General features: G+C 35.3%; 2 protein-coding genes and 2 long non-coding RNA genes across 6 annotated transcripts; 1 reads left to right on the forward strand and 3 right to left on the reverse strand.

Annotated features, from left to right (window-relative positions):
* The first annotated feature begins 16987 nt into the window (after positions 1 to 16987).
* Positions 16988 to 23456, forward strand: LOC139866034 (peptidyl-prolyl cis-trans isomerase FKBP17-1, chloroplastic-like). The gene is made up of 4 exons (XM_071854165.1): positions 16988 to 17351; positions 17676 to 17798; positions 22301 to 22417; positions 23077 to 23456. The coding sequence occupies exons 1-4, from the start codon at positions 17028 to 17030 to the stop codon at positions 23197 to 23199; spliced, it is 687 nt and encodes a 228-aa protein (XP_071710266.1). The 5' UTR covers positions 16988 to 17027; the 3' UTR covers positions 23200 to 23456.
* LOC139866627 (uncharacterized) lies at positions 18029 to 18857 on the reverse strand. Its single transcript, XR_011765503.1, has 4 exons — positions 18821 to 18857; positions 18663 to 18737; positions 18235 to 18348; positions 18029 to 18144 (listed from the first exon to the last, which is right to left on the reverse strand). It is a non-coding gene; the product is annotated as an uncharacterized lncRNA (long non-coding RNA).
* Positions 18865 to 21607, reverse strand: LOC139866628 (uncharacterized). Of its 3 annotated transcripts, XR_011765506.1 has the most exons (5): positions 21191 to 21607; positions 20773 to 20825; positions 20104 to 20375; positions 19468 to 20019; positions 18865 to 19263 (listed from the first exon to the last, which is right to left on the reverse strand). It is a non-coding gene; the product is annotated as an uncharacterized lncRNA (long non-coding RNA). The 3 variants fall into 3 exon arrangements; XR_011765505.1 differs by having other exon boundaries at positions 19468 to 20375; positions 20773 to 20821; XR_011765504.1 differs by having other exon boundaries at positions 19468 to 20375.
* On the reverse strand, positions 23310 to 27118 carry LOC139866033 (E3 ubiquitin-protein ligase RSL1-like). The gene is made up of 4 exons (XM_071854164.1): positions 26930 to 27118; positions 26315 to 26708; positions 24922 to 25652; positions 23310 to 24517 (listed from the first exon to the last, which is right to left on the reverse strand). Exons 2-4 carry the CDS (start codon positions 26690 to 26692, stop codon positions 24070 to 24072), a joined length of 1557 nt encoding a protein of 518 aa, XP_071710265.1. The 5' UTR covers positions 26693 to 26708; positions 26930 to 27118; the 3' UTR covers positions 23310 to 24069.
* Positions 27119 to 72089: the final 44971 nt, after the last annotated feature.

Here is a 72089-nt window from a genome sequence, read left to right on the forward strand (position 1 = left end):
GCCTGGTCTGATATATAATCCTTCTGATGCATCTGATTATGCAAATAGTATGAGATTCAAAGGTGGACTCTTGGTTACTTATTATTAACAGAGATAAGAAAGATATTGTATTGAACTTGTATGTTCTGTGTGTATATTATCAGTACATAAGCCTCCATTATATAGGAGTAACAATTACATAATATATCCCTACACTATAGCAATAACATAGCCTTATACAATTATATTTGTCTAATATTCCCCCGCAAGCTAAGGGCGGGAAACGACATGTAGCTTGGATCGTAACAGGTGAAATCTTTGTGAGGACAGCGGCTTGGTGAAGATATCTGCAATCTGATCATCAGTAGTTATAAACTGAACTGAAAGTTTTTGTTGAGCAACTCTTTCTTGAACAAAGTGAAAATCAACTTCTACATGTTTTGTACGTGCATGAAAGATTGGGTTAGCTGAAAGATACGTAGCACCAAGGTTATCACACCATAAGGTAGGAACCGATTTAACAGGAACACGAAGTTCACGTAATAGATCTTGAAGCCATGTTAGTTCCGCAACTGTGTCGGCTAGGGCCTTGTATTCAGATTCTGTTGAGGATCGAGACACAGTCTTTTTTTTCGTGCAGACCATGATACTAGATTTGAACCTAGATATATGGCATATCCTCCCGTGGATCGACGGTCATCTGGACAACCTGCCCAGTCAGCATCAGAGAAGCTAGTCAGCGAGTTGTATGTTGAATCAGTGTAGGCATGAAGCACTGTTCCGGAGTTGTGAATAAAACGTAACCCATAATTGGCAGTACCCTGTAAGTAACGGAGAATTCGTTTAACTGCTGACCAATGATTTATCGTGGGACAATGCATATACTGACAGACTTTGTTGACTGCGAAAGTGATGTCAGGTCGAGACAATGTAACGTACTGAAGAGCACCGACAATTTGACGGTATTGAACGGGGTTGTCAAATGTGGCACTATCACCAAGAGCAAGGTTTGCGTTGGTTGTCATCGGAGATGAAACTGGCTTAGCATTAGATAAGTCAGCACGTTCCAAAAGTTCATGGATGTATTTACGTTGTGATAGAATCATGTCGTGACCATTCCTTGTGACTTCAACCCCCAAAAAATAAGACAAGTTACCCATATATTTAACAGCAAATGAGCGGCTAAGACTTAGTACCACCCTATCTATTTCCTTTGCATCGTTCCCTGTTAAAATAATATCATCAACATACACAAGCATGTATAGACGAGTGTTCCCATTAGAGTAGTGTAACAACCCAAACCAACACCCGACAAAAACCTTGTGAAAATACGAAATAAAAAAAAAAATTTCTGTTGCAGACCATCGGCGCGCCGCGCCATATGGCCCGCGCGCCGCGCCATATCTGGCTGTCCCCAGGACTTTTAACCGCGAAAAGATTGACTAGTTCCCGGCACTTTTAGACAAACGCTTTTTACCATACAACCAAATATGTAAAACTAACATGTTTCAAACATAAAATTAAAGTTTTACAAGCGGGGCCCACACGACCCAAATTACAAGTTTAGTACAATTTAGGAGTTTCGACCACCAAAAAGTTTAAGTTCCAAACTACACAATGAGCATGGCGTTTGGGATTAAACTACCCAACTATCGGTCAAACTCCGAGAGCTACTAAAACCAAAAGCGTCCCTTAGCAACAAGCGGGATCCCTAGTCCAAAACGATGCCCTTACCCTTGTCCAACACCGAACCTATAAAAGTGGTAAACAACGAGAGGGTAAGCAAAGCTTAGTGAATGCAATAATTACACATACATATATATCGCCCATCTATTTGCAATCACAACACAAGGTACCTCGTACGAAACGTGTAACACAAAAGCATGTCATCAACCTCAAACACTTAACAAGTCATACAATAACATAACCGAGTTAGCATATACTCAACACAACCATAAATAATTTAGCATGCTAAATATCAACAAATCTTAATATGGTTAACCATGACGCTATGGTGCTACCGGCTCGTGGTTCACACCATACGCATTGAGTCTCACTCGTTTATAGTGCTACCGGCTCGTGGTTCACACTTTGTTTATAGTGCTACCGGCTCGTGGTTCACACTCGATGCTACCGGCTCGTGGTTCACATCAATTATTTTATAGTGCTACCGGCTCGTGGTTCACACTCGATGCTACCGGCTCGTGGTTCACATCAATTTACACACATGCTATGGTACTACCGGCTCGATGGTTCATACCATAACACCCACAAATAAACACGCCATATACACGAATGCATAATTATTCCACTCACCTCAAAATCTCTTGGTGAAAGATAACCGAGCTTGAACACTTCAATGTAACGCACCTATTACATTTATCACAATATCAAAATCACAACTCGAGTTGGTCAACACTCTAAAGCTCACTCCTAGTGTTAATTTGACCCATGGTGCAAATCCGACCCATTTGCACCCTTAACCCTAAAATTGGGTTAACTCATCACAAAACCCTATCATTAACCAAAGTAGGTTCATTACACATTTTAACACTAGTTTTAGGCTTCAACCACACATATTAATTAGCTTAGGTTCATTTTGACCCATTTGACACTTTCAAAGTCAACCTACCCATTTTGGGTCAACCACTAACCCATTTACACCCATTTACAAAAATCATGGTGTTCTAGCAATTTTACTAGCTAATTAGGGTTCTCCAACAACAAGTAACTCTTCCAAACCCTAGTTAACCCAATATTGAGTCTACATGACTCAAATTACCCTAGAACACCCAAAACACTAACAAAATGGGTTTTATGTTCATCTTCACCCCAAACCCTAGCCCTAAATCAAATTAAACAAAGAAATTAAGATTAGAGCATACCACAACTATCACAACGAAGCTAGAGGGAAGGCGAACAACTTTAATGCTTGGACTTAAGCAAGAAACCTTCTTCTTCTTCTCCAAAATGGGGTTTCCCTCACTAAAAGCCACTCTCTCTCTAGAATTGATTTGGATAAGTGTTGGTAGTTGTGGAAGGAGTAAATGAACTCCCCAAAACTGATCTAAGGCATTAAATCCGGCCTCCAAGTCATTTTACCAAAATACCCTCAAAATATCTAATTTAAAAGAAAGAGAGAATCTGTCACAGACAGATGGCGCGGCGCGCAACTCTCCCAGTCCAGCTCCTTTTGCCTTTTTAAATATATACAACCAAACCCCGATTCGAGTACCGCACAATACACTTATATACACATGTGTACACTTCAATTATTCGGGTCTTACAACTCTCCCCCACTTATTCGGATTGCGCCCTCGCAATCCAAGCCGCATGACAAGAGGGAAGATACACGAACTCTTCGGGTTCCCAAGTGAACTCGGAACCCTTGCTACGCCGCCATTGGACTTTAAAAGTCCTCACTTCTTTATGTCTCAACCTCTTAACTTTCTCATCGAGTATGGCGACCGGTTCTTCGACATATTCCAACTTGTTGTTTAGCTCGATCTCGTCTAAAGGCATCCATAAGGAATCATCCGCAAGACACTTACGGAGGTGGGAAACATGGAATGTATTATGGATCCCCGCAAGCTCTTCGGGTAATTCCAATCGATATGCAACTTTGCCAACACGAGCTAAAACCTTGAATGGCCCAATAAACCAAGGAGCTAACTTTCCCCGTTTTCGAAATCGAATAATACCCTTCCATGGCGAAACTTTAAGCATCACCATGTCGCCTTCTTGAAATTCGATCGTTCTCCTACGTTTGTCGGCATACGACTTTTGCCTATCTTGAGCCTTCTTCAAATGTTCCCGAATAATATCAATCTTGTTGTTCGTCTCCAAAACCAAATCGGTACTCCCGATCTCTCGTTGACCCACTTCTCCCCAACAAACGGGAGTTCGACATCTACGCCCATAGAGCATCTCATACGGTGGCATCCCGATACTAGTATGATAACTATTATTGTACGAGAATTCCACCAAAGGCAAATGCTCGTCCCAACTACCACCAAAATCAATAATGCACGCCCGTAACATATCTTCTAGAGTTTGGTTCGTACGTTCGGTTTGACCGTCCGTTTGAGGATGATACGCCGTGCTCAACTTCAATTGCGTACCCATATCTTCATGAAACTTTTCCCAAAATCGAGATGTAAAACGGGTATCTCGATCCGAGATAATAGATATAGGAACCCCATGACGAGCGACCACTTCCTTGATAAACAACTTAGCCAAGGTCTCCGACGATATCGCTTCTTTAATGGGAAGAAACAAAGCGCTTTTCGTCAACCGATCAACTATAACCCAAATCGAATCATATTGAGTCCTCGCCGTCTTAGGTAACTTAGTGATGAAATCCATGGTAATGTGCTCCCATTTCCACTTCGGGATCTCTAACGGTTGCAACTTACCATACGGCTTTTGGTGCTCGGCTTTAACTTGCAAGCAAGTAACACATCGTTCAACATATTTCACAACATCGCCTTTCATGCCCGGCCACCAATAGTCTTTCTTCAAGTCGTGATACATTTTTGTCGCGCCCGGATGAATAGAATATTTTGACTTATGTGCCTCGTCAAGTAGCACCCGTCGGTAATCACCCATCTTAGGCACCCACACCCTTCCTTGAAATGACAATAAACCCCGCGGGCCCATAGTAATGAATTCCGATTGGCCCACAATTCGCTCCGCATGCTTATTGTGAACATAAGCCTCTATTTGATCTTCACCCATCTTTTCAAGAAAGTCGTTAGTGATAACCAAACGTAACGATGCTACACGTATCGCCGGATGTTGAGTCTTTCAACTTAACGCATCCGCGACCACATTCGCCTTACCCGGATGATAAAGTATCTCACAATCATAGTCCTTCACCACATCCATCCACCTACGTTGACGATAATTCAAATCTCTTTGAGTGAAAAGATGTTTCAAATTTTTATGATCCGAATATATCGTACACTTGACACCATACAAGTAATGGCGCCAAATTTTCAACGCATGCACAACCGCCACCATCTCTAAATCGTGAGTCAGGTACCTCATCTCGTGCTCCTTTAATTGTCGAGAGGCATAAGCAATGACTTTACCCCTTTGCATAAGAACACACCCGAGCCCATTTAAGGAAGCATCACAATAAACTACCATATCTTCGACACCTTCCGGTAACACTAACACCGGAGCCTGACATAACTTCTCTTTTAACAATTGAAAAGCAATTTCTTGCTCGTTCTCCCAAACAAACTTCGCATTCTTCCTTGTCAATTTCGTCAACGAAGAAGCGATCTTAGAAAAATCTTGGATAAACCGACGATAATAACCGGCCAACCCGAGAAAACTCCGGATTTCCGTAGGCGTAGTCGGTCGTCCCCAACTCTTCACCGTCTCAATCTTCCCCGGATCCACTTGGATACCGCCTTCGTTCACAATATGGCCAAGAAATTGGACCTCTCTTAGCCAAAATTCACATTTAGAGAATTTTGCATACAACTTCTCCTTTCTTAATGTCTTCAAAACTTCACGCAAGTGACGTTCATGTTCGTGCATACTTTTCGAGTAGACTAGTATGTCGTCAATGAACACAATGACCGACTTGTCCAACATAGGTTGGCACACCCGGTTCATAAGATCCATGAATGCCGCCTGTGCATTCGTAAGACCAAAAGGCATAACCACAAACTCATAATGCCCATAACGCGTTCGGAAAGCCGTTTTCTCAATGTCTTCCTCACGGACCCGCATTTGATGATAGCCGGACCGTAGGTCGATCTTAGAGAAATACGTCGCGCCTTGAAGTTGATCAAACAAATCGTCAATCCTAGGTAACGGATAACGATTCTTGATCGTCACTTTATTTAACTCACGGTAATCGATGCACATACGCATACTACCATCTTTCTTCTTCACGAATAAGACCGGAGCGCCCCACGGCGAAGCACTCGGTCGGATAAAACCTTTCTCAAGCAACTCTTGAATTTGATTCAACAACTCTTGCATTTCCGTTGGTGCTAAACGATAAGGAGTTTTAGCGATGGGGGTAGCCCCCGGAACCAACTCAATGCGAAATTCGACTTGTCTTTCCGCCGGAACACCCGGTAACTCATCCGGAAAAACGTCTTCAAACTCATTAACTACCGGAATTTCACGAATAGGTGGTGGCTCATTACGAGTATCAACAACATGAGCAAGGAAAGCCATGCCACCGGTAACAACGGAACGATGCGCCCGTGCAAAAGTGCATATCGGCACCGTTCTCCTTCTCTTATCACCATGAATAATCATTTCTCCCCCACTTGGGGCCTTAACACAAATAAACTTGTCATGGCATGCAATATCGACTCTGTAATGATCGAGCCAATCCATACCAACGACAATATCAAAATCGCCCAAGGTCATTGGAATGAGATTAATTTTAAAAGTTTCGGCACCAAAAACAACATCACAATTCCTACACACATCAACCACTAGCACCGTCTTGCCGTCCGCTATTTCGACTTCTACCGAACGACTTAACTTAGCTAACAGTCTATCAAGTTTAGGCACAAATTTAGGAGAAACAAACGACAAATTTGCACCGCTATCAAAAAGAATTCTCGCCGGATTAGAATTAACCATAAAAGTACCTGAGACAACTTCGTTCGATTGTTTGGCTTCATCATTAGTCATCAAATAGTTGCGACCCCTAGCCGTACCCGCCGCCCTCTCCAACCTTTTCACATTATCATTTCGCAAGTCGGGACACTCCGGCTTCTTATGCCCCTCTTTGCCGCAATTAAAGCAAGTAACCTTGGTCGATGCCTTAGGACATTCGCGAGCCATGTGCCCTCTTTGATTACAATTAAAGCAAGTGGGTCCAAAACTCCCGGAACCACCCTTCTTCGCACTATTAACGCTCTCGGCGCCTCTTTTGGACTTCTTGTTTGAAAAATTCGAATGGCTCGATCCTTCAAACTTCCTTTTCGAAAAAGTAAAATCACTCTTCCTAGGCACCTCCAGCTCAAAACCCCGAGCCAACTCAAACAATTCATCAAAAGTCTTAGCCATACCCCGGCTAATCTTGCTCTTGTAGTCGGCATTCAAGGTACGATAAAAATCTTTCATAAGCTTATGATCATCACCCACATACTCCGGGTAAAAACGAGTCTTTGCCAAGAATGTAGACTTGAGGGTAACTAAATCCATGGAACCTTGTTGCAAATGATGCAACTCGTCCCGGATTCGATCAAGATCGGATGAAGTTCGGTATTCCTTGAAAAACTCTTTCTTGAACTCCTCCCATGTCAAGCCCATGCATTGCTCTTCGCCATACAAATTGATTTTATCATCCCACCACAACTTGCCCTCTTCACGTAACATGCTAGACCCAAACCTCGTCTTCTTCTCGGGAGGACACTCCGCGGTACGGAAGGCCCCCTCGATGTCCGAAATTCAACAAGTACTTTTCAACGGATCCCTCACCCCATTAAACGTCGGAGGTTGAGTATCCTTAAAATTTTTGTAGTGGAAGTCTCTCTTTCCATCACCCCCTTCACCTCGAGGATAAACGTTTCTAGCATCAAGGGCCTCTTCAATAGTGGCCTTCATTCGTTCGTTTATCATTTCGGTCACTTGCCCATCGACCGACTCTTGGAAGACCTTTCAAACGTCCGCAAGAAAATCCGATTTCAACTTCTTAAAGACGGCCTCGACCTTGGTCGAGAACTCGGCGTCTTCACTTGTACTTCCGTTATCGTGATCGGGACCGTTTCTCGTCTTCATTCTATAAAACGAATTAGCTTAAACCACGAAATGAAAGGGCAAATATACACAATTACATACATATACGCCTCACTACCCCATCTCGCTCAACAATCGTCGTACATTGCTTGTTTGACCCGATTTGCACCCGTAGTAATGGTAGCTAGTCATTACTACGCGAGCACGTCGCGCTAACTCGCTAGTACAACGTCCATCTCGCTTGATGATTGCTAAACACAACACAAACAAATAGCGCATGATTAGTTCACATAAACCTATGCACTAATCATTCCGATCCGACCCAAAGTCCTACAAGTCCCGCATAATCACGCACACAAAAGTCTAAGTCTAGGCGCCTATCTCAAGTCACCTAAATCCCTTAGACCATGCTCTGATACCACTTGTAACAACCCAAACCAACACCCGACAAAAACCTTGTGAAAATACGAAATAAAAAAAAAAATTCTGTTGCAGACCATCGGCGCGCCGCGCCATATGGCCCGCGCGCCGCGCCATATCTGGCTGTCCCCAGGACTTTTAACCGCGAAAAGATTGACTAGTTCCCGGCACTTTTAGACAAACGCTTTTTACCATACAACCAAATATGTAAAACTAACATGTTTCAAACATAAAATTAAAGTTTTACAAGCGGGGCCCACACGACCCAAATTACAAGTTTAGTACAATTTAGGAGTTTCGACCACCAAAAAGTTTAAGTTCCAAACTACACAATGAGCATGGCGTTTGGGATTAAACTACCCAACTATCGGTCAAACTCCGAGAGCTACTAAAACCAAAAGCGTCCCTTAGCAACAAGCGGGATCCCTAGTCCAAAACGATGCCCTTACCCTTGTCCAACACCGAACCTATAAAAGTGGTAAACAACGAGAGGGTAAGCAAAGCTTAGTGAATGCAATAATTACACATACATATATATCGCCCATCTATTTGCAATCACAACACAAGGTACCTCGTACGAAACGTGTAACACAAAAGCATGTCATCAACCTCAAACACTTAACAAGTCATACAATAACATAACCGAGTTAGCATATACTCAACACAACCATAAATAATTTAGCATGCTAAATATCAACAAATCTTAATATGGTTAACCATGACGCTATGGTGCTACCGGCTCGTGGTTCACACCATACGCATTGAGTCTCACTCGTTTATAGTGCTACCGGCTCGTGGTTCACACTTTGTTTATAGTGCTACCGGCTCGTGGTTCACACTCGATGCTACCGGCTCGTGGTTCACATCAATTATTTTATAGTGCTACCGGCTCGTGGTTCACACTCGATGCTACCGGCTCGTGGTTCACATCAATTTACACACATGCTATGGTACTACCGGCTCGATGGTTCATACCATAACACCCACAAATAAACACGCCATATACACGAATGCATAATTATTCCACTCACCTCAAAATCTCTTGGTGAAAGATAACCGAGCTTGAACACTTCAATGTAACGCACCTATTACATTTATCACAATATCAAAATCACAACTCGAGTTGGTCAACACTCTAAAGCTCACTCCTAGTGTTAATTTGACCCATGGTGCAAATCCGACCCATTTGCACCCTTAACCCTAAAATTGGGTTAACTCATCACAAAACCCTATCATTAACCAAAGTAGGTTCATTACACATTTTAACACTAGTTTTAGGCTTCAACCACACATATTAATTAGCTTAGGTTCATTTTGACCCATTTGACACTTTCAAAGTCAACCTACCCATTTTGGGTCAACCACTAACCCATTTACACCCATTTACAAAAATCATGGTGTTCTAGCAATTTTACTAGCTAATTAGGGTTCTCCAACAACAAGTAACTCTTCCAAACCCTAGTTAACCCAATATTGAGTCTACATGACTCAAATTACCCTAGAACACCCAAAACACTATCAAAATGGGTTTTATGTTCATCTTCACCCCAAACCCTAGCCCTAAATCAAATTAAACAAAGAAATTAAGATTAGAGCATACCACAACTATCACAACGAAGCTAGAGGGAAGGCGAACAACTTTAATGCTTGGACTTAAGCAAGAAACCTTCTTCTTCTTCTCCAAAATGGGGTTTCCCTCACTAAAAGCCACTCTCTCTCTAGAATTGATTTGGATAAGTGTTGGTAGTTGTGGAAGGAGTAAATGAACTCCCCAAGACTGATCTAAGGCATTAAATCCGGCCTCCAAGTCATTTTACCAAAATACCCTCAAAATATCTAATTTAAAAGAAAGAGAGAATCTGTCACAGACAGATGGCGCGGCGCGCCACTCTCCCAGTCCAGCTCCTTTTGCCTTTTTAAATATATACAACCAAACCCCGATTCGAGTACCACACAATACACTTATATACACATGTGTACACTTCAATTATTCGGGTCTTACAAGTAGATAAACAGGGAAGTATCCGTTTTCGATCCATGAAATCCAAGAGATTGAAGTGCCATAGAGAGTCGATGAAACCATTCTCTAGGTGCTTGCTTTAATCCATATAAGGCTTTGTAAAGGAGGCACACATGATTTGGTTTAGCTGAATTGACAAATCCCGGTGGTTGTTGTAGATAAACAGTTTCTTGCAGATCACCATGTAAAAAGGCATTTTGTACATCAAGTTGCCTGAGTGACCATTTCTGAGACACGGCCAAAGAGAGAACAACACGAATGGTTGTTGATTTTACAACTGGGCTAAATGTTTCCTGATAGTCGATGCCTGGTTGTTGTCGAAACCCTTTGGCAACTAAACGTGCTTTGTAGCGTTGTACTGCCCCTGTTTGATCCCGTTTTAATTTGTATACCCACTTGCAAGCAACCACATTTGAGTTTGGAACACGGGGTACTAGTGACCAAGTACCATTTCGTACCAACGCTGAATACTCTTCGGTCATGGCTTTACGCCATTGAGGATCCTTGTTAGCAATGGTAAAGTTCTTTGGTTCAGTTTCAGACAAGGGACCTCTTGTGTGATAGGAGTTGGCATTAAGTTGGTGGATTTGTTTAGGATTGGGGCGAAGATTAGCTGGTCGAGAACGAGGAGTATTAGTAGTATTGATGGAAGGGGTCGTATTAGTAGTATGAGGTAGCAGGTTGTGACTTTGCTGAGCTGGTGATGAGGAGGGTTTTGAGCGATGATATGTGTGAATGATAGGTGGTTTGACCGTGCTGTGTCCAAGCGGTGGAATGGTGGTATTTTTGGTTCTGGTTGGACACACCGAGTCTTAGGAGCTATGGAAGATGAATCTTTAGGTTGTGAGGATGGATGTGGATATTTAGAGATGTAGGGATTTACTGGATGTGTAGGAGTGGTTGTATCAGATTGTTTAAAAGGAAAGGATTGTTCATTAAAGCGAACATGACGGGCTACATAAATATGATCCGACTTGGGGTCGAAACATCGATAGCCATGATGGGCAGTACTGTAACCAAGAAATACACAAGGTGTTGATCGAAAATCCATTTTGTGATTATTGTATGAACGAAGATGGGGGTAGCATTGGCACCCAAAAACCCGAAGAAATGAAAAATCGGGTTTATGTTTGAACACATGTTCAAAGGGTGAGGTTGTTGAGTTTGTTCTGGATGGCATTCGATTGATAAGATACACTGCAGTGCCAAAAGCAAAATGCCAAAAACTTTGTGGTACATGTGATTGAGCGAGTAAAGTAAGACCGGTTTCAACAACATGTCGATGTCGTCTTTCAACCAAACCATTTTGTTCACTTGTATGAGGATAGGAAAGGCGATGATTGATGCCTAGTGGAGAAAAGAATTGAGAGAGATTTCTAAATTCACCTCCCCAATCAGTTTGGATAGATTTGAGTTTGGTCTGAAATTGTCGTTCAACCATTGCCACAAAGTGCTTAAAGGTGGCGTAAACATCAGATTTGAGTTTTAATGGGAAAAACCACATAAATCGTGAAAAGTGATCAACACACAGCAAAAAGAATTTGTGACCATCAAAGGAGGTAACAGGCACAGGTCCCCATACATCACAAAAGACTAAATCCAAAATGTGCGAACTTTTATAAGTAGATGGTAATAGATGTAGTTTAGAGGATTTTCCAATATTACAAGAATCACAAAAGGTGGTTGTATATTTATTTTGTAAAGGCAACTGGTATTTGGATAACATGGACTTCAAAAGTTGTGGATGTGGATGTCCGAGTCTTTGATGCCAGGTAATTGAAGATGCACGGGTAGTGGAGAATGCTACTTTGTGAACAGGTGAAGACTGTGGAAGATGGAAGGAGTAAAGACCACCATTACTTGGGCCCGTGAGGAGGGTATTGTGTGTAATCTTGTCCTTCACAGCAAAGAAAGTTGAGTGAAATTCAAAATACACATTGTTATCAAGACAAAACTTTTGTACAGAAAGTAGTTTATGTTTGATTTCAGGAACATGAAGTATGTCTTTAAGGGAAAAGGTTTTATTTGGAGACGAAAATTGTGACGAACCAACATGAAGAATGGGTAAACCCTTACCATTGCCAACATGAAGATTGTCCTCACCGTAGTAGACCTCGGAGTTGCCAAAGTTGGATTGGTCTGGAGTAACATGGTGACTAGAGCCTGTGTCTGGGATCCAAGAGGTTGACGCTTGTGAGCGATAGTCTGTAAAGTTGGCTGAAGGTGACTGTCGTCTCATAGTAGCAGTGTTACGATTAGGGCATTGAGATGGGATGTGCCCAATCTCACACCTGTTGCATGTGCCAAAAACTGTATTTTGATTAGAAGCCCAGTTAAATGAATTTCGATTACCTGCTTGATTTCTGTTGTTAAAGTTGCCTCGTCCACGCCTGTAATCACGTCCACGACCACGGTTATTGCTAGATCAGTTAGTGTACATGGCTTGTGCAGCCGGTGTATGGGCAGGTTGAGCTTGGAGTCCAAGTTGAGATAAAAGCAGTTGTATGGCTTGAAGTTGATCTGTTTGTGAAGCGGGCAAGAAATTATTAGAAGCTGTTGAATTGCGACTTTGTGTGCTAGTCGTGAATGCTTGAGCTGAAGGAATGTCGGGTACAGATTTCTTGATCATGTAGTCGTGGTCTGATAGCAGACCATGAAGATCTACAAAGGTAGGGGGCTTTTCGCGGCCCAGAAGGCTTGATTTTAAACCGTTATATTCCTCTCGTAGTCCTGATATAACTAGCATCACCAGATCTTTTTCTTTCATTTTTTCGCCTATGTTAGCGAGCGCAACATCGTATTCTTGAGTCCTAGTTAGGCATTCTGCGGTTGTTTCATCTGGCTTCATTTGTAGTTTGAGAAGCTGGGTTTTCAAAGTGTATTCCCGAGAGGAAGTGTGAGGAGCGTAGGCACGCTCAAGGGACAACCATAGATCACGAGACGTTAGTCCTTGAACATGTTGAAATGATGCTTCAGATATGGTAGAAATGAGGAGCATTCGTATATGAGCATCATTAGAGACCTAATTAATGTAATTGGGATTTTGTGGTTGAGACTATGTTTCTTCATCTTTTTCTGGTGATTGGACCGAGGATGGGACATTTTTAGGTGGACAAGGGATTGTGCCATCAATATAGTCAAACAATTTGTTGGTGACGAAGAACGGTTGAACCATTGTCTTCCAGTAACCATAGTTCGTGGGAGATAAGGTGAAACCAAATTTGTGAGAGTTATGTGCGGCTTTCTCTGTTGTAGTAAAGGTAGCTAATAGTGCCATTTTCAGAAATATAGAAGAAAAAAAAAGATACAGTAGATATACAGTAACAATATATATATATTTTTTTTTGTTTTTTTTTTCGTATTTTTGTTTTGTTTTGTTTTTTTTTTTTTTTTGCTGAAAATGAATTAAGTAAAAATAATATATATATAATAGATAAGATAAGTGGGAGTAGGTAAGGTAATATAAAAGAAGGATGAAGTTAAACTTCAATGTGTTCTTTTACTCTTGCTCTTCCCAACACAGTAAACAAAAAAAGAGCAAAACCAGCGATGAATAGTTTCTGCCGGCGGTGAATAGTGGCGGCCGGTGGCGGCAGACGGCGGTTTTGTGTCGGACAAGCTGAAAATTTCAGGGTTTGTTCGGATTTTGATTCCGAAGCTATTGGCGTTGGCGGTTTTTCCTGATTTTGGTTGGATCATGCTAAATCGAAAAAGAAAATTAAAAAGGTTCCGGCGACTTGGCGGCGCGTGGCGGCGCGTTTGATGGCGGTTTTGGCTGAAAATTTCAGTGCTTGCTCGGAATTAAAATCCGAATGTAGTTGTGTTGGCGATTTTTGTTGATTTGGGCTAGAGCCGTTTTGTTGATTTGGCTTGACCGGATTTAGTTGTTATGACCTGAAAAACTCGTTTCTGATGTGAACGTTCCGACAACGCTGCATTCACAGAGCATACTTTAAGTTTTAAAGGTCAGTTTTTTTTTTTTTTTTTTTTTTGGAACTTCTGCCTGAATAGTAGCTGCCGGAATTGTTACCGGAATAGTGGCTGCCGGAATTGTTGCCGGACTTAGGCCTTTACAGCTCTTGATACCATATTAACAGAGATAAGAAAGATATTGTATTGAACTTGTATGTTCTATGTGTATATTATCAGTACATAAGCCTCCATTATATAGGAGTAACAATTACATAATATATCCCTACACTATAGCAATAACATAGCCTTATACAATTATATTTGTCTAATACTTATCTTGGAAACGAGTCGTTTTCTTGGTGCTTGCCGTCACAATTGAAGCCGTTTATTAAGAATTTTGAAAATATGTCGAAACAAAGTCACTCAAAGAAGTTTGTGAATGCGGTAAACAAGGCTTTGGAACATGTTAGTACGCTTGTGCGAGCGCAATTGATGGGAAAAGGTCAAACGGTTGATTTGGGCGGTGTTAAGAATAGTGGGATCAAGGAGAGAGTGTGTGCCCCGATAGGGAACACGATTAAGGTTTTGTTGGAACGATTACAGCCGGTTGAAATTCTTTCAATGATGAAGGATACTGCTATCGTGGGGTCTGATACGAGACTTTTTGATCTTGAACTGACTGTGCTAAAAAGTTATTTGAACGCGTTTTATCACCAAAAAGGTGGATGTTTGTTTGGCAAATTATGTTGTACCGAAGGGGTTGAAGATGGGACAAAAGGTATAAACGGGCCTTCGGAAAATGGTGATGTGCGTAAGATCAAGAAAGTTAAAACGTCAAACGAAGGTGGTTCTTAAAACGTCAAACGAAGGTGGTTCTGGTAACAGAAGAATGAAGGGGTTGATGGTTAATGTAACAACTGAAAGTGATGATGAAAATGGAGATGGTTTTGGTGGTGCTGAGGACGGCATGATGTCACCACGACAAAGGAAGAAAAGTAGATATCTCTCACCGCCTTATTTGAATCACGTTGCAGGTGGAAAGCTTTCGACTTTAGGTTCTGGTTCATTTAAAGAAGGAAAAATGGGTCCTGATTATGATCCCGAAGTGGATTCTAAAAAGCTGAGGAGGAAATCGAGCCAAAAGAGACGTGCACGTGAAGCTGGGTCTGATTCAAAAGCGGATAAAGTGATCGATGGTGATGCGGATGCAGACAATGTGTTAAACGGGTTGTTACGTGCATCCTGTGATCCGTTATCTTTTGTGGAGAAGAAACTTCCGGAAATTACTGAGTGCTTTTTGTGTTTTAGGAGGTCAAATTTTGGTGATGGAAAAAAGGATGATTCGCGTGAGCAAGATCTCGTGCTCATCAAGCAGAAGCTGGAGACCATGTGCCAGATCATCAAGAGGTGCAAAGAAAGTGACATGAATGCAAATGTGAAAGCAAGTCTTGAAGCAGATTTAAAAGAGGTTTTGGAGAACGTTGATAATATGGTGGCTAAGTGAGCTTAATTTATGTTTTTGGCGGTGGTAATTACTGTTGTAATTAGTAAGTAATTAGTAATTAGCTTCAACTGGAGTTTTAAAGGAAGGATGGAGTAGATACATTAGTTTTATAATGTCGTTTGTGTAGTTGGATTCAACCGTTTCTCAACTAAGCTTTATTGGTTGGTTACCAATCTTTTTTTTTTTTTTTTTTTGGAAAAGCAAGCTAATTTTATTGATAAGGAAATGATACAAAGAGGATTACAATACGAGTAACACTAATTTAAGTGAAACTCGAAGACCTATACTAGACATAAAGTAAGAAACTAACAAGATGTAGAATACTCTAATTTCGGAGCAGTATTATCAAACTTAACATCGATCACCAATAACCATGCCATCTTTATCAAAGTCACCAAAACCAGCAGCAATCCATTGAGTCCTAAAATACTTGAACTCGTGTGGTTGCCATTGATCGATTACTTCTTTTCCTGGAGGATTATGTTTATCCAAATAACTTTTTAGTTTCTTTTTTTTCTGAATTCCGTAAGTTCCACCAGTCATCAAATTTATCATTTATAGATTCTTCAATTATAATCTCATCAGTATTACCATTAGTATTACCCTCATCATCTACTAATACATAAAAAAGAATGTTTGTTTCAATTCTATCTTTGGAATGTGTCTTATTATTACCTTCACCATCAATGCCCTTCCCTTTATCTCCTTTCCTCAAAACATTATGATTTTGATTTTTCTGGGACTCCACATTCCAATCTGTTTCCTCCACATCAATATTGTCTTTAATACCATCATTATTCTTAACTGCATTTTGCTTGATACTTTTTGCTTCGGTTGACTGCCTTTGACTTTTGCTTCGGTTACTTACCAATCTTATATCCTTTAATCTGTTTGTGTTGTTTATCATGGTTCTTAAAACATGTTTGATCTGCTAGTAGCTGTAGTCATTGGTGGAATGGAGATTTTTGAGCAAAATTTGAATGTTTTTGGACAACATTTAAAGGTTTTGGAGTAGGTTTTGGGAAAAAAAAAATCCACTGGGTAAAGTCGAAAAAACCGAAATTTTTACACTGAAAATTGCAAATCCACTGGAGGCGGGCGCCCCCGCCCTTACATAAAATCGCCCCGAAATTTTTCTTGCCGAATACTCCCGAGTTCTGCAAACAGTGTATATAAGGAGAACATAGTTACCCTCATGTGCCAAGCTCATGACTAATTTTAACGGAAAAAACTAATGGCCGTTAAGCCCAGAGACCAACCTCATAACTAGTGCATACATGGGTGGCAAACCACGTCAAAAAAATAGTGGCTATGGTGCAATTTGAGGCAAACGTCAGGGACCAACACAAAATATTTTCTCTTCTCATTATTAAAAAAAGAAAATTTAGGACACTAAATGGAAAGAAAAGAAGTAGATTTTGAAATAAGAAGAAATATGAACCACATACACAGAAACAAGAGAAAGAGAAGGATATGATGATGCAAATACTTAGCCACAGCTCAACTATATCATCTTGTTCAATTCCTGATAACAAAACATTCTTCTGTAACAACAACATCAACAATCCTCATAAAACAGCGAACAGTTATTCAGAATCACACGTCACGAGACGATATTTATCCCTTTTTGCAACCGCAACCGCGTTTTCAGTTCCAGTTTTGTTGTCCAATTCTTCTAAAGCTGCCACTACCACTACCGCTACCACTCCTCGGTTTTCAGAACTAGCTGAATCTGGAGGTGTCAAGGCATTGGACCTTCGAATTGGTGTTGGCGATTCTCCTATCGATGGTGATCAGGTGAAATTGAAGGAACACAGTTACATAGAATAGACCTAATGAAAATACCTAATAGAGGCAAAGTATGATAAACCTTGACACGATAAAATTTAAAAGAAAAAACACTACAACATTAAGTTACTAGTTACTTTTGTGACGTTAGAGTTCTTATATAATGATACAATGATGATCACAATCATTCGATTAACACAACTACTTAATTAGATTTTGTTTATCAGAACAGAATGATGACATGGGCAAAATTTTTATAAACTTATTATGGTTAATGATGATACAATCAAAGTTGCCCGGAACTATAATTTTTGACAAAAAATTCTTAAACAGGTTTCCATACATTACTATGGACGGTTAGCGGCAAAGCAGGGGTGGCGCTTTGACTCAACATACGACCACAAAGATGAAACTGGTGAACCGGTGCCTTTTGTATTCATTCTTGGTTCAAGCAATGTAAGTTGCCATGTCATTTGCAACATCATCACAACATCCTTAAGATTAGTGCCATGTCATGTTTTTTTTTTTTTTTTTTTTTTTTTTTTTTTTGAGGTCGAATACATATGATTGTAACTAGGTTGGTGCCCCGAGCTTCGCTGCGGGTTTTGAACAATTGTAGAGTTTCATTAACATCTGAAACATTAAGTATTGTTATGCACCAACACTATTTAAGAGTATGTATCAGAATGATAACACATCAAACTATTGAAGGCGCATAAGTAGCAATTTGTTGGCAGCATAAGTTTCAGTACATGGTGGATTGAACTCATCCTCGACTGCTATATAGAACTGCTACATAGAACTGCAAGAGCAAGATTGCAAGTCAAATTCAAAAAATGCCGTGCTACGAATCACATGATTTATTCATATGAGTAAGATTGCAAGTAAGTACCTTCAAATTGTACACGAACAGAAATTTTACGTGACAATGGACGACCCACGACGACACTCGAACCTAATGAATGCACTACTTGTTGAAACGTACCCGGAAAACCCCCACATGTGGCTGCAAAATATCAGCATAAAGTCAACCAAAGAAGTAAAAAAAGGATCCAATCACATTGTTGTACATTTTTATCTTAGATTATCTTGGATAAGAAAAGTAATTGAGCAAAAGTATAAGATAAAAAGGGTTTCATGAACTATATGAAACGTATAACTGAACTAATTCCTACATAAGTAACATTTTATTTTTGTTATAGTATTTCATGAACTATATGAAACGTATAACTGAACTAATTCAGACATCTCGGGTAAAGAATATGGCATTTTATTATAATGTGTCGCGTTGATTGATAAGAGATGATAAGTAGGCCATACCTCGACAGTTTTTGCTACAATGTTAAGTCCAAGGATTTCTATAGCTCCGGAGCTTGCAACTGCTCTAGCTACAACCTATCAGAGATCCAAAGTAAATTTCAGATAAGAAAAGAATTTGAACTATCAAATATATATTCACATATAAATTCAAATGTTACCAGTGCTGCGACAGAAGATTCTTCAGCACAAAGTCTTCCACGGATCCAGTGGCTGTAACGTTAATATATTTTACAAAAGCGCACTTACGCTTAATATGCTTGGTCAATTTGATAATAAGCATAACAATTCTCTATAGACCATACTCGCATAGTAAATTAAATTATACTCGTAATATATACTAATTTAGTTACTATAAATGGTAACCAAAATAACATACATCATACTTCGCAGATTTCAAAAATGCACTCATCGAGCCGTTAGTATCCATTCTACAATATTCAGGTGAGAGCATCAATTTCGCTTTTACTCCAAACGGCGTATTTGTTACAATCATTCACTACATGCATAGTTTTCATAGGGTAGTCCATGCAACTTTGTTTCTGTGTATATCCTCTTCATAGCCTTCAGCCCAAAAAAACATAACATTCACCCAAAAAGCTATCTACACACAAAATGATATAATTAGTAAATAATCAGCTTACTGTTATTTTTTGAAAATTGGTCTTTCAAAATTAAATACAAAAAACGTCACCACTTACGCAAACAAACCAAAAGAGATGCATAACTAATAAATTAAATATAGAAAATGCAAACAAAAGCACTATCGAAGATGGTTTAGTCAACAAAAAAGTGTGAAGGAGATAACCTTTAACAACTGGCTGAGTCGTGCACGCCAAAAAATCCATCGCTGAACGGGAACCACGGTGCTGGAAGAATTCTCGGACAAATTGTGAGCAAAAATCCAGTAACATGGCTTTGGGTTCAAATGACACTGCTCTTGTATAAATTAATCTAAATGGCTATCAAATGAATCTGAATACCCTTTTTTATTTTGTTTCCTATAAAAAATATCCAACACCTTAAACCAAAGCATATCTAAAATCAAATTGAAGTAACCTTCAAAGACTTTGTATCTACCATAAGAAAACCAAAGGAAAGAATTACATAGATGCTGGTGGTAACTCGGGCCACCAGTTTACTAACAATTCCGATAACCGGTGAACAACGAACTCCGGTGAATCACATTGAAATCCGGCAAACCACATCGAAATCCGTTTGTTGCAGACATGGGTTAGAACGATTTAATTATTAAAAACTACACATTTTTAAACAACATGCATTCAATCCACATTGACTTATGTACTAAACTAAGTTATGAGTCTTCTAAATGGTGATCCGTCTCATCAAAAATTTCCTCCTACATGACATAATTTTTTTTTTCTTCAGATACATAATGCTATGCATTATTAATTTTCATATTAAAGAAAATATAAAGATTTACCTGTAACAGCTCTTCGATTACATCTCCCATTGTTATTACACCAACTGCTTCTTCATCAGGGACTTGAAGTGGGTTTCCATCAATATCTAAGATGTCTGAATACATTTTTTATTCCATTTTTTCACTGCTAAAGTTGCCTTTAAAAGAGTTGTTACCCTTTCCCGGGAAACTTTTCCACTGCTTGATTGATCTTTTGGTCTTTAAACTCTTCTCTATAGGAGTTTTATCATAATCCCCGTCGACATCAACACGCACTTCCCCAACATCTTTTTCTAATAAATGGGAGAGATTATTAGAATTAGTAAATTAATTTAAAAAATCGATCTTTAGTAGAGTTTGGTAGAGGTGACAATTTTGAACCATTTGATTATGAATGGATCGATTTGGGTTATGTTTGGTTTTAGAAATATATAGGCCAAGACAGCTAGTTTTAATGCATAAAACCTCCCCCAGTTGATTACTCAAAAAATTAAGATAACATAACTTAACTTTCTAATCATATTAGATCCGCTAATGGTCTAATTATAAAGAAAATTTGGACAAAAAGTGGTTCCACTCTATCAAACCCACAGAAAGACTACCCATTTACAAAATCGACTCAAACACGTTTTGACCCGTTAACCCAAACTCCAATGTGTCCACCTCTGGTATTCAGTATGAGCGCTTTACCTGATAATGGGGTTTTCATGCCAGGCTGCTCTATTTTAGTATTTATGAACTGTCTAACAACAACAGAGTGTAAGGTGTAAAGAACGTCAAATACAAAAATATGAAACAATCAGATACATACAATCTATTTTACATGGTTTACCTCCTGCTAAATTGGATGCCAATTGCTAATCATTTGTTTCAAGAGAAGTAAACTTAAAATCTTCCTTCTTTCTTTTCTTAAATATGATTTGACATTAATTTTGTGTAGCATCTTCCATGTATTTGCATAATTCTTTTTAAATTTTTTTAGCTAATTATTAATTAATTTGTAATTCACTTGCATCAAAATCACTTCCTATTTCACAAACCCACAACTTAGGGTTTATACAAACTCTAAACATCAAATTAAGAAGCTGGTAGTATAAAAAAAAATTACCTGTTAGAAACCGAATTTGCTTGCCTCCATTTTGGTGTTTCTTTAAACCGTCACCTGGAGTTTCTAACAGGTTTGTGTATGTGTAAATAATAGAGTGATTCATGTTTAATTTGTGGATTTATCTTCTCTCTTGTTCCTCTATAAACCGTCGGCTGTGGTGCCTTTTTATCTTGTAGAACCCTAAGGTTGTATAGTAGAAGCAGGGTTTTTTTTTTTTTTTTTTTGGAATTAGAAGGGAGGAGGGTAGAAGAGATGATGAAGACACTGGTGGAAGAATGGTGGAGAAGGATCTGGAGGGTTGAGGGGAGTGTGAGATTTTTAGTAACAGTGTAACAGTGAAAGGACACTTTATTGTTTAGAAGGAAATGGGTCGGGTAGGAGATGAAATTGGGGAATAACAAATACTGTTGGAGAGCTACTGTTGCGGAACAGTGTTTAGAATTTGCTCAAATGTAATGTAACTAGTTGTGGAGCCCTCGCTTCGCGTCGGGGGCTCCGTTTTGAATGCGAGTTAAAAAAAAGTCTTGATCTATTTTGTAAAAAAGAATTTTTTTCGACATAACATTGAAGGGTTGTTCATTTTGTGAAAGTTGCTTCTTTTAGCGTTCGGGTTTTATTTAAAAAAAAAAGTTAGTACAGTGGGGGTTCGATTTGTATTTTAATAAAAGTTAGTGGGTGAAGTTTGTGAAATTTGAAAAAACTTTACGTATAAAGTGGGGGTTCGATTTGTATTTTAATAAAAGTTAGGGGGTTAAGTTTGTGAAGATTGAATATTAGTAAAAAAAAAAGTTAGTAAAGTGGGGGTTCGATTTGTATTTTAATAAAAGTTAGGGGGTTAAGTTTGTGAAATTTGGGGGAAAATATACGTATAAAGTGGGGGGTTCGATTTGTATTTTAATGAAAGTTAGGGGGTTAAGTTTGCGAAAAGTAGGGAAATGAATAGGACTGTTCGTTTCCATTTATCTTTTAGATATATGTATATAATATAATATAATATGTATAATAATAATAATAATTGAGAGTATGATACAAACAGTAGAAAAGTTGGATGCACAATATAGAGATCCGACTATAGTTGATTTTTTTTGGTAACTTATTAAGTTAGTTCAGGTGATAGCAGGAATCGAAACAGCAGTTAGATCGATGAAAGTGGGAGGTATTCGTCGAGTCATTATCCCACCATCTCAAGGATATCAAAACATGGATCAAGAGCCCATTCCACCAAATGTAAGCCCTCCAACATATCATAATGATTATTGGTTTATGTTATTTTTTTTTTTTTTTTTTAATTTTGTGGGTTCCGCTTTATTCTTAATGTATTAGACGAGTCACATCTTTGTATTTCAGTCTTTTTAGATCATATAAATAGGAATTAGACCCACCAGATGAAATTTTAGATCAATAATAGTTAGGTTATTTTGGTAAACATGTTTAGTTACATAATGAAACTGAAACCTAATAAACTCATTTCACAAAGAGTTTGGACAGTTTAAGGTGCCAAAATGGGCACGTCGGTTGGATGGGTTACTCTATCGTTTGAAATTCGTAAAAGTTGAGGGCTTGTCAAATGGACTCGGTTGATATACTGTAATATTTAGGCCATTTTGTATAATGTAGTACTCCGTAGTTAACAAGTTTGGGGTTTTTTAAATGAGTGAAATATTAACTATTATCACTTTTAGCTGTTGTCCAGTTCGACTCATATATTATCCATAAGACATAATCAAAGATGCCCGATTCATACCATAAACGGGCGTAATTGACCCAAGTATCAGACTCATTATCCTTTTGGTGCCCAGACATGTACACGTAGTTCTTGTTTACATGGGTTTTGTGTCTCATAACATCTGTGATAAGATCAACTTATGTATGTTTACTTTTTATAGTTTTTTGATAGACAAAGGCTTTTCACTACGATTTTCAATCCGACCCGTCTTGCGAATGGAGAAGGATCTACCTTGGGGATTATCATATTTGACATTGAACTTGTTAGCGTGAAGCACTTGTGAATATGTAACTGCAGAGCATAACTATATATTGAAATATACATTTTAGCAATTTATCTTGTTACCTGACAAATTGTTTGAATACTACAGTAAATGTAACTGTGGTAGTTTGGTTTAACAGAACAAGTACCACATATGTATTCTAATACAAAATGAAGATGCAATGCAGTCATACTGGTTTCATTTCCTTAATGCACTTGACCATTTATACAAACATGTATGATGAAACGAAAGTTTTGAGGGCATATACAGATTTCGCCTTCATCATCATATGTCAAATCCATCAAGATTTTTAATAGCTCGTATGTTGAAGCGACATGATTGTTGAGTAGATAAACTAAAGCATCTAGCAACCTCTGTCATTTCGAGTGATTTTACAAGATTACAACCCTCTATGGGGAGCCAAATTGTTCAAAAAGAGAGTGTGACTAGAGGGTGCGCATAATACGCAATTCACCCTGTACCAGGTCTCGCGCTCGGAAGGCTTGATTACCCGAGGTTTTACCTTCTATGGGGGAGTCAATGTGTTTGTTTATAGAGGGGTTTCCTCGCTTACCCAAAAAAAAGATTACAACCCTCCACGTCATTAACGACGTTGCTAGATTATGAGAATGTCAAAATAGACATAATTGGGTTGCTAACTTGTGTTAAATCATTTATTAGAAACCAAACATATCCCCAAAAGACCCGACAGAATGCTGTTTTTTTTTTCTTTCCATATTTTCATGATTCCAGTCCCCTTTTTTTCAAGAATCCACTCGCTTGATAAACTTACATAATGAATTGCACTACTAACAGAGCAAAATGAGAAGCTCAAACATTTCCGATCACTCTTTGACTTTTTTCAACAAAGTCAAACACACGAAAGAATCTTTACTGAGTGTACTCATTGTAATAATTATCACTGATAACAGAAACAAACCCCTCAAGCCAAGGCAGCTGATGAAGCTCTTTGATGGTGTCATCAATATACGAGGTGTCCTCATCATCATCAGCATTCGAGCTTGATGTGGATACTGATTCACATGGGTTTGTATGGTGGTCACTAAGGCTAAACCCACCAGCAAGAAATCGTTGAATTAATGCAAGTTGCGATCTTTCTTGATCAGAGTAAGCGTCCATCATGTTTGAAAGTGAACCGAATGAATCCCATGCCCATTCCTCAAATTGTAGTGCAGGGTCTGAGGAGGGAGTGGTAGTAGTAGTAAGGGTAAATTGGTCATTTCTGTCTTCCTCTTGCACATCAAATAATGAACATCTGCATGTTTGTTGACTATTCATGTATTCAGCACCACATAAATAGCAGAACTCGTGCCCGCACCTGCACAAGCCATTAATTAATTAATTAATTATTAATTACTTAATTAATCCCCTTTAAAATAAGATAAACTATATGATTCTATGGAAAAGGGATCAGAGAGATTGTTAGCTAAATATAACACGTGAATGTGAATTCTACTTTTTATTACTGTAATTGTCAACATGTTATGCTTTGACTTTCAAAGTCAAATGACATACAATCATATAAATTACTGTTGGGAACCTATCATCAATATTCTCAAAGATACAGATTTGTACTAGAAATTTTCTCATATGTCATTACTAAATGACATTCGCGACTAATCAGTACACTTGTGATTTTTCGAATAAATAGTACTGTAATTGTTTTCAAAAACCGTATTGCACAATGAGAAAAATTAAGAGATCAAAAGGATAAGATCATACCAGCAGATTAAATGGTAGCAACCATGTGTTTCAATCATCCTTTCACACAATTGACAACGTCTCCATCGTCTATTCTCATCGATACAATCGAACGCCACATCACTTACATCAATCTCCTCTATCGAGACCTTCTGAAACTCATCACAACTCAACGAAGAATGCCAACGGACCCCACATTTAACACATATAAATCTTTTACAAACAGGGCACTCCACACAACTATTTGTCGAATCTACGTCAGAACTAGGATCAAGAAGAACCGAACAGTTAGAAAAAGGGCAATAAAAGTTGTCACCCACACGAGCATTACTTTTTAAAACAGCTGCTTCTAATAAAATGTACGAAGAAACGGGAAGAAATGATTTATGTTCAACGGTAGAAATATAATATCTGCACTTTGGGCTAAGGCACCTAACGGGAACCTCATGTAACCCGACTTTTTCATCAACGTATGCCTTAATGCAATGAGAACAAAATTTGTGCGAACATTTTAGTGTAACCGTCATGGATGATAATTTATCTTCGCAACATATTAAACAATTTTCAGTTGTGAGATTGTTTTTGCAATTATGTACAATCCCAACTGCAACTTGCGCTAGATGCAACGGATGCTCGAGATTAACATCAACAACACATTTTAAAACAAACTTCTCAAGATTTTCAACGTGTTCTAGTATTCTTTGTTTCAATGCTGTTACAAGTGGATTCTCGTGCATTTCCTTATTTGTAATCTGCCAAAAAGTACACGTAGAATGGTGTAATATTCATGAGACACAAATTTCATATACATGTAAGCAAGGTTGCAAAAATCGCTACTTGAGGAGTACTCGGTCACGACTTTTAAGGGAGTGAGTACTCGGCATCTCGGGGAGTACTCTGATGTTGATCAAGTTTGACTTTGACCGAGTTTAGACCGATTTTGAGTAATCCTGAGTTTTGACCGATTTTCCATGTATTCCCGAATTTTGGCCAAGTTTGACCCATTGTTGACCGAATTTGACCGAGTACTCGCTCGTAAGCAATGGTATTTGACTCTATCTTATAAAAAGGATCAAGCTTTAATAATAAGACGTTCTTATTTCTTATCACTTTTCTATGTGAATTCAATATAATAAAAAACTGTGGTCATCACCCTATAATTCTTGAAAAACCGGTAATCCTATTTTACAGGATATTTGCTAACCTAAACTGGTAATATGATCAACTCGAAAATTTCGCTCCCCTAAGCTGTGGATCCAATCAGAGCTTGAATTGGACAATTCAAATCAAGCTTCCGATAAAAACAATTTCAATATGATAAACCAAATTACTATTACTATAAACATAATTACATACTAACATTGTAAATGCATATACCCTTTTCATATTATTTGAAGAGAAAGAACACACTCACTTGATCATATAAGATCTGGGAACTGGTAAATGCATATACCCTTTTCATATTATTTCGAATTGCTTCCGATAAACCATCCAATAAAGCTAAATAATCAGCTACTTGTTCATCAACAAAAAATTCAAGCTTTTTCTGAATCTGAATTACAGGAACATCATTATTTCCTTCCATGATCACCCCAATTCCAGAAACCCCCAAATCCCCTGAAATCGACACGCCTTTAAACAACATTCGAACCGAAAATTCATCAAAATCACAATCAAAATCATCATTCTTCAACCCTAATTTCACAATTTCTTCCAATTCTTCCTCATTTCCACAACAACTTCTAAACTCATCTTCATCATCTTCGAATTTTGGCACAATTTGGTCTTCCATTTTTGGATTTCAAATCCTGCAAATTTAACAAAAATCCATCAAATTCAAATCTAATACTACTTAATCTCATTAAACAAAACGCATATCAAAAACTACAATATGCAAAACCCATATCAAATAAAGGGGTTTGAAGTTTGATTTCAATTCTGTCAATGATCAAGAAAATGAAAATGGTATGATAAAAACATAATATATATATTAGCAAGAAAAATGTGAATTAAAGTGATGCTTATGTACCTTTGTAAATTGGGGATTGGGTTAATCTGATTCAGAATAAAGCTGGCAACATAAGAACCCTAATCTGACATAAGATGTTGCTTCTATTAACACTTAACACACACCTTTTTTAATATAAAATGCAACTAACATATAAAATACTCCGTAGTTAGTTGATTAAATATAAATAATTCAATTAAATAATGAATAATGAATAATATTAAAATAATAGAAAGAAATAAAGAGAAAGTTTAAAATCCGATTTCTGCCGCTGGGGAAAGGAATAAAATCATCGGTTAATATTTGGGTTTCTTGGCGTAACATGAAAGCGAAATGAAGTTTGCTTCAAATTCAAAGCTTAATACGTATCTACTTTTTTATCCCAAAAACAGAATTAAATTTGTGAATTAATAGATCACGCAATGTCGGAACTCACCCAACCCGTCAATTCATATTTTATGAGATGGACATTACAATAATACCGTCCCACATAAGAAAACTCCCGCGAAGAATTCATACGGGCATTGCGTTTGTTAAAACTTCATCGGTTGAGGCTCGAACGGAAGACGGACTTGACCTCCGAGACCCATGAAATGAAAGGGTAACTTTGAATATTTTACAACTCATGGGATTGGACCCCTGACATCTCTTATGAAAAATCAGGTCATCACAAATACATCAACAACTTGATTGTACAAATCTAACAATCTAACTACAACCTAGTGACGTCAACCTTAACAACATTAAATAAACACCAAACAAAGCATGCATCTGTCAAATATGGTAGGCCAATAAAGTTGTTGGAATAAACAAGTGGATGCAGTAGGTGGATGTTGAAATATCAAATGGCTAGTATGTGAATGCAAGTGATGAGCCTACAACGTATTTTCTTTGTTCATATTTCACCAACCCCATATCTACTAGTATAAATAGAGATGGATACAAGCTCATTTGATCATCCCATAATTCATTCTCCATTCTTGTACTAAAAGATTAATTAGAGAGTTAGTGAGTGCTAGTCTCCTAATTACAAGAGATATAAAGATTAGTGCTTATCCTTGTAATTAGAGAGAAGTGTAATTTCTATTATTCTTATTAGTGAAACTTTTCTTTCCTTGCTCGTGGTTTTTACCCTTTTGGGGTTTTCCACGTTAAATCTCGATGTCCTATTATTGTCGTTATTTCAATTATTACTAGCAGTTTGCTATAATTCGGTGTCGCTTTTCTCAACAAGTGGTATCAAGAGCTAAGGTCTAATATCTAGTGTGTATTAATCTACTTATCGTATGCTCTGTGGTTGCCACGAGAGTGGATCGTCCACATCAGAAAATAAGTAAGATTATTTTCACTCGGTAAAAGTCCTTGGGTGTTATTTCAAGAAAAATAGTATTGTCGAAAAGAAGATTGTAATTATAGCAATGTCTACGAAATTTGAAATTGAAAAGTTCAACGGGAGTAACTTCTCGTTATGGAAACTAAAGATGAAAGCTATCCTGAGAAAGGATAAGTGTTTGGCGGCCATCAGTGGACGGTCCGCCGAAGTCACTGATGAAAAATGGGAAGAGATGGACGGCCAGGCTATCGCAAATCTTCATTTGGCACTAGCAGATGGCGTTTTGTCTAGCATAGAAGAAAAGAAGACGGCGAAAGAGATTTGGGATCACCTCATAAAATTGTACGAGACCAAATCACTCCACAACAAGATATTCCTTAAGAGGAAACTTTATGCGCTACGCATGAATGAATCTACTTCAGTTAATGAGCACATTAATTCTTTGAATACTCTATTTTCTCAACTCGCTTCATTAAGTTGCAATATAGAGCCAAAAGAACGTGCTGAACTTTTACTTCAGAGTCTACCTGACTCGTATGATCAACTCATTATTAACTTAACCAATAATGTTCTCTCGGAGTATCTAGTCTATGATGAAGTTGCGGCTACTATTCTAGAAGAAGAAAATCGGCGCAATAACAAGGAGGACAAACAGGCCGGTTCACGATAAGTGGAGGCCTTGGAGGTATCAAGAGGGAGATCAACGGAACATGGCCCAAGTGGGAGTCACAATAATGGTAAACCGAAGTCTAAAAGGAAGAAGACCTATACATGCTACAATTGTGACAAGAAAGGTCATCTGAAGAAAGATTGTAGGAGTTTAAATAACTCTAATCCTCAAGGAAATATCGCAAGCACTTCAGATGATGGGACTGCTTTGGTTAGTGAGGCAGTGGTAGCAAATGAAGGCAGAAAGACATTTGTTTATGTCTGGTTATTTGACTCAGGAGCTACTTTTCACATGACCCCTAGAAGAGAATGGTTCAAACAATATGAACGTATCTCAGGAGGATCTGTATACAGTTGCAATGATCATGAACTAAAGATCATTGGAATCGAAGATATCATTCTGAAGATGCACGATGGTACAGTTAGTACTATTCAAGGTGTACGAAACGTGGAGGGTTTGAAGAAGAACTTGTTGTCTTTAGGACAATTGGATGATCTTGGTTGTAAGATGGTGATACATGAGAAGATCATGATAATCAAGAAAGGCGCGGTTGTACTTATGAAAGGAGAAAAGGTGGGTGCTAATTTATAAATTCTGAAAGGCGAGACGGTACAGGAATCGGAAGCATCCGTTGCTTCGAATAGTTCAAGTGATAAAGCTGCTATAACATGGCATCAAAAGCTTGAACTGAAATGCCCCGTTCATATTAATTATAAACGTTTCATATTAATTGGTTTCTTTGCGAGATTTTGACCTCTATATGAGACGTTTTTCAAATCTTGTATTCGTTTTTAAAAACAACCATAACCTTTATTATTGAATAAAGGTCTTAATGACATAATTTAGATTGTCTATCAAAGAGAATCTCCTCAAATAAATAAGTTTTTACACAACCCATTACAATATGATCAAATATATTACAATAAATACTCCGAATGCAAGTTTAAACAATATAAACAATTATGCCGACTCCAAATCTTGACCTTGGGTTGGCATACGACAGCGGAAGCATTTTTAATATTCACCTGAATATAAACATGCTTAAAACGTCAATAAAAATGTTGGTGAGTCATAGGTTTAATTTCTATATAATAATCATAATATTTAATAAGCCACAAGATTTCATTTAATTAAATTCGCAGGATCATTACAACTGCAAAAATCATTCATACGATGAGTCGCCTGGTAACCGACCTTAACATAGAGCGCTTAAGATATCTGGCATCATACATTTCACTATTCAAATGTATGACAAGAACCCTTCGAAGTACTAAAGCATTTCCACTATTCGAAAATGGGGGTGGTTGGTGCATGTAGATCTATCTTTAGGATTCGCGTCAATTAGTGTTTTTCACTAATTCTTAGGTTACCAAGCATAATAATAATAAGTACAGATATCCGGTATAACAAATCAATCGTAGAATGTAGTTCCATGAACTTGTGCTTATTTTGTAAAACATTTATAAATTTTGCATGTATTCTCATCCCAAACTAATTTAGATAGTAAAAATGGGACTATAACTCACTTGTGATGATTTCCGAATAGATGGTGGTAAGACTTGGCATTTGACAAATTCACGAACCTAATAATAATATTCTTGTGTCAAGATATATATATATATATATATATATATATATATATATATATATTCCATACTTATGATACTTGTGATAGTTTTAATTGTCTATTGTTAGTAGTCCAACGTTTGTAGTCCAATAGTCCAATAGTCCAATAGTCCAACAGTATAAATATATATAAATATAAATGCTTATATTGTGTTAGAATTCACTAACACTATAATATATTGTCTTAATATAATAAGTCACATAATATGTATATTGTCTGAAGCAATCCGCGACCCATTGTATACATGTCTCGGGCTCGATTACAACTCAAAGTATATAATATTTTGGAATCCACTTTAACCCACAGCTAACTCGAAATTACTGCCAATGGTGTCTTATAGTTCGTTCCAATAATATATATAGAAGAAATCAAAATGATATGTCAAAACGCTGTATACGGATCCACGGTGATCAAGTCATATATATATGGTGCCTTACGATCTTTATTAAGACTATAATATATTGTCGTGGAACTTAATCACGACTATTATAAATTGTATTTCCATAAGTTCGGGAACAATACATGTATAAATACATGTAGGATACAAGGTAAGTTAGCTAGGATAAGGTTAGCATCCATTTTTATGAATCATGTCCGTAGCTAAAAATTAAGAAAAATATCCAATTTTGTTTTACCCATAATTTCTTCGTTACAAATCTGTTTTGAGTGATTCGAGTTTCCATGGTTTCGTATCGAACTCAACATTATTAATATTAACAGAAAAAGTATAGGTTTATAGTCAAAAATATAGCTTAGGTGTCAAATAAGAGAAGATAGTCATATCCGTCGTAAGAACGACATCTTGATGACCCTTTAGAAAAACATACTTCCACTTAGAGTTTAACCATGGATTTTGGATATATTTCATATCCATATAAAATAAGATTTTTCAGCAAAGGAATTCTTTTAATTTAAAGTTTAAGATAGGTTTTTAAAATTAAACCCAAAACAGCCCCCGTTCGACTAAGACGGCGTATATTCGATTTTAAGGTGTTCTTCGTGTTTACAAGTTTTATATCCTTATGTTAGCTTGAAATATAGTCATAATACATGTGTTGAAGTATTTTAAAAGTCAAGTTAGAAGGATTAAGTTTATTTGCAAACAAGTTTAGAAATAATCTAAACTATGCTCTTGTTGTTATTAGTTATAACTCAAAATAAGATAGCTATATGAATATGAATCGAATGAGATTTTGAACAAAGATATTACCTCAAATTACTAAGGTAAAGCTACTGGAAAAGATAGTAAATAATCTTTAGCTCAAAGGTAGCTTTGATGGCTTGAAATTCTTGAAGTAAAATCATGAAATGAACAAAAGTTCGAATAAGAATTCTATCTTGAATTTAAGATAGTTATAAGTATATAAATTGAACCAAAGCTTATATATGATTCTTACCTTTATTAAAAATGAAAATCTACTTATATGAGAGTAGGATTATGGATTCTAAAGAGTTGTTGAGTTGGCTTGAAAGATTGGAAGTAAACTTGTATACTTGGAAGATTATCTTGATATGTTCTTGATCAAGCTTTCTTATGATGATTATACCTTGGATTTTGATCTAGATTTGAGTATGGATGATAATACTTGCTGAATACTTGAAGTTAGAAGTTTAGAGAGAGTGTTTAAGTGTTTAATAAAATTGAAAATGGAATGGTTGTGTGTGATCCCAATTTAACGCCAAGAATGGGAGTTTAGAAGGATTTTTGGTTTGGAATTTTCTTGTAATAAGTCATACTAGATAACAAAAGTAGTTACCTCTCATTTAGGGCACATCTAATACTGATAAAGGAGTTGATTTGATGGTATTTTGATGTGTATATACTAATAGGATATACATCTAAGAGTTGTGTATGATACGGGTATACATACCGAATGAATACGAATAGAATTCTTGATGGAATTGAATGAGAAAATGAGTATATGTGATGACCCGGAAATTTCTGACCAAATTTAAACTTAATCTTTGTATGATTAACATTTCCGATACGATAAGCAAAGTCTGTAAAATTGAATCTCAAAATTTTTGAACTACTTTCATATATTCAAATACCTTTCGGTTGTTCTTGACGATTTGCGAACAATTATATGTATATAGATACATATATATATACTATAACTTGAAAACGTAACAATATATTAATTGTTTGATACCGTACATTAAACTTATTGGTTTAAATATTTATTTGAATATATATGATAAGTTGGAATATTAATTGTATGAATAACTTGCGACGTATATTTAAAACGTGTTTATGAATGTTGAAAATATATATTAACTTGATCATAAAACGATTTGTTATTATATATATATATTAACAAATAGCGAGACAATGATTTATAGAAGTAAATGACCAAAACACTCAAAAGTTTAAGATACACTTTGAATGATATAGTTTATTGATAATTTAAGTTTATATTTTGACAAAGGTACGAGTCACAAAACGTAAATTGCGAGTTTTCTAAGCGTACGAAAATGCGTTCGAGAAATCGAAACCGGGACATAAGTCGAGTGACAACGTACGAGTCATCGGAACGAAAATTACAAGTCAACTATGCACATGAATTTAATATAATATATAATTAATTATTTAAATTATATATATTATATATATTATATTTAATTATGTCGACAAACAAGAAAACAAAAAATATGTGAGCTGGATCTGACGGCCATGCGATCGCATGAGAAATAGGAATAAAACCCATGCGATCGCATGGGCATCAGAATCAGGAATTATGGCTATAAATACCAAGTTTCTGCTCGAGTTTTTTTACACTTATATTACTCCCTAAGTATTTATTTATTATTATTATTATTATTATTATTATTATTATTATTATTATTATTATTATTATTATTATTATTATTATTATTATTATTATTATTATTATTATTATATTATTAAGATTATTATTATTATTAATCTTAATATTTTTAGTAATATTATACATAAAATATTACGACGAGGTCATGAGCGTGTCACTTTCAAAACAAGCTTCAAACGGGATAGAACTAAGGAAATTATGGGTTATAGATATGGAGGTTATGGGTAATGTTCATGGGTATTGTTCGCAAGTCAAATCTAGTATTTATCATCTCTGTTGCGTCTACGTACTTTTCTGCAATATTGAATCTCAATATTGATACGTGAGCATTCATATCTTATCTTTTATATATTAATAGTGTATACATGTCTAGTGCTCGAGTATATATTTATACATGCTTGTATGCTAAATTTCGTCGTTAAACAGTTTATAATAAATCACGAATTAAATACATATATTACTGGTAAAAGGTATATGATATACATGTTTTCGGAAAGCTGGCGAAAAATCAATAACTTTTCATTTAGAAATCGCGTAATTTCGATGAACGAATCAAAAGATATGGTCAACTGAATTATAATTGACGTTAATTGGAATTGCTTTTGAATCTGCAATTAATATTTAAACAACCTGTTTATGAGATTGATAAAATACTACTAGCCAAGTAAATGAATCCTTATATAAGTCACGTCTCGTTTTATTGAACAATTGTCAAAATTGACTTTTTGAAATGACTTTTGATAACTTTTGTATGTCGATCTCGAGCATTAGGATTGTGATACACTATAACCCAACCTAGTTTATTAGACATGTATTGACCAACATATGTTCTCTAGGTTGAGATCTACGGTTAATCTTGCATTCCGAGTTACGGTCACTTTTTGATGAATGACCTTATGTGCTGCTAAGGTGAGTTTATAGATCCCTTTTTAAATGCTTTAAATATTTTGGGCTGAGAATACATGCAATTTATTTTAAACGCAATGGATACAAGTACATACTTAATTCTACACTGAGTTTGAACCGAAAATCCCTTAGCTTTGGTAACTAGTAACTGCTAGTTATAAGAACTGGTGGGCGCGAGTAGTAGTATATGGATCCATAGGGCTTGATATCCCCGTCCGAACTAGAGCGCTAGCCTTTTAACGGACGTATGCTATTTGAGAAGCGTACACGTTGGTTTGCGTGTATTATTAAGATGATTATACAAAGGGTATAAAATATATATACGTTAAGTTTAGTTACCAGGGTGCTCAATTTCGTAGAATATTTTGATAAACGTTTCTGGATGAAACAACTGAAAACTTGTGATTCACCTTTATATACAGATTATGCGCAACATTAAAACTATGAACTCACCAACCTTTGTGTTAACACTTTTAAGCATGTTTATTCTCAAGTTTCTAGAAGTCTTCCGTTGTTTGCTTATATGTGATACAAGCTATGTGCATGGAGTCATACATGCTTTATTCAAGAAAACTTTGCATTCATAAAATATTCACCGTGTATCTTATTTTGACTTCATTGTCAACGGATGTATTATGGTAAACTATTATTTATGGTGATTGTCTATATGTAGAAATCATCAAACGTTGAAAACCTTAGAAATTGATATTCATTTATTGTGTACCTTTTGAAAAGAATGCAATGTTTACAAAACGTATCATATAGAGGTCAAATACCTCGCAATGAAATCAATGAATGACGTGTTCGTCCATATGGATTTGGAGCAATCGTCACAGTTGGTATCAGAGCGTTGGTCCTAGTGAACCAGGTCTTGCATGAGTATGTCTAACTGATAGTTGTTAGGATGCATCAGTAAGTCTGGACTTCGACCGTGTCTGCATGTTAAAAGTTTTGCTTATCATTTATTGTCAGAAATTACATGCTTATCATTCTTAAGTCTAGACACGTTTTCCTGCATTTATTGCATAAATAGTGTATAGACAAAAATTCATATCTTAGCGTATATGTTACTGTAAACTTTTCCTGACATCTTCCGAAAATTTCTTCGTGATTTATGGAATTTGGTATTATATATACATATGTAAATTATGTATTAAAGAATACCAAACTAAATTCTATAATCTAATTCATATCAAAAATCATCTCCCTAATTATACAAGATGGATCCCGTATCAAGTTCAAATTCCTTAAACTCTGACAGCTATTCCGATATGGATATTCACCTGAATTCCGAAGACAGTGTAACCGGAATGGATCAACCAATTAGCCATCATCTATTCTGGATGAATTGGGGATGGGTTCGTAGCCTACTTAATTATTGGAGACAAGAAGAAGGCGATCCCTTCCATCCACCACATTCACCTCTTGGCGAAGAACCTGAAGCACTTACCGGCGAACCTATTCATAATACTATTTTCTCTCTCATTTCCAGAGTATCTCATCATGATTATATACTATCCCATATTATAAATCTTATTTATCCGATCGTCCGAACCACTGATCATCCCGGTATAATAGAAGAAGTCAACGAGCTTCGTGCTCGGGTAGTGGCTTTGGAGAATATGGTGCAAGGGTTACGAACACCAGCAGCAGCACCCGCATCATAACCGGTACCACCATCATCCACACCAACAGGATCATTACCACCACCAACAACCACATCCGCATCACACGCCTCAACATCACAATCTGTACCTCGAATATCAACATCATACACACCATAGGTACCAAGAAGTACCAGCAACAACAAACGATGAAGTATTGATTCATAACTTCATCAAAGAAATATTCTGCAGAGAATATGTAGTTTCTAAAAGTTTTAGAGATTATATATTCTAGTCTTAGTCGAAAACCAGATGAGATTAATATTATGTTAACTCATTAAATCCATGATTACATCTAAAGAAACTATATATATAGGTATATTTTCATAAAGATTGTAATTAAGAAAATTATTTTGTACAAAATGTTAATGGTGAGAATATTTTAACGGGTAGGTAATACCCGAGGGATATATAAATTCACAATTAATATGTTACATTCTTCGATTCTGATTCAACAAATCATCAACTATACTCACTACTTTCACAACAATATATATTCTTTTATAAAAATCAAAGCAACCATCCTCATCCAAATTTGATTACATATTTTGATTTTGACAAATCAACATCCAAGTCAAGATTTAACAAAAGACATCATTCTTAGATTCCTACATCTTTTGAAGCTATACTTTGACTTCAAAACTGTGCTAGAACATCATTGAACCCAGAAAAGTATTTGTATCATTCAAATTCATAGAACATCATATGAATATTAACGATTACAATCTATGTTCAAATCCCTCGAAATTCCCGAAGACACTTGAAATAATGAATCATCGAGATGATGATCCAACCACCTGTTACCGCAGTCTTGTACTTGAAAAACCCTCAAAATCAAAGTCATAGTTTAACACGTATCCGTGTCAGACCCTTTGGCATTTATTAGCTAAAATAACTTTTCAATCCCTTTTCAAAATAGACAGTTTTGTCACCACTCCAGCAAATCACCTTCAATTGTTCATTTGAATAAGCCTTATTATAACGATTACCCCTTCATCATTGTTACCGGGGAACCTTTCATATTCCACCACATTAGCAGTAAACTTATCAACAACTTCATTGATCATTAAGCCTCTCCGACAAATCACGATAATTATTCATTGAAACTCTATCAAGTACCCATATACAACTTGTAACAACAATTGTCATACCAACTACTGGGAATTAGCAAATCAGTATTTTGAATTTCGTAGAAATTTTTCGCCAACAGTTATATATATACATATAACGTTTACCTTCAAGACTTACAGACTTCGAATGTGAAGTTTCTGAAAAACACCTTAAACCGCGAACTAGTTCTCGAAATCTTGAAAAATGCTGATGAAGCAGCAAAAACTGTAAACGACCTTAACAGTAAAAAGTTTGATGATAAAGGTTAGTGTGCTGGCAAAGCTCAGAAAAAGAGAAAGTTTGGAACTGAAAAACGGATTGAGCAAAGTATGAAGGAGGCTGTGGATAAATCACAAGGACGAAACCTGCCTTCAAAGAATCCAAATGATTCAGTATCTACTGAAGCCATTAACGAATACCTTGCTTCCGAATCTAAACCCTTGCGGACAATATTCTTCATCATCCTCTGATATTAGAAACTCTAAGATATCATCGTATCTTTCATTATAAATAGCCTCCGTATTTCTGGAGATAATTCCATAATCATTCTTATCGGAAATCAATTTTCTCCTTATGATATCTGTGTTACATCATAAAAGAAACTATTTTAGTTTCTAAATTCTAAAACCTTCGAGTTTAAAATATGAATATTTTTGAAGTGGTGTTGGGAGCTGAAGCATGAGTTAGTATAATATAATGACACTTGATCAACGTGATTATATTATAGTAAGTCATGCTGAGTTTCTAATGGAACGTGATAAAGGTTTACAGATCATACCCTCATTATAAACCATGTTACATAACTCTTTCATTCTATTTAACCTCTAAACTATCAAGAAAATATTTTCTTAATGATTCGGTCTTTTTCGAGGTATTCTGGTAATTTGAAAAGTCAGATTGTGCTATTATCGTTTCTTTTTTTAGAACATTAATTATGTTCATTCCAAAATTCATACCTACGAATTCTGGACCATTATTCGCTTGATTTAAAGTCGGGAAGATAAAACAAAAGCATGAAGCTTCAAAATATCAATGGGAGTATATATAAATCACAGTAAATTGGAGAGAGTATTAACTGGGGATGACAATAATTATAGAAGACAGAAGCAGGAACTTTGAAATATAAGGGAAGATATAAAACCCAACAACCACCCAGAAATTATAAACCGTGTATATCAATGCGTATAGCAATATAAAGATACGGGAAAATGAAAAACACTATAACCCTAAGGTAATGGTAGAAGAAAATAGCTTCCTCAGGTGGTAGATGAAAAAGAAGAATGACAGATATGAAAGTTAGGAGTATATCAAGAATCAGAACTGGATGAAGCATTTTTCACAATCTTTTGAAAATAGGAAATGAGGAAGAAGATGTAAGAGTGATGAAAATAATGAAACGGAAGAGGTCAATTTATAGAGAAATATCAAACATAGCAATCGAGGCAAATTACGCATTTAATCAAAAGAAATCTTAATTTCCTTAAATTCCGAAGAATCAAATCTTATTTAGATTATGAAGATTTTCTATTCCTTAAATTACGGAAATCAATCGTTAATATGTCAAGAGTTAAGATGAATCTCTATTCTTCATTTCATTCTTTTACGATAACTTCTCTCATACGCTTCGAATAATCGGATTGTTTTATCCATATTATTCAACGGTGATAAAACTCTATTTATCAACACATATACGTCATGAAAATATTTTTATTGTTAGTCATGACGACCTCACTTAAATTTCGGGACGAAATTTCTTTAACGGGTAGGTACTGTGATGACCCGAAAATTTCTGACCAAATTTAAACTTAATCTTTGTATGATTAACATTTCCGATACGATAAGCAAAGTCTGTAAAACTGAATCTCAAAATTTTTGAACTACTTTCATATATTCAAATACCTTTCGGTTGTTCTTGACGATTTGCGAACAATTATATGTATATAGATACATATATATATACTATAACTTGAAAACGTAACAATATATTAATTGTTTGATACCGTACATTAAACTTATTGGTTTAAATATTTATTTGAATATATATGATAAGTTGGAATATTAATTGTATGAATAACTTGCGACGTATATTTAAAACGTGTTTATGAATGTTGAAAATATATATTAACTTGATCATAAAACGATTTGTTATTATATATATATTAACAAATAGCGAGACAATGATTTATAGAAGTAAATGACCAAAACACTCAAAAGTTTAAGATACACTTTGAATGATATAGTTTATTGATAATTTAAGTTTATATTTTGACAAAGGTACGAGTCACAAAACGTAAATTGCGAGTTTTCTAAGCGTACGAAAATGCGTTCGAGAAATCGGAACCGGGACATAAGCCGAGTGACAACGTACGAGTCATCGGAACGAAAATTACAAGTCAACTATGCACATGAATTTAATATAATATATAATTAATTATTTAAATTATATATATTATATATATTATATTTAATTATGTCGACAAACAAGAAAACAAAAAATATGTGAGCTGGATCTGACGGCCATGCGATCGCATGAGAAATAGGAATAAAACCCATGCGATCGCATGGGCATCAGAATCAGGAATTATGGCTATAAATACCAAGTTTCTGCTCGAGTTTTTTTACACTTATATTACTCCCTAAGTATTTATTTATTTATTATTATTATTATTATTATTATTATATTATTAAGATTATTATTATTATTAATCTTAATATTTTTAGTAATATTATACATAAAATATTACGACGAGGTCATGAGCGTGTCACTTTCAAAACAAGCTTCAAACGGGATAGAACTAAGGAAATTATGGGTTATAGCTATGGAGGTTATGGGTAATGTTCATGGGTATTGTTCGCAAGTCAAATCTAGTATTTATCATCTCTGTTGCGTCTACGTACTTTTCTGCAATATTGAATCTCAATATTGATACGTGAGCATTCATATCTTATCTTTTATATATTAATAGTGTATACATGTCTAGTGCTCGAGTATATATTTATACATGCTTGTATGCTAAATTTCGTCGTTAAACAGTTTATAATAAATCATGAATTAAATACATATATTACTGGTAAAAGGTATATGATATACATGTTTTCGGAAAGCTGGCGAAAAATCAATAACTTTTCATTTAGAAATCGCGTAATTTCGATGAACGAATCAAAAGATATGGTCAACTGAATTATAATTGACGTTAATTGGAATTGCTTTTGAATCTGCAATTAATATTTAAACAACCTGTTTATGAGATTGATAAAATACTACTAGCCAAGTAAATGAATCCTTATATAAGTCACGTCTCGTTTTATTGAACAATTGTCAAAATTGACTTTTTGAAATGACTTTTGATAACTTTTGTATGTCGATCTCGAGCATTAGGATTGTGATACACTATAACCCAACCTAGTTTATTAGACATGTATTGACCAACATATGTTCTCTAGGTTGAGATCTACGGTTAATCTTGCATTCCGAGTTACGGTCACTTTTTGATGAATGACCTTATGTGCTGCTAAGGTGAGTTTATAGATCCCTTTTTAAATGCTTTAAATATTTTGGGCTGAGAATACATGCAATTTATTTTAAACGCAATGGATACAAGTACATACTTAATTCTACACTGAGTTTGAACCGAAAATCCCTTAGCTTTGGTAACTAGTAACTGCCAGTTATAAGAACTGGTGGGCGCGAGTAGTAGTATATGGATCCATAGGGCTTGATATCCCCGTCCGAACTAGAGCGCTAGCCTTTTAACGGACGTATGCTATTTGAGAAGCGTACACGTTGGTTTGCGTGTATTATTAAGATGATTATACAAAGGGTATAAAATATATATACGTTAAGTTTAGTTACCAGGGTGCTCAATTTCGTAGAATATTTTGATAAACGTTTCTGGATGAAACAACTGAAAACTTGTGATTCACCTTTATATACAGATTATGCGCAACATTAAAACTATGAACTCACCAACCTTTGTGTTAACACTTTTAAGCATGTTTATTCTCAAGTTTCTAGAAGTCTTCCGTTGTTTGCTTATATGTGATACAAGCTATGTGCATGGAGTCATACATGCTTTATTCAAGAAAACTTTGCATTCACAAAATCATCACCGTGTATCTTATTTTGACTTCATTGTCAACGGATGTATTATGGTAAACTATTATTTATGGTGATTGTCTATATGTAGAAATCATCAAACGTTGAAAACCTTAGAAATTGATATTCATTTATTGTGTACCTTTTGAAAAGAATGCAATGTTTACAAAACGTATCATATAGAGGTCAAATACCTCGCAATGAAATCAATGAATGACGTGTTCGTCCATATAGATTTGGAGCGATCGTCACAGTATAGCTATCTTTGTTGAGTATAAGTATGTTAGTATATATGTTTAAGTCCTTCATAAGTGTATTAATACATATTAATACAATATATATATATATATATATATATATATATATATATATATATATATATATATATATATATATATATATATATATATATATATATATATATATATATATATATATATATATATATATATATATATTTAATTTAGAAGTTACTACAACGTTAATCGTTATATATATGTATATAGTCTTGAAGTCTTTAAGTTAGTAGTCTCATTTTATATATATAACTCTTTGTTAATATATTTAATGAGATACTTAAATATCATTTTAACATGTCATAAATATATATATCCAAATATATATTCTATTTAATGATTATCACAAATTATGACGTTCGTGAATTGTCATACAGACTGGGTGGTCAAACATTTGCATAAAATCCATTCCAAATATATATATCTTGACAAGTTTGATTGCTTAACATGTTGGAAACATTTAATTATGTAAATATTAATCTCATATATAGCGAAAAAATCCGGGTCGTTACATTACACACCCGTTAAATTAAATTTCGTCCCGAAATTTAGAATAGTACCTAGTTAACGTGCAATATCGGGAAACAAATGTGGGTACTTCAACTTCATTTGGTCTTCTCATTCTCAAGTAAATTCAGGTCCTCTACGAGTATTCCATCGAACCTTAACGATTGGTATCTTACTTTGTTTGAGTTGTTTGACCTCACGATCCATAATTTCGACGGGTTCTTCGATGGAATTTAGTTTCTCGTCAATTTTAATCTCGTCTAAAGGAATAATTAGATCTTCGATAGCTAGGCATTTCTTCAGGTTTGAAACATGAAAGGTGTTGTGAATCTTTTCTAATTGTGGAGGTAGCTCAAGTCGATAGGCCACCGGCCCAATGCGTTTTTCAATCTTGAATGGCCCAATGTATCTTGGGCTCAATTTCCCCCGCTTTCCAAAACGAATAACACCTTTCCAAGGTGATACCTTAAGCATAACCATAACACCTTCCTCATACTCTAAAGGTTTTCTTCTAACATCCGCATAGCTCTTTTGTCGACTCCGGGCTGTTTTCAATCGTTGCTGAATCTGAATGATTTTATCGGTGGTTTCTTGGATAATTTCCGGACCTGTAATCTGTTTATCCCCCACATCACTCCAACAAATCAGAGACCTGCACTTCCTACCATAAAGTGCCTCGAATGGTGCCGCCTCAATACTAGAATGATAGCTGTTGTTGTAGAAAAACTCAGCTAACGGTAGATGTCGATCCCAACTGCTTCCAAAATCAATAACACATGCTCGTAGCATGTCTTCGAGTGTCTGAATCATCCTTTCACTCTGCCCATCAGTTTGTGGATGATAGGCAGTACTTAAATCTAGACGAGTTCCCAACGCTTCGTGTAATGCCTGCCAGAATCTGGAAGTAAATCTGCTATCACGATCAGAGATAATAGAGATTGGTATACCATGTCTAGAAACAACTTCTTTCAGGTATAATCGTACTAATTTCTCTATACCATCCTCTTCTTTTATTGGCAGAAAGTGTGCTGACTTAGTAAGACGATCGACTATTACTCAAATTATATCATAACCACCTGCGGTTCTCGGTAACTTAGCAATAAAATCCATGGTAATGTTTTCCCATTTCCATTCTGGGATTTCAGGTTGTTGGAGTAGGCCCGATGGTTTCTGATGTTCAGCTTTGACTTTAGAACAGGTCAAACATGCTCCTACATATGTGGCTATATCGGCCTTCATTCCTGGCCACCAAAAGTTTCTCTTGAGGTCTTGGTACATTTTCCCCGCTCCAGGATGTATTGAATATCTGGTTTTATGTGCTTCATCTAGTACCACTTTCCTCAAATCTCCATTCTTTGGTACCCAAATTCTTTCAGCTAAATACCTGGTTCCGTCTTCCCGAATATTAAGCTGTTTTTCTAATCCTTTGGATATTTCCCTTCCAAAAATTCCTTCCTTCAAAACCTCCTGTTGTGCCTCTTTTATTCGAGTAGTAAGATTAGTATGAATAATCATGTTCATAGCTTTTACTCGAATAGGTTCTCTTTCCTTTCGACTCAAGGCATCAGCTACCACATTCGCTTTCCCCGGGTGGTAACAGATTTCACAATCATAATCATTTAGCAGCTCAACCCATCTACGCTGCCTCATGTTTAGTTGCTTTTGATTTAAAATATGTTGGAGACTTTTGTGGTCGGTGTATATGATAAACTTGACCCCATATAGATAATGTCTCCACATCTTTAATGCAAAAATAACGGCGCCCAATTCCAGATCATGTGTGGTGTAGTTTTGTTCATGAATTTTGAGTTGTCGAGAAGCATATGCAATTACCTTCTTTCGTTGCATAAGAACACACCCAAAACCCATTCTTGATGCATCGCAGTAAATAACAAAATCTTCCATTCCATCAGGTAACGATAAAATAGGTGTCGTAGTCAACTTCTTTTTCAACAATTGGAAGGCACCCTCTTGTTCGGAAGTCCATTCATACTTCTTCCCCTTATGTGTCAAGGCAGTTAAAGGTTTGGCTACTCGGGAGAAATCTTGAATAAATCTCCTATAATAACCGGCTAAACCCAAAAATTGACGTATTTGCGTTGGAGTTTTTGGGGTTTCCCAATTTTTGATGGCTTTGATCTTGGCAGTATCAACTTTGATTCCATTACTACTGACTACGTGGCCAAGAAATTGTACTTCATTTAACCAAAAAGCGCACTTAGAGAATTTTGCATAAAGTTGTTCTTTTCTTAACAACTCTAATACAAGTCTCAAGTGTTGTTCGTGTTCTTGGTTATTCTTCGAATAGATAAGAATGTCATCAATAAAGACAATAACAAACTTATCTAAATATGGACTACATACTCGGTGCATGAGATCCATGAAAACTGTGGGTGCATTGGTTAGACTGAATGGCATAACCATGAATTCGTAATGGCCATAACGAGTTCTGAAGGCTGTTTTTGGTATATCGGCTTCTTTAACCCTCAGTTGATGATAACCAGACCTTAAGTCGATTTTGGAGTATACGCTTGAACCTTGGAGTTGATCAAATAGATCGTCGATTCGGGGTAAAGGGTATCGGTTTTTGATGGTTACTTTATTCAGCTCACGGTAATCGATACACATGCGAAAAGACCCATCTTTCTTTTTAACGAACAAAATTGGAGCTCCCCATGGTGACGTACTCGGTCGGATAAAACCACGTTCTAATAATTCTTGTAGTTGACTTTGTAATTCTTTCATTTCGGTGGGCGCAAGTCTATATGGAGCACGAGCTATTGGTGAGGCTCCTGGTACAAGATCTATTTGGAATTCAACGGATCGGTGTGGAGGTAGTCCCGGTAATTCGTCCGGAAACACCTCAGGAAATTCTCTTGCAACGGGAACGTCATCGATTTTCTTTTCTTCTTTTTCAACCTTCTCGACGTGTGCTAGTACGGCATAGCAACCTTTTCTTATTAGTTTGCGCGCCTTCAAACTACTAATAAGATTTAATTTGGCATTACCCCTTTCTCCGTACACCATTAAGGGTAATCCGTCTTCTCTCGGAATGCGAATCGTCTTCTCATGACAAACAACTTCGGCTTTCACCTTGGACATCCAGTCCATTCCAATAATTACGTCGAAGCTTCCCAATTCCACCGGTATTAAATCAATTGCAAACGTTTCGCTAACTAAACTAATTTTTCGATTTCGGCAAATTTTTTCAACCTTAATTAGTTTACCGTTTGCTACTTCAACTATACACTTTTTATCCAAAGGCGTTAACGGGCAATTTAATTTGGCACAAAATTCTCTACTCATATAACTTCTATCTGCACCCGAATCAATTAAAACATAAGCAGGTGTATTGTTGATAAGAAACGTACCCGTAACAAGTTCCGGGTCTTCCTGTGCTTTCTCCCCATTAATGTTGAAAGCTCTCCCACGACCTTGCCTATTTCCATTCTGACACTGGTTTATGGTATGGCCCGGTTTTCCACATCCATAGCAAACAATGCCGTTATTATTTGTTCCAGCATTATTTGCTCCTCTGTTTCTATTTGGTCCGTAGACTTCACACTTTGCCGCAATATGGCGATTCCTATTGCACTTGGTACATAATTCTCTACAAAACCATTCAGGATGAAACGTATCACACCTTGGGCATATAGTCCTTTGCTTTTTGTTGCCGTTGTTGTTGTTGTTAGGGTTATTGTTGTTGAGACGTTTGTTGTTGTTATTGTTGTGATTGGGATTGTTGTTGTTGTTATTATTATTGGGATGGTTGTTGCAGTTATTGTTGCGGTTGTTGTTGCGATTATTGTTGTTGTTGGGGTGGTTGCGATTGTTGTTGTAATTGTTGTTTTGATTGTTGTTGTTGTACTGGTGATCCTGATCACCGCTTTCCTCCCACTTTCTTTTCCCCTGTTTCATTATGGCCTCCTCGGCCGCTTCTTTCTTTATCCTTCCTGTAATTTGGCCTATCAATTTGTGGGCTATACGGCTCGCTTTCTACATTGTTGTAGGGTCGTTAGCACTACATGCTCTTGGATTCGTTGCGGCAACCCTTTTATGAATGCTTCAATTTTTGCTTCTTCGTCCTCAAATGCTCCAGGACACATTAAAGCCATTTCATTGAAACGTCGCTCGTAGGTAGTGACATCTAACCCTTGGGTTGTCAGTGCTTTAAGCTCTGCCTTGAGCTTGTTGATTTCGGTTCTGGGACGGTACTCTTCCGTCATCACGTGCTTGAAAGCGGACCATGGAAGTGCGTAGGCGGTATTCTGTCCTACGTAATCCATGTAGGTATTCCACCATGTCAAAGTAGTACCCCTGAAAGTATGTGTGGCATACTTAACTTTATCCTCTTATGCGCAGTTGCTGATTACGAACACAGCTTCAACCTTCTCTGTCCACCGCTTTAATCCAACGGATCCTTCGGTTCCTTCAAACTCATTGGGTTTGCAGGCCATAAAAGCTTTGTAGGAACATCCTATCCGGTTGCCATTGTTTCCTCCACTGCTGGAACCCGATTGGTTATTGTTGTTCATTGCATTCACCACTGCAGCCACATTTGCAGCGAAAGCTTGAAGTTCTTCTGTGCTCAATTGTTGTTGTCTAGTAGCTGGAGGAGCCATTTCCTTCAAAAATAGCCGAATGAGTTAATCATATAGAATTTTTAGAAGTAGCCAAAAAGTATTTTGTAGCTTAATAGGAACTTATTATTATAAAAGCCTTTTCTTCATATTAGCGTTTTATAACTGTAATAATGTTCATACTTAGCAGCTAACACACAAATTAACTACTAATATTCTAATATGAAAAACTATGGTAAGTTATTACGTTACTACGTAATAATAAGTTGTAATAATAATAAACCTTCCATGCTTATTCTTATTATTATACAATCATAAGGAAAATTACATTGCGGATTTTCTTACAAACTTAAACACACAATATAATACATATTTCACAATGCATGGAATACAGGATAGCTGCCGATGGTTCAAGAACGGCGAGATTTCTTAGATGTTGACGTTGTTTCTTTCTTGGCCAAACGTTTGGATTTTCGTTTGGATAGTTCTTTTTCCAATTCCTCCCAATTGGTTCTTTCGTCTAATTGTTTGGGAGCAAAACCAACAGTCGTTATACGAGCGGTCATTTTATAAACTGGTCTCTTAGGTGGTTCAGGTGGACGATCACAAACATTTTGGGTCATAATAGGTTCATCGGATTTGGGATCGGGTATAACAGCCAAAGATTTTCCCAAATCACGTTGTGGTTCAGTAATTTCCACAACTTCTTCAGGATCCTCTTCTTCGGGTTCCTCTTCGGGATCTTCTTCTGGATCCTCTTCTGGAACCTCTACTGGAAATTGTGAATCTTTCCAATTTTTCCAACAATTTTCCACTTTAATGGTAGCACCAAAAGTTAACTTTTCCGTTGGTTCATAAGTCGTATGCTTTGACTCAGCCTCCGAATCACTTGATAAGTAAATGAAATCTGAATCACTAGAGATGCTTATATGATCGGATGAAGTCATCTATCACATAATAGCAGGCACGTTAAGAGAATGATATATCTTATAATATTTATATGTTAATAATCTTATGTTTCCAACAATTATATTAAGCAATCATTTTTAAAATAATTACAGTCGAAGTCCAGACTCACTAATGCATCAAAAATCAGTTAGACACACTAATGAAAAATTTTCTGATTCTCTAAGACCAACGCTCGGATACCAACTGAAATGCCCCGTTCATATTAATTATAAACGTTTCATATTAATTGGTTTCTTTGTGAGGTTTTGACCTCTATATGGGACGTTTTTCAAATCTTGCATTCGTTTTTAAAAACAACCATAACCTTTATTATTGAATAAAGGTCTTAATGACATAATTTAGATTGTCTATCAAAGACAATCTCCTCAAATAAATAAGTTTTTACACAACCCATTACAATATGATCAAATATATTACAACAAATACTCCGAATGCAAGTTTAAACAATATAAACAATTATGCCGACTCCAAATCTTGACCTTGGGTTGGCATACGACAGCGGAAGCGTTTTTAATATTCACCTGAGAATAAACATGCTTAAAACATCAACAAAAATGTTGGTGAGTCATAGGTTTAATTTTTATATAATAATCATAATATTTAATAAGCCACAAGATTTCATTTAATTAAATGCGCATGATCATTACAACTGCAAAAATCATTCATACGATGAGTCGTCTGGTAACCGACCTTAACATAGAGCGCTTAAGATATCTGGCATCATACATTCCACTATTTAAATGTATGACAAGAACCCTTCGAAGTACTAAAACATTTCCACTATTCGAAAATGGGGGTGGTTGGTGCCCGTAGATCTACCTTAGGATTCGCGTCAATTAGTGTTTTTCACTAATTCTTAGGTTACCGAGCATAATAATAATAAGTACGGATATCCGGTATAACAAATCAATCGTAGAATGTAGTTCCATGAACTTGTGCTTATTTTGTAAAACATTTATAAATTTTGCATGTATTCTCATCTCAAAATAATTTAGATAGTAAAAATGGGAATATAACTCACTTGTGATGATTTCCGAATAGATGGTGGTAAGACTTGACCTTTGACAAATTCACGAACCTAATAATAATATTATTGTGTCAAGATATATATATATATATATATATATATATATATATATATATATATATATATATATATATATATATATATATATATATATATATATATATATATATATATATATATATATATATATATATATATATATATATATATATATAATTAATATTCCATACTTATGATACTTGTGATAATTTTAATTGTCCATTGTTAGTAGTCCAACGTTCGTAGTCCAATAGTCCAATAGTCCAATAGTCCAACAGTATAAATATATATAAATATAAATGCGTATATTGTGTTAGAATTCACTAACACTATAATATATTGTCTTAATATAATAAGTCACATAATATGTATATTGTCTGAAGCAATCCGCGACCCATTGTATACATGTCTCAGGCTCGATCACAACTCAAAGTATATAATATTTTAGAATCCACTTCGACCCACAGCTAACTCGAAATTACTGCCAATGGTGTCTTATAGTTCGTTCTAATAATATATATAGAAAAAATCAAAATAATATGTCAAAACGCTGTATACGGATCCACGGTGATCAAGTCATATATATATATATATGGTGCCTTACGATCTTTATTAAGACTATAATATATTGTCGTAGAACTTAATCACGACTATTATAAATTGTATTTCCATAAGTTCGGGAACAAGACATGTATAAATACGTGTAGGATACAAGGTAAGTTAGCTAAGATAAGGTTAGCATCCATTTTTATGAATCATGTCCGTAGCTAAAAATTAAGAAAAATATCCAATTTTGTTTTACCCATAATTTCTTCGTTACAAATCCGTTTTGAGTGATTCAAGTTGCCATGGTTTCATATCGAACTCAAAATTATTAATCTTAACAGAAAAAGTATAGGTTTATAGTCGAAAATACAGCTTAGGTGTCAAATAAGAGAAGATAGTCATATCCGTCGTAAGAACGACATCTTGATGACCCTTTAGAAAAACATACTTTCACTTAGAGTTTAACCATGGATTTTGGATATATTTCATATCCATATAAAATAAGATTTTTCACCAAAGGAATTCTTTTAATTCAAAGTTTAAGATAGGTTTTTAAAATTAAACCTAAAACAGCCCCCGTTCGACTAAGACGGCGTATATTCGATTTTAAGGTGTTCTTCGTGTTTACAAGTTTTATATCCTTATGTTAGCTTGACATATAGTCATAATACATGTGTTGAATTATTTTAAAAGTCAATTTAGAAGGATTAAGTTTATTTGCAAACAAGTTTAGAAATAATCTAAACTATGTTCTTGTTGTTATTAGTTATAACTCAAAATAAGATAGCTATATGAATATGAATCGAATGAGATTTTGAACAAAGCTATTACCTCAACTTACTAGGGTAAAGCTACTAGAAAAGATAGTAAATAATCTTTAGCTCAAAGGTAGCTTTGATGGCTTGAAATTCTTGAAGTAAAATCATGAAATGAACAAAAGTTCGAATAAGAATTCTATCATGAATTTAAGATAGTTATAAGTATATAAATTGAACCAAAGCTTATATATGATTCTTACCTTTATTAAAAATGAAAATCTACTGATATGAGAATAGGATTATGGATTCTAAAGAGTTGTTGAGTTGGCTTGAAAGATTGGAAGTAAACTTGTATACTTGGAAGGTTATCTTGATATGTTCTTGATCAAGCTTTCTTATGATGATTATACCTTGGATTTTGATCTAGATTTGAGTATGGATGATAATACTTGCTGAATACTTGAAGTTAGAAGTTTAGAGAGAGTGTTTAAGTGTTTAATAAAATTGAAAATGGAATGGTTGTGTGTGATCCCAATTTGACGCCAATAATGGGAGTTTAAAAGGATTTTTGGTTTGGAATTTTCTTGTAATAAGTCATACTAGATAACAAAAATAGTTACCTCTCATTTACGGCACATCTAATACTGATAAAGGAGTTGATTTGATGGTATTTTGATGTGTATATATGAAATGTCCCGTTCTTATTGATTAAAAACGTTCCATATTAATTGATTTCGTTGCGAGGTTTTGACCTCTATATGAGACGTTTTTCAAAGACTGCATTCATTTTAAAACAAACCATAACCTTTATTTCATCAATAAAGGTTTAAAAAGCTTTACGTAGATTATCAAATAATGATAATCTAAAATATCCTGTTTACACACGACCATTACATAATGGTTTACAATACAAATATGTTACAACAAAATAAGTTTCTTGAATGCAGTTTTTACACAATATCATACAAGCATGGACTCCAAATCTCGTCCTTATTTAAGTATGCGACAGCGGAAGCTCTTAATAATCACTTGAGAATAAACATGCTTAAAACGTCAACAAAAATGTTGGTGAGTTATAGGTTTAACCTATATATATCAAATCATAATAATAGACCACAAGATTTCATATTTCAATACACATCCCATACATAGAGATAAAAATCATTCATATGGTGAACACCTGGTAACCGACATTAATAAGATGCATATATAAGAATATCCCCATCATTCCGGGACACCCTTCGGATATGATATAAATTTCAAAGTACTAAAGCATCCGGTACTTTGGATGGGGTTTGTTAGGCCCAATAGATCTATCTTTAGAATTCGCGTCAATTAGGGTGTATGTTCCCTAATTCTTAGATTACCAGACTTAATAAAAAGGGGCATATTCGATTTCGATAATTCAACCATAGAATGTAGTTTCACGTACTTGTGTCTATTTTGTAAATCATTTATAAAACCTGCATGTATTCTCATCCCAAAAATATTAGATTTTAAAAGTGGAACTATAACTCACTTTCACAGATTTTTACTTCGTCGGGAAGTAAGACTTGGCCACTGGTTGATTCACGAACCTATAACAATATATACATATATATCAAAGTATGTTCAAAATATATTTACAACACTTTTAATATATTTTGATGTTTTAAGTTTATTAAGTCAGCTGTCCTCGTTAGTAACCTACAACTAGTTGTCCACAGTTAGATGTACAGAAATAAATCGATAAATATTATCTTGAATCAATCCACGACCCAGTGTATACGTATCTCAGTATTGATCACAACTCAAACTATATATATTTTGGAATCAACCTCAACCCTGTATAGCTAACTCCAACATTCACATATAGAGTGTCTATGGTTGTTCCGAAATATATATAGATGTGTCGACATGATAGGTTGAAACATTGTATACGTGTCTATGGTATCTCAAGATTACATAATATACAATACAAGTTGATTAAGTTATGGTTGGAATAGATTTGTTACCAATTTTCACGTAGCTAAAATGAGAAAAATTATCCAATCTTGTTTTACCCATAACTTCTTCATTTTAAATCCGTTTTGAGTGAATAAAATTGCTATGGTTTCATATTGAACTCTATTTTATGAATCTAAACAGAAAAAGTATAGGTTTATAGTCGGAAAAATAAGTTACAAGTTGTTTTTGTAAAGGTAGTCATTTCAGTCGAAAGAACGACGTCTAGATGACCATTTTAGAAAACATACTTCCACTTTGAGTTTAACCATAATTTTTGGATATAGTTTCATGTTCATAATAAAAATCATTTTCTCAGAATAACAACTTTTAAATCAAAGTTTATCATAGTTTTTAATTAACTAACCCAAAACAGCCCGCGGTGTTACTACGACGGCGTAAATCCGGTTTTACGATGTTTTTCGTGTTTCCAGGTTTTAAATCATTAAGTTAGCATATCATATAGATATAGAACATGTGTTTATTTGATTTTAAAAGTCAAGTTAGAAGGATTAACGTTTGTTTGCGAACAAGTTTAGAATTAACTAAACTATGTTCTAGTGATTACAAGTTTAAACCTTCGAATAAGATAGCTTTATATGTATGAATCGAATGATGTTATGAACATCATTACTACCTTAAGTTCCTTGGATAAACCTACTAGAAAAGAGAAAAATGGATCTAGCTTCAACGGATCCTTGGATGGCTCGAAGTTCTTGAAGCAGAATCATGACAGAAAACAAGTTCAAGTAAGATCATCACTTGAAATAAGATTGTTATAGTTATAGAAATTGAACCAAAGTTTGAATATGATTATTACCTTGTATTAGAATGATAACCTACTGTAAGAAACAAAGATTTCTTGAGGTTGGATGATCACCTTACAAGATTGGAAGTGAGCTAGCAAACTTGAAAGTATTCTTGATTTTATGTAACTAGAACTTGTAGAATTTATGAAGAACACTTAGAACTTGAAGATAGAAATTGAAAGAGATCAATTAGATGAAGAAAACTGAAGAATGAAAGTGTTTGTAGGTGTTTTTGGTCATTGGTGTATGGATTAGATATAAAGGATATGTAATTTTGTTTTCATGTAAATAAGTCATGAATGATTACTCATATTTTTGTTATTTTATGAGATATTTCATGCTAGTTGCCAAATGATGGTTCCCACATGTGTTAGGTGACTCACATGGGCTGCTAAGATCTGATCATTGGAGTGTATATACCAATAGTACATACATCTAAAAGCTGTGTATTGTACGAGTACGAATACGGGTGCATACGAGTAGAATTGTTGATGAAACTGAACGAGGATGTAATTGTAAGCATTTTTGTTAAGTAGAAGTATTTTGATAAGTGTATTGAAGTCTTTAAAAAGTGTATAAATACATATTAAAATACTACATGTATATACATTTTAACTGAGTCGTTAAGTCATCGTTAGTCGTTACATGTAAGTGTTGTTTTGAAACCTTTAGGTTAACGATCTTGTTAAATGTTGTTAACCCAATGTTTATAATATCAAATGAGATTTTAAATTATTATATTATCATGATATTATCATGTATGAATATCTCTTAATATGATATATATACATTAAATGTTTTTACAATGATAATCGTTACATATATGTCTCGTTTAAAAATCATTAAGTTAGTAGTCTTGTTTTTACATATGTAGTTCATTGTTAATATACTTAATGATATGTTTACTTATCATAGTATCATTTTAACTATATATATATATCCATATATATGTCATCATATAGTTTTTACAAGTTTTAACGTTCGTGAATCACCGGTCAACTTGGGTGGTCAATTGTCTATATGAAACATATTTCAATTAATCAAATCTTAACAAGTTTGATTTCTTAACATGTTGGAAACATTTAATCATGTAAATATCAATCTCAATTAATATATATATATACATGGAAAAGTTCGGGTCACTACAGTACCTACCCGTTAAATAAATTTCGTCCCGAAATTTTAAGCTGTTGAAGGTGTTGACGAATCTTTTGGAAATAGATGCGGGTATTTCTTCTTCATCTGATCTTCATGCTCCCAGGTGAACTCGGGTCCTCTACAAGCATTCCATCGAACCTTAACAATTGGTATCTTGTTTTGCTTAAGTCTTTTAACCTCACGATCCATTATTTCGACGGGTTCTTCGATGAATTGAAGTTTTTCGTTGATTTGGATTTCATCTAACGGAATAGTGAGATCTTCTTTAGCAAAACATTTCTTCAAATTCAAGACGTGGAAAGTGTTATGTACAGCCGCGAGTTGTTGAGGTAACTCAAGTCGGTAAGCTACTGGTCCGACACGATCAATAATCTTGAATGGTCCAATATACCTTGGATTTAATTTCCCTCGTTTACCAAATCGAACAACGCCTTTCCAAGGTGCAACTTTAAGCATGACCATCTCTCCAATTTCAAATTCTATATCTTTTCTTTTAATGTCAGCGTAGCTCTTTTGTCGACTTTGGGCGGTTTTCAACTGTTGTTGAATTTGGATGATCTTCTCGGTAGTTTCTTGTATAATCTCCGAACCCGTAATCTGTCTATCCCCCACTTCACTCCAACAAATCAGAGACCTGCACTTTCTACCATAAAGTGCTTTAAACGGCGCCATCTCAATGCTTGAATGGTAGCTGTTGTTGTAGGAAAATTCTGCTAACGGTAGATGTCGATCCCAACTGTTTCCAAAATCAATAACACATGCTCGTAGCATGTCTTCAAGCGTTTGTATCGTCCTTTCGCTCTGCCCATCAGTTTGTGGATGATAGGAAGTACTCATGTCTAGACGAGTTCCTAATGCTTGCTGTAATGTCTGCCAGAATCTTGAAATAAATCTGCCATCCCTATCAGAGATAATAGAGATTGGTATTCCATGTCCGGAGACGACTTCCTTCAAATACAGTTGTGCTAACTTCTCCATCTTGTCATCTTCTCTTATTTGCAGGAAGTGTGCTGATTTGGTGAGACGATCAACTATTACCCAAATAGTATCAAAACCACTTGCAGTCCTTGGCAATTTAGTGATGAAATCCATGGTAATGTTTTCCCATTTCCATTCCGGGATTTCGGGTTGTTGAAGTAGACCTGATGGTTTCTGATGCTCAGCTTTGACCTTAGAACACGTCAAATATTCTCCTACATATTTAGCAACATCGGCTTTCATACCCGGCCACCAAAAATGTTTCTTGAGATCCTTGTACATCTTCCCCGTTCCAGGATGTATTGAGTATCTGGTTTTATGAGCTTCTCTAAGTACCATTTCTCTCATATCTCCAAATTTTGGTACCCAAATCCTTTCAGCCCTATACCGGGTTCCGTCTTCTCGAATATTAAGATGCTTCTCCGATCCTTTGGGTATTTCATCCTTTAAATTTCCCTCTTTTAAAACTCCTTGTTGCGCCTCCTTTATTTGAGTAGTAAGGTTATTATGAATCATTATATTCATAGATTTTACTCGAATGGGTTCTCTATCCTTCCTGCTCAAGGCATCGGCTACCACATTTGCCTTCCCCGGGTGGTAACGAATCTCAAAGTCGTAATCATTCAACAATTCAATCCACCTACGCTGCCTCATATTTAGTTGTTTCTGATTAAATATGTGTTAAAGACTTTTGTGGTCGGTATATATAATACTTTTGACCCCATATAAGTAGTGCCTCCAAGTCTTTAATGCAAAAACAACCGCGCCTAATTCCAAATCATGCGTCGTATAATTTTGTTCGTGAATCTTCAATTGTCTAGATGCATAAGCAATCACCTTCATTCGTTGCATTAATACACAACCAAGACCTTGCTTTGATGCATCACAATAAATCACAAAATCATCACTCCCTTCAGGCAATGACAATATAGGTGCCGTAGTTAGCTTTTTCTTCAATAACTGAAACGCTTTCTCTTGTTCATCATTCCATTCAAATTTCTTCCCTTTATGCGTTAATGCAGTCAAGGGTTTTGCTATTCTGGAAAAGTCTTGGATGAACCTTCTGTAGTAACCAGCTAGTCCTAAAAACTGGAGTATGTGTTTCAGAGTTTTCGGGGTTTTCCACTTTTCAACAGTTTCTATCTTTGCCGGATCCACCTTAATACCTTCTTTGTTCACTATGTGACCGAGGAATTGAACTTCTTCCAACCAAAATGCACACTTTGAAAACTTAGCGTACAATTCTTCCTTCCTCAATACTTCTAACACCTTTATCAAATGTTCACCGTGTTCTTGGTCATTCTTTGAGTAAATAAGTATGTCATTAATGAAAACAATGACAAACTTGTCAAGGTATGGTCCACACACTTGGTTCATAAGGTCCATGAACACAGTTGGTGCATTAGTTAAACCAAACGGCATGACCATAAACTCGTAATGACCGTAACGTGTTATGAAAGCAGTCTTTGGAATATCATCTTCTTTCACCCGCATTTGATGATACCCGGAACGTAAGTCAATCTTTGAATAAACAGACGAGCCTTGTAGTTGATCAAATAAGTCGTCGATTCTCGATAGTGGGTAGCGGTTCTTGATGGTAAGTTTGTTCAACTCTCGGTAGTCGATACACAACCTGAATGTACCATCTTTCTTCTTGACAAACAAAACAGGAGCTCCCCACGGTGATGTGATTGGTCGAATGAAACCACGCTCTAAAAGTTCTTGTAATTGGCTTTGCAGTTCTTTCATCTCGCTGGGTGCGAGTCTGTAAGGAGCACGAGCTATTGGTGCAGCTCCTGGTACAAGATCTATTTGAAATTCAATGGATCGATGTGGGGGTAATCCCGGTAATTCTTTCGGAAATACATCGGGAAATTCTTTTGTAATGGGAACATCATTGATGCTCTTTTCTTCAGTTTGTACTTTCTCGACGTGTGCTAGAATAGCATAGCAACCTTTTCTTATTAGTTTTTGTGCCTTCAAATTACTAATAAGATGTAGCTTCGTGTTTCCCTTTTCTCCGCACACCATTAAGGGTTTTTCTTTTTCTCGTATAATGCGAATTGCATTTTCGTAACAAACGATCTCTGCTTTCACTTCTTTCAACCAGTCCATACCGACTATCATATCAAAACTCCCTAACTCTACTAGTATCAAATCAATCTTAAATGTTTCACTAACCAGTTTAATTTCTCGATTCCGACATATATTATCTGCTGAAATTAATTTACCATTTGCTAATTCGAGTAAAAATTTACTATCCAAAGGCGTCAATGGACAACTTAATTTAGCACAAAAATCTCTACTCATATAGCTTCTATCCGCACCCGAATCAAATAAAACGTAAGCAGATTTATTATCAATAAGAAACGTACCCGTAACAAGCTCCGGGTCTTCCTGTGACTCTGCCGCATTAATATTGAAAACTCTTCCGCGGCCTTGTTCATTCGTGTTCTCCTGGTTCGGGCAATTTCTAATAATGTGGCCCGGTTTTCCACATTTATAAAAAACTACATTGGCATAACTTGCTCCGACACTACTTGCTCCGCCATTACTCGTTCCGACACCATTTGTTCCTTTCGTTCTATTAACCCCTGGTCCGTAGACCTCACACTTCGCCGCGCTATGACCATTTCTTTTACACTTGTTGCAAAATTTGGTGCAGAACCCCGAGTGATACTTTTCACACCTTTGGCATAGCTGCTTCTGATTGTTTTTGTTGTTGCGGTTATTATTGTTGTTGGGATGATTGTTGTAGTTGCTGTTGTTGTTGTTGTTGTTGTTGTTGTTGGGCCATTTGTTGTAGTTGCGATTGATGTTGCGATTGTTGGGATAATTGTTGCGATTATTGTTGTAATTGCTGTTGTTGTTGTTGTTGTTGTATTGGTGATTCTTATCACCGTTTTTCTCCCACTTTCTTTTGACTTGCTTCACATTGGCCTCTTCAGCAGTCTGTTCTTTAATTCTTTCTTCAATCTGGTTCACTAGTTTGTGAGCTGTGATGACCCGGAAATTTCCGATCAAATTTAAACTTTAATCTTTATATATATCCGACGCGATAAGCAAAATATGTATTGTTGAGTCTCGAAAGCTTTGAAACTATATTCATGTAATCAAGTTACCATTTGACCATGCCTAACGATTCACGAACATCTATGTGTATATAATAAATACTTAATAAGTGAAGGCGTTAACAAGGTATTAGATATATAATATTTTACAAGAACGTATTTTGTTTCAAAATAAATTTATTATGCTTATCGATGTTTAGATGAAAATATCAAATGATTGATTCATAAGATACATTGAATTAGGATGAAGAGTCTCTGTTATGAGGTCCACTTTGAATTAGAAAACCCTTACTTTTAACGGTATTCGGAATATTTGGAAAAGTGATTGTATATAAGAACAAAAGTGTTAATTATTGGGGATTAGACAAAAGTTGGTGGAGGATTGAATTTCATAACCCTTGTTATTTGATTCGATCGGTACTAAGTTATTTTATTTAGAAAGGTTAAGGAAACTAAAATAAACGTTAGCATATAAAGGAATTATAGGTTTAGAGTGTAAATGTTACGTGTTATAAGATTTCCTAAACGAATTTAAAATAAACTTTGAACTATTATTAGTTTTCAAAAACTAATTATTATACTATTTTATTAATACTTCCATGATATACAATATGTACAAGTTTATATATTTTAAATAAAAATATATTTATATGTTACAAAAAGATGAATTACAATATCAAACTAGTCATAAAACGTTTTGATTTAAATTAATATTATTATATATGTTTTGATAAACAATGAGACTAGGATTTATAAAAGGAAATGATCAAAATACTTAAAAGATAAAGTTACACTTTAAGTGGGTTAGTTTTTAATTAAATTAAGTCTAATTATTAATAAAGGTACATGTCACAAAACGTTTAATTTAAAATAAAATATTTTGACAAACAACGAGTCACTGATTTATAGAAGTAAATGACCACAACGCTCAATTTTATAAGTTATATTTTTATAAAGGAAATTTATTGATGAGTAAGTCTAATTTTTGAAAAAGGTACACGTCGCGTAACGTAAAAGGCTAGTTTTCTAAACGTACGAAAGTGCGCCCGAAAAACATAAAGTGGTACATGAGTCGTGAGACCACGTCCGTGTCATTTTTGTAAAAATTATATTTGTACCATGAGCGTAAATATAATATAATATATAATTAATTATATAAATTAAATATATTATATTAAATATTATATAATATAATCATTCCCACGTTTTTTTTCCACATGATATGTAAACTTAATAATGCCCCAAATTACGGATAGATTAGGTAGTTGGTGAGATTTACAAATTGCTATATATATCAAGCGTACCAATTTTTTTTTTTTTTATCTATCTCGAGCTCATTTTCTCTAAATATACATATACATACTTATTTATTATTTATTATTATTATTATTATTATTAAACTTATTATTATTATTAGTAGGAGCGATATTATTAGTATTATACATAAAATATTACGACGAGGTCATGAGCGGGTCATTTCAAGACAAGTTTTATGAGTAGGATAGGGCTAAGGAAATTATGAGTTATGGCTATGGAGGTGATGGGTATGGTTCATGGGTATGCCCGTGAGGTCAATTTAGTGTTTGTCATCTCCGTTGCGTCTACGTACCTTCCTGCAAAATTGAATCTCAATATTGATACGTGAGTACTCCTAATTTAATTTTTATATACTAATAGTGTATCCCTGACTAGTGCTCGAGAAAATAGGATTGTGCATGCTTGTATATTTGATATTGCCCTTAGATAGGTTATGTTGAATCTTAAAGGTTGTTATACTAGGGATGAAATAAGGTATAAGATATGCATGTCATTGGAAAGCTAGCGAAAAATTAAGAACTTTTCATTTAGATATCGAATGGATTCGATGAACGGTTAGAAAGTTATGAATTAAACAATTAATTTCGTAATTAAGATTGCTAATGATAATTAGTGAACTAATTTTCTGGGTAATAAAAAGTGGTTATTTGGATTCTACTAGTCGAGTAGATGAATTTTCATATAAAGCACGTCTCGTTTCGTTGAACGGTTGTCAAGTTATGGATAAAAGAGGTTTTGTAAATTTTGATGAAATGTCGATACGGAAACTGAAATTCACGCTGATCTGCGTTGTTTCAGATTAAAACAAAAATACCACTGAATTCTTTGCTGTAAGGTCTAACAAACGACTCTGGCCGTTTGTCAATTCGAGTCTCGACGATTTTTCTAAAAATCGTCAAAGTTGACTGTTTGGTCACATTTTAAAATTCTAAAAAGAGCTGAAACTTTTTTATTAAAAATGTCAGTTTTGTATCAGTTGTCATGGTCGGCCTGATGTGTGTTTACTTTTGCCAAAAATCATGTTATATCTTTGTGGTAACGAGAATTTGAAGGCTTTGACCGTTTGTCAATCCGAGTTTCGAGGAATTTTCTAAAAATCTCCAAAGTAGGCTACTCGGTCACTTTTGTAAATTTATTAAAGCTGAAAAATTAACTTTGAAACACCGAAACCGCGTTGGCAACTACGAGTTGTTTAGGTTTAGTTTACTTCTGTAAAAATTTATGCTTAATCTTTTTGGTAATGTGTAACTTTTATCTTTGGCCGTTTATCAATCGGAGTTCCGATAATTTTTCTAAAAATCGCTGAAGTGGCCGTTTAGTCATGTTTGACCGAAAAATCATTTTTGTATAAGTTATTATATTTTTGCATGCGACCTCGTTTTTACTTTAACCTTTGACTTTTGCACATTAGTCTCGAGCATTGGGATTGTGGTACACTATGACTTGGCCTAGTTTATTAGACAAATATTGACAAATACATAAATATATATAATTACTATAGGTTCGTGAATCCGAGGCCAACCCTACACTTGTTCAATGATGTTATATGTATTTTTACTACAAAATACAGTATGGTGAGTTTCATTACTCCCCTTTTACTCTTTACATTTTTGGGACTGAGAATACATGCAAATGCTTTATTAACTGTTTTACAATACTTATATGCGTGAGTTTCATTAATCCCTTTTTAAATGCTTTCGCAATATATATTTTTGGGACTGAGAATACATGCGCTGTTTTTATAACTGTTTTACGAAATAGACACAAGTAATCGAAACTACATTATATGGTTGAATGATCGAAATCGAATATGCCCCTTTTTATTAAGTCTGGTAATCTAAGAATTAGGGAACAGACACCCTAATTGACGCGAACTCTAAAGATAGATCTATCGGGCCCAACAAGCTCCATCCAAAGTACCGGATGCTTTAGTACTTCGAAATTTATATCATGTCCGAAGGAGGATCCCGGAATGATGGGGATATTCTTATATATGCATATTGTTAATGTCGGTTACCAGGTGTTCAATCCATATGAATGATATTTTTGTCTCTATGCATGGGACGTATGTTTATGAGAAATGGAAATCTGAAATCTTGTGGTCTATTAAAATGATGGAAACGATTGTTTAAGTTAAACTAATGAACTCACCAACCTTTTGGTTGACACTTGAAAGCATGTTTATTCTCAGGTTTGAAAGAAATCTTCCGCTGTGCATTTGCTCATTTTAAAGATATTACTTGGAGTCTTTCATAGCATATTTCGAAGAACGTTGCATTCGAGTCATTGAGTTCATCAAAGATTATTATTAATCAATTTATAGTTGGATAGTGGATTTTATGAAATGGTATGCATGCCTGTCAATTTTCGATGTAAAGAAAGTTTGTCTTTTAAAAACAAATGCAATGTTTGTAAAATGTATCATATAGAGGTCAAATACCTCGCAATGTAATCAACTATTGTGAATCGTTTATAATGTATATGAACGGGTCCTTTCAGTTGGTATCAGAGCGGTGGTCTTAGCGAACCAGGTCTGCATTAGTGTGTCTAACTGATAAGTCGTTAGGATACATTAGTGAGTCTGGACTTCGACCGTGTCTGCATGTCAAAAGTTTTTGCTTATCATTTGTGTCAAAAATCACTTGCTTATCATCCTTAAGTCTAGACGCGTTTTCCTGCATTTATTACATAATAGGGTATAGACGAATTCTTGTCTTAGCATATCTATCACTGTGAACTTTGACTAACATCTTTCAAAGATTATCCGAAATCTATGGGATTTTGGTATTATATATACATATGTAAATTATGTATTGAGGAATACCAAATCTAAATTCTACAATCTATTTCATACCAAAATTCTTTCTTTGATCATACGAGATGGATCCCTCAACCAGTTCAAATTCCTCAGATTACGATAGCTATTCCGATATGGAGTTTCATTCGAGCTCTGACAACAGTGTGACCGGAATGGATCAACCAATCAGCCATCATCTGTTCTGGATGAAATGGGGATGGGTTCGTAGCCTCCTCAATCATTGGCGACAAGAAGAAGGTGATCCCTTCCATCCACCAAATTGCCCTCTTGGCAATGAACCTGAAGCACTTACAGGCGAACCTGTTCGAGAAACTATTTTCTCTCTCATTTCCCGAGTATCTCGTCACGATTATATCCTACATCAAATCCTAGATTTTATTTATCCGCTTGTCCCAACCGACAATCATCCCGGTGTACTAGCAGAAGTTAATGAACTTCGTGCTCGCGTGACAGCTTTAGAGCTTATGGTATAAGGATTACAAACACCATCAGCATCACCAGCAGCATAATCAGTACCACCAGTAGCATCAACATCGCAAACCTCGATACCCTAAACATCAGCAGCATCACACGCCTCAACATCATAATCTGTATCTCGGATATCAACATCACACGCACCATAGATACCAAGGAGTACTAACAACAACAAATGATGAAGTATTGATTCATAACTTCATCGGAAGAACATTCTATGGCGATTATGTAATCTCTAAGGTCTTAGAGATTATCTATTTCCACCCTAACCCTAAATTAGATAAGTGAACCAAAATGATTCAAGGAAGAATCAAAACCCTAATAAGAATGGTGCGCGATTTACAAACTAGACTTGTTATACAAGCATCGCTAGCAGTTACCGGAAGTATTATCAGCAGCAACAGTACCGTTAGCATCACCAGTATATTCACTAACGTCAGCATCGTCAGAATCAGCAACACCTATGACATCACAAATCCCATCAGTTCAAGAATCACTGTGGAAATCATTACCAATCAACAACGAATATGTTGTATCAACGAGTTATATAGTATTAACTCATTCCTTCTGAAGAATTATTATATATTTTATATATATGAATTCTGGAATTATAATAAATCTTTTGTACTAAGCTATTAAGTATGAATTGAAAAAGAGTAGATACTACTCGTTTAAATTCATATTACTAATATCTTATGATGTACATCCTTCATTAACAACTTAATCATCGTTAACCACAATCTCTGTTTCAATTTAATGAACTCCGGTTCATAATAAATCAAGTGTATCATTCAATAACATGTTTTATTTTTCACTTTCATTCTTGGTATATTCGAAACTTACTGGGAAAACAACATTCATATCTTGTGAAGTTAGCAAGAGTTCTATGAGCATCAGCATGATTCATTAAGGAAATATCTATAAGAATAAGTACTAAAGTATTAGGTCCATACTCCGCGAGGATAATGTAATCTCTAATGTTTTAGAGATTATCCCTTTCTAATTTAAGCCAAAAATCAAATGAGTTCAATATGATATTAACTCAGTATTACATCCGAGGAAAATATACCCATATATATTTTCATAAAGATTGTAATGAAAATTCTTGTTCAAAATATTATTTGTGAAATTTTTTAACGGGTAGGTAATACCCGAGAGATATATAAAATCACAATTAATATGTTACGTTCTTCAATTCTGATTCGACAATCATCAACTACACCAATATACATTCTTCTATAGAAATCAAAACAACCATACTCATTCGAATCTACGTACATATTCTGATTTTGAAATCTCAAAATACAATTCGAGATATAACCGAAATTATCACTCTTAGATTCTTACATTTTTCAAAACTATACTTTGACTTCAAAACTGTGATAGAACACCACTTTTATTTGTAACACTCAGAAGTATATGAAAATCATTCGAAATTCAGGAAGATTTCATCATTTGGATATTGACTATGACAATCTGCATTTAAAACCCTTCGAAATTCCGGAAGACACTTCAAACATTGAACAATCAAGATGATGATCCAACCACACATTACCCGAAGTCTTGTACCTGAAAAGTTCTCAAAATTAAGGTCGTAGTTCGACACGTACCCGCCTCGAATTCTTTATCATTTATTAGCAAAAACAACTTTACGATTCCTTTCAAAATAGTCAATTTTGTCACAGCTCCAGCAAGTCAATTTCGACTTCTCAGTCGAACTAGTCTTATTCTAACCTCGATAGATATGTTGCCCATTCGTCATTGTTAATAGGGGAACCTTTCATATTCCACCATATTACCACCAGCGTTTAATCATCTAAAACACGATTCTTCTGAACCCACCTCGGATTGATAACCAGTGATTCAGATATTATAGCATTAAATGCAGAGGAAACATAAAAATGGTAGATGATCTAAACGGTCAAAAGTTTGATGATAAAAGATAGTGAGTTGGTAAAGCTCAGAAAAAGAAAGGATTTAGTACTGAAAAACGGATTGAGCAAAGTATGAAGGAAGCCGTGGACAAATCACAGAGACTGAATCTGCCTTCAAAGGATCCAAATAAATCAGTGCCTGCTGAACTCGTTAGCAAACACCTTACTTCTTATTCTAAACCTTCACAGACAGATATTCTTCATCATCATCTCACCTTAAATATTATAAGATATCTTCGTATCTTTCATTATACATATTCTCCATATTTCTGGAGATATTATCACAATTATTCTTATCTGAGATAATTTATCTCTCCGTAATATCTGCAACATAAAAGAAACTGTGTTAGTTTCTAAATTCTGAAAAATTCAAATATGAACGCTTTTGAAGTGGTGTTGGGAACTGATGCATGGGTTAGTATAATATAATGACACTTGATCAACGTTATTATATTACAGTAATTCATGCTGAGTTTCTAATGGACGCGATGATTCACAGAATATACCGTCATCATGTACCATTTACACGACTCTTACATTCTACTTAATCTCTAAACATATCAAGGAACTATTTCTTGATGATTCGGTCTTTTTCAGGGTATGCTGGTAATTTAACAAATCAGGATTTACCATTGCCCTTTCCTTCTTAGAACAATTACTATATTCCTTCTGAAATCCATACATACGAATTCCGGACCATTACGAGAGCTATTTAATCGCAAGAAGAAGAAGCGAAAGGACAAAGCTCCGAAATAGAAATTCGGGGTATAAACCGCAGCAAATAGAAGAGAGCATTAACTATGGATGACGATGACTATAGAAGACAGAAGCAGGGACATCGAAATATAAGGGAAGGTGTAAAATCTAACAACAACTCGGAAATTACAACCCATATATATCGATGCATATAGCAATGTAAAGACATGGGAGAACTAGAAACACTATAAACCCAAGAGTATAGTAGAAGTAAATAGATTCTTCTGGTGGCAGAATAAAAAGAAGAATGACAGATATGCAAGTTAAGAGGATATCAAGGATCAGGATGGGATGGAGCATATTAACGAATACTTTAAAGTAGGAATTGAGGAAGAAAGAATAGAAGGTGTGAGTTGTAAGGAAATGGAGAGGGTGGATTTATAGGAAAAATTTTCGACAGAGCAATCGAAGCAGATTATCGCGTTTAATCAAAGAAGATCTGAATCTCCTTAGTTACCGAAGAATCAAATCTTAATATAAAGATTTCTTCTAAATTCCTTAAATTCCGGAAATCAATCTTGACTACGACACCGGTTTAGTCAAACTTATTTTTATTCATTTTCACTCTTAGGTGATAGCTTCATTCGTGCTCTTCACAAAACAAATCATTTTATCTATATTAATCAATGATGATAAAACCCTAATTATCAGTTCATATACGTCATGAAAACACTCTTACTGTTAGCCATGACGACCTCTATCAAATTTCGGGACGAAATTTCTTTTAACGGGTAGGTACTGTGATGACCCGGAAATTTCCGATCAAATTTAAACTTTAATCTTTATATATATCCGACGCGATAAGCAAAATATGTATTGTTGAGTCTCGAAAGCTTTGAAACTATATTCATGTAATCAAGTTACCATTTGACCATGCCTAACGATTCACGAACATCTATGTGTATATAATAAATACTTAATAAGTGAAGGCGTTAACAAGGTATTAGATATATAATATTTTACAAGAACGTATTTTGTTTCAAAATAAATTTATTATGCTTATCGATGTTTAGATGAAAATATCAAATGATTGATTCATAAGATACATTGAATTAGGATGAAGAGTCTCTGTTATGAGGTCCACTTTGAATTAGAAAACCCTTACTTTTAACGGTATTCGGAATATTTGGAAAAGTGATTGTATATAAGAACAAAAGTGTTAATTATTGGGGATTAGACAAAAGTTGGTGGAGGATTGAATTTCATAACCCTTGTTATTTGATTCGATCGGTACTAAGTTATTTTATTTAGAAAGGTTAAGGAAACTAAAATAAACGTTAGCATATAAAGGAATTATAGGTTTAGAGTGTAAATGTTACGTGTTATAAGATTTCCTAAACGAATTTAAAATAAACTTTGAACTATTATTAGTTTTCAAAAACTAATTATTATACTATTTTATTAATACTTCCATGATATACAATATGTACAAGTTTATATATTTTAAATAAAAATATATTTATATGTTACAAAAAGATGAATTACAATATCAAACTAGTCATAAAACGTTTTGATTTAAATTAATATTATTATATATGTTTTGATAAACAATGAGACTAGGATTTATAAAAGGAAATGATCAAAATACTTAAAAGATAAAGTTACACTTTAAGTGGGTTAGTTTTTAATTAAATTAAGTCTAATTATTAATAAAGGTACATGTCACAAAACGTTTAATTTAAAATAAAATATTTTGACAAACAACGAGTCACTGATTTATAGAAGTAAATGACCACAACGCTCAATTTTATAAGTTATATTTTTATAAAGGAAATTTATTGATGAGTAAGTCTAATTTTTGAAAAAGGTACACGTCGCGTAACGTAAAAGGCTAGTTTTCTAAACGTACGAAAGTGCGCCCGAAAAACATAAAGTGGTACATGAGTCGTGAGACCACGTCCGTGTCATTTTTGTAAAAATTATATTTGTACCATGAGCGTAAATATAATATAATATATAATTAATTATATAAATTAAATATATTATATTAAATATTATATAATATAATCATTCCCACGTTTTTTTTCCACATGATATGTAAACTTAATAATGCCCCAAATTACGGATAGATTAGGTAGTTGGTGAGATTTACAAATTGCTATATATATCAAGCGTACCAATTTTTTTTTTTTTTATCTATCTCGAGCTCATTTTCTCTAAATATACATATACATACTTATTTATTATTTATTATTATTATTATTATTATTAAACTTATTATTATTATTAGTAGGAGCGATATTATTAGTATTATACATAAAATATTACGACGAGGTCATGAGCGGGTCATTTCAAGACAAGTTTTATGAGTAGGATAGGGCTAAGGAAATTATGAGTTATGGCTATGGAGGTGATGGGTATGGTTCATGGGTATGCCCGTGAGGTCAATTTAGTGTTTGTCATCTCCGTTGCGTCTACGTACCTTCCTGCAAAATTGAATCTCAATATTGATACGTGAGTACTCCTAATTTAATTTTTATATACTAATAGTGTATCCCTGACTAGTGCTCGAGAAAATAGGATTGTGCATGCTTGTATATTTGATATTGCCCTTAGATAGGTTATGTTGAATCTTAAAGGTTGTTATACTAGGGATGAAATAAGGTATAAGATATGCATGTCATTGGAAAGCTAGCGAAAAATTAAGAACTTTTCATTTAGATATCGAATGGATTCGATGAACGGTTAGAAAGTTATGAATTAAACAATTAATTTCGTAATTAAGATTGCTAATGATAATTAGTGAACTAATTTTCTGGGTAATAAAAAGTGGTTATTTGGATTCTACTAGTCGAGTAGATGAATTTTCATATAAAGCACGTCTCGTTTCGTTGAACGGTTGTCAAGTTATGGATAAAAGAGGTTTTGTAAATTTTGATGAAACGTCGATACGGAAACTGAAATTCACGCTGATCTGCGTTGTTTCAGATTAAAACAAAAATACCACTGAATTCTTTGCTGTAAGGTCTAACAAACGACTCTGGCCGTTTGTCAATTCGAGTCTCGACGATTTTTCTAAAAATCGTCAAAGTTGACTGTTTGGTCACATTTTAAAATTCTAAAAAGAGCTGAAACTTTTTTATTAAAAATGTCAGTTTTGTATCAGTTGTCATGGTCGGCCTGATGTGTGTTTACTTTTGCCAAAAATCATGTTATATCTTTGTGGTAACGAGAATTTGAAGGCTTTGACCGTTTGTCAATCCGAGTTTCGAGGAATTTTCTAAAAATCTCCAAAGTAGGCTACTCGGTCACTTTTGTAAATTTATTAAAGCTGAAAAATTAACTTTGAAACACCGAAACCGCGTTGGCAACTACGAGTTGTTTAGGTTTAGTTTACTTCTGTAAAAATTTATGCTTAATCTTTTTGGTAATGTGTAACTTTTATCTTTGGCCGTTTATCAATCGGAGTTCCGATAATTTTTCTAAAAATCGCTGAAGTGGCCGTTTAGTCATGTTTGACCGAAAAATCATTTTTGTATAAGTTATTATATTTTTGCATGCGACCTCGTTTTTACTTTAACCTTTGACTTTTGCACATTAGTCTCGAGCATTGGGATTGTGGTACACTATGACTTGGCCTAGTTTATTAGACAAATATTGACAAATACATAAATATATATAATTACTATAGGTTCGTGAATCCGAGGCCAACCCTACACTTGTTCAATGATGTTATATGTATTTTTACTACAAAATACAGTATGGTGAGTTTCATTACTCCCCTTTTACTCTTTACATTTTTGGGACTGAGAATACATGCAAATGCTTTATTAACTGTTTTACAATACTTATATGCGTGAGTTTCATTAATCCCTTTTTAAATGCTTTCGCAATATATATTTTTGGGACTGAGAATACATGCGCTGTTTTTATAACTGTTTTACGAAATAGACACAAGTAATCGAAACTACATTATATGGTTGAATGATCGAAATCGAATATGCCCCTTTTTATTAAGTCTGGTAATCTAAGAATTAGGGAACAGACACCCTAATTGACGCGAACTCTAAAGATAGATCTATCGGGCCCAACAAGCTCCATCCAAAGTACCGGATGCTTTAGTACTTCGAAATTTATATCATGTCCGAAGGAGGATCCCGGAATGATGGGGATATTCTTATATATGCATATTGTTAATGTCGGTTACCAGGTGTTCAATCCATATGAATGATATTTTTGTCTCTATGCATGGGACGTATGTTTATGAGAAATGGAAATCTGAAATCTTGTGGTCTATTAAAATGATGGAAACGATTGTTTAAGTTAAACTAATGAACTCACCAACCTTTTGGTTGACACTTGAAAGCATGTTTATTCTCAGGTTTGAAAGAAATCTTCCGCTGTGCATTTGCTCATTTTAAAGATATTACTTGGAGTCTTTCATAGCATATTTCGAAGAACGTTGCATTCGAGTCATTGAGTTCATCAAAGATTATTATTAATCAATTTATAGTTGGATAGTGGATTTTATGAAATGGTATGCATGCCTGTCAATTTTCGATGTAAAGAAAGTTTGTCTTTTAAAAACAAATGCAATGTTTGTAAAATGTATCATATAGAGGTCAAATACCTCGCAATGTAATCAACTATTGTGAATCGTTTATAATGTATATGAACGGGTCCTTTCATGAGCCATTCTACATGCCTGTTGTATGGAGGCGGGCTCGTGTGAACTTATATCTTCTTGGATTCTTTCCGGTAATCCTTTCACAAAAGCGTCGATCTTCTCTTCCTCATCTTCGAATGCTCCCGGATACAATAGGCACAATTCTGTGAATCGTCTTTCGTACGTGGTAATATCAAATCCTTGGGTTCGTAACCCTCTAAGTTTTGTCTTGAGCTTATTGACCTCGGTTCTGGGACGGTACTTCTCGTTCATCAAGTGCTTGAATGCTGACCACGGTAGTGCGTACGCATCGTCTTGTCCCACTTGCTCTAGATAGGTATTCCACCATGTTAACGCAGAACCTGTGAAGGTATGTGTAGCGTACTTCACTTTGTCCTCTTCAGTACACTTACTTATGGCAAACACCGATTCGGCCTTCTCGATCCACCATTTCAATCCGATCGGTCCTTCGGTTCCATCAAATTCCAAAGGTTTGCAGGCAGTGAATTCTTTGTAGGTGCATCCTACACGATTTCCTGTACTGTTAGATCCAAGGTTATTGTTGGTATGTAGCGCAGCCTGTACTGCGGCTATGTTTGAAGCTAGAAAAGTACGGAATTCCTCTTCATTCATATTCACGGTGTGTCGAGTAGTTGGTTCCATTTCCTTCAAAATAGTCAAAAGGAACAAGTTAATCATACAGAATATTAAGAGTAGTTAATAGTATTTCGTAGCATAATATGAACTCATTTATAAAAGCTTTTTCTTCATATTAGCGTTTTATAAGTTTAAATTCGGGTAGTACCCACCCGTTAAGTTCATACTTAGTAGCTAATATACAATTCAACTACTACAATTCTATATGAAAAACTGATTATAATAATATTTCGCGTTCAAACTTTTACACAATATTTTACAAACTTACAATACCGCTTATTTTACATATAGCATGAAATATAGCACACAATAAATTTGATACAAGATGGTTGTGAAGATAATTCTAGCTAGTACACAAGTCGTTCAGCAAAGGCAATAAAGACACGTAATTCATACGTCCAGAAACAAGTCATGCATTCTGGTTTTACTAGGACTACTTCCCATCCTTGGTCTTGTGGAACATAACCGTTATGGCCATTGATAAGACAGCGTGTTGTAACGTCGTCAAAGGGAAGAGGGTTACGTAATGTCCAACAGTCCCGTAACAATCTAAAAACCTCATTTCTTACCCCAATTACCGACTCCGTCACTTGTGGGAACGTTTTGTTTAATAGTTGTAGCCCGATGTTCTTGTTCTCACTTTGGTGAGAAGCGAACATTACTAATCCGTAAGCATAACATGCTTCTTTATGTTGCATGTTAGCCGCTTTTTCTAAATCACGAAGTCCAATATTCGAATATATTGAGTCAAAATAATTTCTTAACCCGTTGCGTAAAATAGCATTGGGGTTCCCCGCAATATATGCGTCAAAGTAAACACATCGTAACTTATGGATTTCACAATGTGATATCCCCCATCTTTCGAATGAAAGCCTTTTATAAACCAAGACATTCTTGGAACGTTCTTCGAATGTCTTACAAACTGATCTCGCCTTAAATAGTTGTGCCGAAGAATTCTGACCGACTCTAGACAAGATTTCATCAATCATGTCTCCGGGTAGGTCTCTTAAAATATTGGGTTGTCTATCCATTTTGTGTTTTTATACTGTAAAATAGACAAGAGTTAGATTCATAAAAAAAATACTTATTAATACAAGCAATTTTTACATATATCATAAAGCATAAGCACGCTATATTACATATATTACACCACACGAATACAACTATCTTATTCCGACTCGCTTGTTTCTTCTTCTTCTTCGGTTTTGGTTCGTTTTGCCAAGTTTCTAGGGATATATGATTTTCCCCTAATACGAGCCGTAGTTTTCCACATTGGTTTAGAAAAACCTGGTGGTTTAGAGGTTCCCGGGTCATTGTTACAACTTAAGGACTTCGGGGGTTGACGATACATATAAAGTTCATCGGGGTTGGAATTAGATTTCTCTATTTTTATGCCCTTTCCCTTATTATTTTCTTTTGCCTTTTTAAATTCAGTTGGGGTAATTTCTATAACATCATCGGAATTCTCGTCGAAATCCGATTCATCGGAGAATTGGTAATCCTCCTAATATTTTGCTTCCTTGGCGGAAACACCATTGACCATAATTAACCTTGGTCGGTTGGTTGAGGATTTTCTTTTACTTAACCGTTTTATTATTTCCCCCACCGGTTCTATTTCTTCATCCGGTTCCGATTCTTCTTCCGGTTCCGATTCTTCTTCCGGT

This window comes from Rutidosis leptorrhynchoides, chromosome 9 (assembly GCF_046630445.1).
Source record: "Rutidosis leptorrhynchoides isolate AG116_Rl617_1_P2 chromosome 9, CSIRO_AGI_Rlap_v1, whole genome shotgun sequence".
Lineage (NCBI taxonomy): Eukaryota > Viridiplantae > Streptophyta > Magnoliopsida > Asterales > Asteraceae > Rutidosis > Rutidosis leptorrhynchoides.

What these genes read in the sequence shown, in the direction of transcription:
- LOC139866034 (XM_071854165.1), top strand. Translation starts at nt 17,028, where the DNA reads ATGATGATGCAAATACTTAGCCACAGCTCAACTATATCATCTTGTTCA. An exon ending in CTCCTATCGATGGTGATCAG is followed by an intron (nt 17,352 to 17,675) that starts GTGAAATTGAAG and finishes ATTCTTAAACAG; the next exon opens with GTTTCCATACATTACTATGG. An exon ending in TCATTCTTGGTTCAAGCAAT is followed by an intron (nt 17,799 to 22,300) that starts GTAAGTTGCCAT and finishes AAGTTAGTTCAG; the next exon opens with GTGATAGCAGGAATCGAAAC.
- LOC139866033 (XM_071854164.1), bottom strand. Translation starts at nt 26,692, where the DNA reads ATGGAAGACCAAATTGTGCCAAAATTCGAAGATGATGAAGATGAGTTT. An exon ending in CCCAGATCTTATATGATCAA is followed by an intron (nt 25,653 to 26,314) that starts GTGAGTGTGTTC and finishes ACTTTTTGGCAG; the next exon opens with ATTACAAATAAGGAAATGCA. An exon ending in TGCTACCATTTAATCTGCTG is followed by an intron (nt 24,518 to 24,921) that starts GTATGATCTTAT and finishes TGGCTTGTGCAG; the next exon opens with GTGCGGGCACGAGTTCTGCT.